Source organism: Vidua chalybeata, chromosome 2 (assembly GCF_026979565.1).
Source record: "Vidua chalybeata isolate OUT-0048 chromosome 2, bVidCha1 merged haplotype, whole genome shotgun sequence".
Taxonomy (NCBI): domain Eukaryota; kingdom Metazoa; phylum Chordata; class Aves; order Passeriformes; family Viduidae; genus Vidua; species Vidua chalybeata.
The window spans coordinates 47,909,587-47,981,675 of record NC_071531.1 but is presented as its reverse complement, the minus strand read 5'-3'; positions in this window follow the sequence as shown (position 1 = coordinate 47,981,675).

The following is a 72,089-nucleotide window of genomic DNA, read 5'->3' as shown; positions in this document are numbered from 1 at the left end:
TTAAAGGGATGTGGTAAAGCAGAGGAAAGGAGTCTGGAATTTCCCATCCTCTGAAAGAGCAGTGCAGACACCTCAACCTCAGCATCACTAAGCCCCACCAGGCAGAGACTGCTGATAACTGGTGGTTTCTTGTGTACTATGTGGTGCTGAGTCCATCAGGGCTGCAGCCCAAGCTTGCTGCACTCAGTGCAGATCCCCTCATCTTGTTCAGGATGCTGCATTCTCCTCCTCACCCATTTCCACATCCTACATGACAGACAGCATCAGAGAATTTGTCCCAGGGAAAACCAAGTAGTTACTAGAGTACTACTGGAATTCCTCAGGCTTGGATCTTCTCAGTCCTGAGCAGCACTTTTTTATAATATCTTTCTATAATACAGACCTTTGTCAAAAGAAGTATTAACTTGTGGTGTAGGTGGCACCTTAATTTGCCATGTGATTTTGTGGTCTGTCCTTCTGAAAGGTCTACTTTCTTCTGTTAACTTTCCAGCTCATTGCCAGTGATCACCAGACAATAGATTGGCTTGCAAGTTGTCTCAAACACTTGGGACATTAACAAATTCTAATTGGCTATGTAATAGGAGCAGACAGCATGTACAATGTTAAACCACTTCTGAACCACCTATTTTCCGTATGCAAATCAGACAGAAACAAATGTTTGGCCCCAGCTGGGTGAAATGTCCCATTTAGAATTCTTTTTCTCTTCTTTGTTCTTTGATGTTCTGCAAATGAGCTTTAGAACTCCTCTCTTCACACAATTCAATTTTACAGGCCCATTATCTGAGATATAATGTGGAGGTTAAATATATCAGGGCAGCCATTATGTGAAAATAATTAACAGTAATGAATAATGCACTAATTCCACTGATGAGAGATGGTTATATGTGTAATGAAGTGTTGGGGCAGCCCTGACAAATGAAATTAAAATATTTAAACACTGTTTTATGATATTACTTTGCTCATATAATTTCCTTTACCTACAATGAGCCACTTCGATTATCGTCATTATCTTGACAGCTCTGAAGGATGAAATAGTGCAGGTTAATGTGACAGCGATTAGTCAGAGAGAAAATCCATCACATAAAGCAGAACAGAGTGAGGGAGAAAGGTCTCTATACTTCCCCGTTTCAAACATGAGAAGAATGATACTATCAACATCACTTCAATATTAAATGGATAGAATTATCTTGTCATTCATTTACAGCCTCTGAAGAACTACCTATTTGTACCTGCAAAGGAAAGGTCAGCCTTTCTTAATCATCCATAAAAATATGTTGATGGATTCCTTATATCAATAATAGTGACAGAACCAGACGCAGGAAACAAGCTAGGAAATTTAAAAGGAAAGCACTCTAGGTTCTGTATTAAAATATTTTCATGGTTTTGTATTTTTAAGTTTTGCTTCACACACTGGTTTGATATTCAAAAAAGGCATATTATGAAATAAAGTGAGACCACTGGCATACACTTTGTAGAAGTTGCTTCAAATGTTGTTTAAATACCCAAAAGGCCTGCCTATTGTGCAGGTAGTCCTCAGAGTTTTGTTCCTTTTTTTTTTTTTCTTTTTTTTTTATGAATACCTGCAAATCCTAAAAATATTCATATCTAGATGCCAAAAGTTAGGGTCAAGTCAGATTCAGTATTAGAGTCACCTTATTTACAAAAATACTGAGTGCACAATTCTTCCAGATGCATTGATAGAGCAGCAGACATGTCAGTCAGAAATAAGTTTTCTTTTATGCATCATCCAGGCAGGTGGGCAGTTAGGCACCCATATCAAGGATCCTCAGAAGAAAAATGAGCAGAAAGATGTCCAATCTAACCTGGAAGAAGTGCAAAGTAGAATGTGGAGATCAGAAACTTCATCAGTCACTTATAGATCATAGGCATATATGTCCAGAGCACCACAACACCTAAAAAACCCAACTGCTTCTCCTTTCCCAGATCAGCAAGAGGTTTGTGACTCCAATGGTTTACACTTAACTGGGATGCTGTTTCACAGTTCTTGTTCAAATTGAAAATATCAGAGATTTGAATCCCTTATTCTCAAATGAAACCTGAGATTTAATTTTTCATAGGATCCTTTGTAGAAGTGCAGAGAAACAGCCAGCTCTCACTAGTCCTGGCATTTCCCTCAGGTCCAACCTGCTCAGATTCAATTTCTATGTGTAAAACACAGTTTTCTGTTTGAGAGGAATTATGCTGGCTTGGGAGCCAGGTGAACAAAAAAGCTGTAGTGGGGTACTAAGAGGACTCCCTCTTTTGAAATGCCACATAAAGGTCTCAGAGGCACCTGGTCAAGAAAACATTTAAACTCTAAATGGTGTCTTTGACCACTGCAAAAAATTAGTAGTTAGAGCACTCAGGACCCTGTCAGAATAACTGGCACTGTGAATGCTGACACGGTATTTTTACTTGGTTGTCCAAATACAGCTTTTACAAGACTGACTTTTGCAATCTGCCTTGAGAAATGTAAAATCAACTTGCAAGTAAACAAAAATGTGCAAATTTAGAAAAGAGATGCCTTTCTTGTTCATACAAATTGTTATACTTGCAGCCATTCTTACAATAATATTATTATTGCTGTTATTAATAATAATGTTATATCCTGTTAGTGCACACACAAAGAATTGAAGGGTGTCCCTTCACTTTTTGTGTCCAGCATGTTAAACACTGTACAGGTACATATTAGCAGACAACCCATGTACTAAAGAGCTTGCAATTTAAATAAACAAGGCCGATAAAAGCTGCGTGTACACCAGTATTACTAAGTGACATGCATGATATGGTGACAGTGAATGTCATATGTTTGTGCCACAATGCAATGATGAGAGTGGGAGGGAGGTGTTAGGCTGGAGTGCAGGATGTGCCAATACTGCTCAGCACCATTGTCCATCTGCAGGGCTGCAATTGTGTCTTGAAGGCAGAACTCTTCACTGGGACAGAGGCACAGAGAGGCTGTGTCTCAGAAGGAATTCTTGAAAATGTCCTTTGCTTAGTACAGCATAGTGTAGCCACTCTTTCAGTACACAAAAAACCCTGAAAAGCGAAGTGCACACAACATAACAAATCCTTTAGTTTCACTCTAAATACAATGGAAACTTATGTTACATTAAGCTAAAAATCTTATTGTAAACTACACTGAGAGGCAGAGGTGATATTCTGTAATTTACTGTTCTCCAGGATGGATTGCAGCATCTTTATGCACAGCAATTGAAACACTACAGAGGGCAGATCTAGAAGTCACAAATCCTACTCCCAGCTGCAGCTGGTTACAACACAGTAAGCAAGAGGTTTGAAAACTGAGGAAGACAGCCAGTAAAGGGAGAAATACATCAATAAATTAAAAGGCTCATTTTCAATATCTATCTTTGTAGTGAGTATTAGTCCCATTGAACTGGATGAATTCACACAGCACCAGCTGGAGTGAGCAGGGAGGGCACAATCCCTCTCCGAGTCACTACAGCATCCAGGTCTGCTTCTGTGTGGTTTAGGCTTGTGCTTTTGGGAACCCACACAAGGCCAGAATAAAATCTCTTGTATGGAAACTGGGGTCCATACAAGAGATGCATAAGGGACCTTTTGAGCTAATACACTTGTAAAAAACTCATTCAAATTTCAGTGGTTCTTTAATTTTGCTACTTTTAAAATACAATTGACTTCATTTATCGGACAATGAAGTGCCTCTGTAATAAATCTAACATTAAAAAATCATTTCCAGCAAATTACTCCAATAAAATCAATGGCAGTCAGGCTCAGCTGTAAAAACAAATAAATTACCTACTATTGATAGGGTAGGCAGAGTTAATTGTCATTTAGAAAGGCTAAAAGGGATAAAGAAATCTAATAGAAGGAACACATTTATACAGAAAAAATGAGAAAACTGTGAAAGTTTTACCCTGACAGCTCCCATCCATAGGATTGACTTGGTCCCTGAGCAGCACAGGCAGTTGTGTTAAGTCTCAGTAGGACACTGGTATGTGCTTTGTATCTGTCAATATTTACCTGCTTCAGTGTTGCCTCGTGATCTTTTTACCTTTCGTTTATTGAAACCCCCAAACAGGATTTCTGGTAATAGGAAATGAAGAATTGATAGAATTGAACAATCCCATCTTTAGATTTTTTTCAGCCAGGTTAAAAGTACTCTGACCCAATTCAGGCTTTTCAATAGTTCCAACTATTAAAGAAATATAAAGCTGGGCATTTACTAGGTGGATTTATCATTCTCTGATAATACAGTGATGATTTTAGAGTTAAGATCCTCTTTCGAAAACAAATTTCTATTTATTTATTTTTAAAGCTGTCCAGGTTTTCCTGTGAGGACTCTAAAGATCACATTAACCCAATGTATTTCCATTATTGCAGTGTACTCTGTTTTCAGCACTTCTCTTTGAAAAGTAATTTTTCATAATTCTTATTTGTGTTTATGCCTCCTAGTGGGGGCAAACAAAGGAAAACCAAAATGTTGGAACAATCATGTGTTCAATGATCAGTTGTCCCTGAACTCTTATGAGAGGAAAGTTAATTTAATCTTCTGGAAATTGTAAATCTTGCTCTGGACTGCAGAGTAATGCTATATCCAGTGACATAGCAGGGCTTTTAACTTCCCTATGATGAGTGCAAAATTCTCTGGGAATGAGCAGTTTCCAAGATTTTGTAAAACTGAACCCTTACTCTTTTGGTGTGGATGCTTCTTCAGTGACATCAGGAGAGCAGATGACCTTATAGTTATCAATTCTGCATATCAACACTTCTAACAGGACAAGAATTTCTACCATGTTACTCTATAAACAAACAAATGCAAAGTAAATTCAGTTTTGAGTAATTCCTAGCTACAATAGGGAATGAAAAACCAACAAATATCAGACACAAGCATATACAACAAAAAGTTCAGAATTCTTTGATTGAAGACGTTTGGTCCAGAGATGAGTGCGGTAACAGCTGCTGCAATGTTTGCAGTAAGTAACAGATTTAAACCTGCATCTACTGGCAGATAACTGGGCTGGACACATCTTTGTAATAATTTACCCCTGGAAACACTGCAAGTTGTAGCCATATGAAGAACAGGCAGTCCAGAAGCTGTGGCAAAAGGAATCTCTGGATCCAGGAAACACTGACATATCCTTAAGAAGGAGGCATACCTGTGTCTTTGCATCATCGAAGTAACCTGTTAAAGCCACTGAATGCTCCTGAAGCACACATGGCCAGGCTCTGGATGGAAACCTAAGGTCTTGGAACTACCACTTTTTCTCTCATTTGAAGTGCATGGCCCAAGTTTGGAAGTGTTCAAGGCCATGAATTCAATGGCAACGTGAATTTCTTTGTCTTAGGGAATTCTGTTAATGCCTTCTCATTCTTTTCAGCAGCAACTTTTAAAACTTTGAGCCAATAAGAAACAGATATATACTGCTTTTTTGCATTCCCTGTAAAAAAAAGTCAGATTACAATTACTTTATTTCCTTTTAGCCACCAAATCAATTAAAATTTAAGATCTCCTAATATAATACATGTTAGCTTAAGACATGTGTGATATGATGGTGATCAAACACTAGCACAAGCTCCCCAGGGACAGTGGAGTCTCCACCTGAGGAGATACATGGTCCTGGGCAAGATGGTCTTGTGAATCTGCTTGAGTAGTGGGTTTTACCTGGATTTTCTCATGAGCTCCCTTCCTACCTAAATGACTGTGTGATTCTGTGATTCTTCTTCTCAGAAGAGTTTTCAAGGTAAGAGATAGTACCCGGCCAGTACTAGTCAGATCAATTGGCTTGAAGTTTCTACCTAAGAGTTCTCCTGCATTGCCTGCCACAAAGAAAAATTAGACTCTTATATTGCCTGGGGGTCAGGCTCAGTTTAGGTTGCCTATACAAGAATTGAAGACAGTCAGGATTGAACTCCTGCTATCTAAATTTGCAAGTGACTTTTAGTGGCACCTCAGAGCTAGTAGTAAAAAAATGGCATCCCAGACTTCTGTACATCAGAAAATTTTTGGTGCTGGCATTAGAATCAAGATAATTGCACTGATTTATTTCCATATAAGGGAAGCCTACAGTCGTTGTCTTATATTTATGTATCTGTGGGGTATGTATCTACTTCTGCTCAGATAAATCTCATTATGATCATACTTGACTTCATAGTGCTTCCATAACCCCACAGATAAAATGGAATATAGCCCTAATGACTGCTCCTTGAAATTGCTGTACTCAACATAAGGAAACCATTGAATGGTCTGTCAACCCATGGAAAGCTATTCTTTTTGTGACAATGACTGGGAAGAGACAGGTAGAAAATCGCTCTGCTGAAGAAGAGAATGATAAGAAAAGATGAAAAGGTGGCAACTAGACATCCCACAGAACTCTCTCAATGCCCTGCCCATTCTCCCAGGAAAACCCTCTGCTATATGTTAATCTAAAATTTGTCCTTCAGCTGGCCTCTGACATTTGAATCTAAGTTCAAGTATGTAAAAACATGTAATTAATATGCTAATTTTCATACAGTGAGAAAGGAGAGGTAGAAATAAGGAAGGAATCCATCCACAAAGGAACAGAGAGCCTTAGTTTTGGATCAGTGAACAAGCATGAATGTACAATGCAGACAAAGAGCAGAGGGGTGAATCTTATGCTCCTCCAGCAGGACTTAAGAGACAATTCACAGAGTGCTTTGGCAAGGGGGCTGGGCACAATGTGGAACTGTGGATGCTCTAGAGCTGTCACTGTAGGAGGGACAGATAAGGTATTATGGTCAGAGTGTCACCTGGACAGAAGATTATTGCAGTAGAAAGGTGTGCAGTATACAGGAAACAAACCAATGGAAAATACACTCATTAGTTCCACTATTGATGGAACAGTTTGTTTTTTCTGTGTAGGAATGTTTGGAGTGGACATTCTTTGATTTTACCAGAAGTATGTTTTATTACAGCAGTTGTTCCCACTGTGAGTTAGTTCTAAACCACTTTTAAACCACTCCTAGAGGTTCAACATACAAGCAGTGCAATAAAATTTGCTGTGCAAGGAGAAATAGTGTGTGTATTGATTTGTGTCTCACTGCCAATACCCGTGTGTGATCAGTAGCTGTGGACATCTCTTCAGCAAAGTACAAATGCCTTCTGCTTACTGAACATGAGTAACCAGCACCACTTTAGTCCTTGACCCACGGCACATCCCCTCTGGCCAGATGACCTCATGGTAGAGCCTGCCCTCTCAGCAGTGCTCTGCTTAAAGAGAAATGAGCTACAGGGACTATTGCACAAAATCCAAAATGCAGGAGACACCCACTCCTCCTTTGTAAGAGGGTGAAGTTTTCTCTGTCCCAGAAAATTTTTTCTCTGCATCTGCTCTCTTCTGTATTTCCAGATGTGAATGATTGCAATGAGAGAAAGAGTCTGTCTTTCATTTTTTCACAGTAAAGAAAATACTTTAAAATATTGAATAAAATGAAGATGTTTCTGTCTTGTATGAAGAGAAAGGAGGACACTGTTTCCATCTGGCTTTACATGTCTGTTTATATAAGTGTCTACAAAGAAGTGTCTGAATAAGCTACTCTGGGGCATTGCTCATCTGACCTAAGATAGATGTCTTTTTAAGAAAAATTAAATTCACTCTGGAAGTGCCTTTTTTTTTTCTTTTTTTTTTTTTTTTTCACTGGATCTAGAAAGGACTGTTAGGATGTAGACATCTGTAGCCAGGTAGTTTTACCCAGAATATTATACATTTTAAAAGTTCATTTTTTCTGTCTAAGTTTTCAGATAACGGAATGATGAATGTAACAGATAAGTAGGATCTGATTCTTCACATATCATACTTGTGTCAAAAACCAGAACCATAGGAATAACATCTATTGTAAAATAGAAGTTCTAAGATAAAAGAATTTTCAGTCTGTAACTATATCAGTAGGCAGTTCCTGAAGTCATAAATAGTAGTTTGAATTAATAATTCGTACTTATTGTCAATAAAATAACATTATATTTTCAGTTCTATTGCTAAGGAAATATCTTGATAGAAGTGATCAAATTCTTACATTTATTTCACAATGAAAAACATGAACTGTAGGGACACTTGAAGTTGATGTCTCTTCTAATCCAGTGCAGAAATCAACAGAAAGAAAAGTCTTTCTTGGTTGGTGCGATTAGAATGGCATGGGCTCTTTCTGATATCATGGATTTCTGTCTTACTCCTTTACTTTTGGTAGGAAAATAACATATTTACTGCTTTAGAACAAAGGTCTGAAGTTTCTACACTAATTTAAACAATGACAAATCAAGCATAAAGTAGGTTTGGATTCTCTGTAGAACATATATAATTAATTGAACATTTTTTTTTATGCCTGTTTAACCAACATCCTCAAATATAGCACAAATATTTGCAAATTGATCCAATTTTGAATTTATGCACTGATACTAAAAGAGTAATGTGGATTTTTTACGGGTGATTTGTGAATGGAGAATGTGTTATTCCTGTACTCCAAACAAGTCCATTTTAAAGACTGTTTTTTGCAGTAAGTAAAAATTAAGAAGGAGGTTTGCTTTGCAACACTCTATGAGAACAAAAAAATTATAAAATTAATGTCTATGAAAGATTTATTTTAAAATTTCCCAAAAGGTGTTAGGCATGTGATTTTAATTTTCACCATCCTTGAGTACCCATGAGGGATCAACTTATTCATTCAAATACAGAAACACAGAAAGTTTAGGAACTGATATGGCACATTTAATGTCTCTTGAATTTAGAATAAAAATGTTAGAATATATATTTAAGAATATTATGACACATTTACTAGGTATTGTATTTATGCAGTGCATTATGTAAATGTAGCACATTCTGTGTTACTTTAAACAAGTCAGTTCAGAAAACATGTAAGTATTTTACATTTTTTGCAAAATATGGTAATGTTAATATACTGGTGTAGTGTACACAGTTATATAATAAATGTATATCATTTTATGTATCACTTCTGATTATGATTAATTTGCACCACAGTTTCACAATTCCAAGACTGTGTCTTGCTTTTTTACTCTGTGACTCCCTGTAGCAAAGAACAGTTTGCCACTAACAAATCAAACTGATTACTCTTGAGTAGATTTTGTCTTTGGGGTGTCTATAATTCTATAATACTTTATCCACATAGAGAGTGTACACTCTTCTTTCAGTTATGGAAATAAATGTTTTACCAGAGAGCCACCTGTCAGGCCAGCACTACTAGTCTTAAAATGTTATTGTCATTCTCATGACAGTCTTTCTTAAAGCCCCTGTTTCAGAAGTCATTATATGGTAACCTTGATTTTCCTTTTCTAAAATAAAGGTTCTCCTAATTATGCATTTGTGTAAAAAAGTTTGAATATCAGACCTTCAGAGGTTCAAAAACAAGTAGGCAAACAAAAAGAAAATATATTTGTCATTTTCTTCTGCTTTTTACTAAGTGGCTATTTTAGCAAACTTTGTACTTTTAATAAAAAGGCATGAGTCAAAATTTTTTAAACATTTTATTTCTTATACTAGTATATGTTTTTTGTTTTTTTCTTCTGGTATATGCTATGTTTTCAAATAAGTCTTTAAATGAACAAAGAAATGTACAGTGTACTTTCTATATGCAGTTATAAGAAAGAAATTTTTTACCACGCAAGTAGCAAAACACTGGAGCAGGTTATCCAGAGAAGGGGTGGGTACCCCATTGCTGGAAGTATTCAAGGCCAGGTTGGATGTGGCTCTGAGAAAACTGATCTAGCTGAATGTCCCTGCTCATTGCAGGGGCTGGGAAAAGATCATCTTTAAAGGACCCATCCAACCCAAACCACTCTATGTTTCTATAACTGTGTAGCAAAGACACACTTTAGAATATAAATGATTTTTCTGTCCTTGACTTTCAAAATTGATTTTGCTGCAGTAATTTACTTTTGTTTACCCAATAGTTTTGAAATTTGGAGATAAATTGGAGATAAAATTGGAATCCTCTGTCCTGTAGTTTTCATGAGTTCTCTGGAGGTTGGTTTCATGACAGAGCTGTGGTTTCCTCTCTGGAGGCATCCCACAGATTTCCCTGTATTTTTTCTCATCTGTCAAATTCTATGTACACCTGTAATGTCCAGGAAACTTACTGGTGTGCAGTGATTTCAGTAATATGTGATGAAATTATATACCATAGGTTCCAATAGACTTGTGCAGAATAAAGTGATCCTTTACAGCCAAAAAAAGAGAGATAATTTAATATAAAATATATAAATGCTTCTCTTTATTCCCTCAATTGCTGCTTCCTCTCTGACTGGAAAATTTTCATAAGACTTTCATATCTGCAATTTTTATCACAATTGAGTGATATGTTTAATTACATTTTATTCCTTTCTTAGGGAAGATATCCTCTCAAACTCCTATTAGCCACACTTCCATTACGATTATGAGATGACTTATAAGTTAAGAATTAAAAATTAAAATATTTCTTAAAGTAATTAATAAGCTTGTTGCTGCCAAAAGCTTCATTAGATGCGAACAACCACAGTTATGCAGAAATCAATGGTAGGCAGGGTAAGATGAAGCTGAGAGTCTTATTGATCCTTTACCAACAGGCATGCATAGTACTACCACAGCTATCAGTATATGTGCATACCAAACATTAGAGGAGATCCAGGAACATTTACCAGAAATTGGAAGATAAATTCAGTGAACAGGGAACTGTGACATCTACAGCTTCCCAAGAGTTGGAATAAAACAATAACCTGACACTTATTTAGTGAAGATTGATATAATAGACTGCAATCTGTGCAACAAGCAGAGTTTTATAAATAGATATGTTTTACTGCATTTTGCCAATATGTAGGGTTCCCTCTGCAGCAAAAATTTGAAGCGAATTTCACAAGTAAATGTGACTTTGTCTTGGAAAACTCTTAAATCTCTTTTTTGTAACTTGAACATCATGAAGTCACGAGCAGTACAAACCTTATCCCAGAATTACCTTGATTAAGGCACAAAACATTAAAAGCAAATTACTGTGAAAGTATCAAACAATTTGCCCTTAATGTTTCAGTCATATCTGTAAAAAATATGACTTAAATCTAGTTTTATTAATAATACATATTTTAATTAAACGGCTAGAGGTGCATCTAGCAGGAAAAATTGAATCTTCACTGGATTTCACATACTTGTATGATTCATGGGCAGTAAATATGCAAAGCTTTATGCCCATAAGGCAATCACACTGCAAAGCTGATATGCATGTTTTTGTCTGAAAGAATGAAGTCTAGTAAGCCTTAGAAATAAAAATAATAGCAATAAAAATAATAACAATAAATGCTCTAAAATTAATCTATTTTTATAGATTTAATGCATTTCTAGATACAATCCTCATTTTTTACAAGCTGCATGATGCTGAAAATATATTTATTGTTATTTTCATTAATCTCATTACACAAATTTTGCCGGCATGGGTATGTATATATGCACACACACTATCACAGCTTCAGCAATAAAACCATAGGATAAAAATTATCATGCTACAGTAGCATAGCATGAAAGGCTTTCATTGCAAACTGGGGATTGAACAGTTCTGCAGTCTGCTGATCTGCTAACAAAGCCTCTCCTCATTTACATCAAGATTGTTTTTAAAGGTCTGACTGCATGCCTAGTTTGCTTTATCTTTTGTTCACTTCATCAAACATTCAACTTGGCTATATTTAATGACAACTACGCCATGCACACCACCAACACATCTCACCTGGCGGTGTCAAAACACAAAAGCAAACACGAAGTAATTACAGCCTACAATGCTTCTCTGAGGTAACTCTATAGTGCCAAATTGCCACCTCTTACTGAGTGGAGCACAGCTACTGCTCATAACACCCTGCAATAGCATGGCACAGTAAATGTGTGCACGTTAAGGGTATCGAACTTTCCTGAAAGTACTAGCAGGGTGAAAATGCACTTAAAAACTTGCTTTTCAAATTTCCAGCACTTGTCTAAAGACAGAACTATCATTGTCATCAGATTTTCCATCACTGCGGCGATCAAATGTTAATAAATGCCATCTCACAATGTCCTTATAAGAATATGAGGACCCCCAGTCATGCTACCAATTCAGAGACAGAAGACTGATGAACCAAAAAAAATTAGGTCCAAATTTCTCCTGATTTAGAAGGACCACTCTGAGATGCAGTAACTGGGAGTTTCCAGTCCCTCTGCAACCTATTGCATAGTGGCTGAGATAGCACATCCATTAAAAAAATTAAGTTATTTGTAACTCCATCTGAAATCTCTTGTTTAGCTACCACTTACAAAAAGTTTGATCATCAGAGGGATGGGTGAGGTTTTTTCTTCTGAGCAGAGATTCCTCCTAGGAGTCTTGAGATTTTCCTAGACAATATTTTGTTTGCTAGCAGTTTCCTTGAATTCTGCTCTCCATCTGAAAAATAGTGACACAGGGGCTAACTCAAACATGTAGGCACCTATTGGCTTTTACACCAGTTGATATTTGTACCACTGAATTGGGCCACTCTGCTCGACATAAAATGAGTTTAAGGCAGAATATGAGGAAAGTTCTTGTATGAAAAAGGGGGAGGACTAAAGTAGTCAAGAACTACTGAAGAGAAGGATGCATCAGGCCTGAAAAATTTATGCCTAATTCTAAGGTGAAGAGAGAGATCTATTTCTATTTCTTATTCATAATCCTGAGCTCTCAGTTCGGCTGAGGCATGAAATCAGTCATTTTTGGAAGTAAACTGAGGTGAAATGCTGCTATCCTATTCAGTATTTCAGGGATAGTCAAGCCCATATTCTTCCTCTGATCAGAAGCAGTGATTTTAGTACTTTCTAAAGGAGCATGCTGTGCACTGTTCTGGCATATTTTCAGATATTTTCTCTCAATTTCACCTTTTCAAATTGTCCTACCTCATTTTATTTGTATAAATACACATGTAGATAGATAGATAGATAGATAGATAGATAGAGAGATAGATAGATAGATAGATAGATAGATAGATAGATAGATAGATAGACAGATAGATATAGATGTATGAATTCACTGGACTAGGGAGTAAATCATGGGTCCTGATGTTGAATGTTTGAACCAACAATTAAATTTACAAAAATGAAAGCATGAATCTCCTGCATGAAAACTGTATTTTAAAACAGCATCTGGAAAATAATGGGTGAACTGGATATGGAGGCAGAACCAACTGAAAAATGCAGCATCCTTGGCATTTTGGGCCACTTTATCTTCCTTTTACTTTCACATATGTGAATCTCAGGGCTTGCTCTTAAAGCACATTGAAGTCCTAGAGCCCATGAATCCTCTAAAATGTGTTCACCTTAATTTGAAGAAGGGGGAGTGTTGCTAAATTCTACAATAGAGAAACTCTGCCATACCCTACACCATTTTCTTCTTAGCCTAGGCAAGTCCAAAGACCTCAGTGATTCTATCCATGAGAGCTGAGTCTCTTTTCTTACCTGGGATAAGGCAATGCTGTCCCCCTGCTCAAGTTAACCATTCTATTTGTCACAGTGACTTTAAGATAAATAGAAAGGAATTTGGGTCTTTCAGCACATCTCTTGCAAATCACTGAAAGAATTTGTGTCTTGTGACACTAAGGTGACAGATGCCAGGTGTCAGGACGGTATGGAAGGTTGAGCTCTGGGGGCACATTGAGCCTGAAGTGAGGACACCACCCCCAACCCATCAAAGACCTTCTGGTACTTCTTCTGCCTTGATTTCACCATGCAGACGGGTTCAGCTGCGGTGAGCTACTCACAATATGATGAGTAACGTATTAAGTATCAAATATATGAAGTAATAAATCAAATTGCTTTTCAGTTAAATTGCAGCAGCTGTAGCCTCTGTAACAATACATCTGAAATTAAACAGCTTAACCATGGGGCATGAGCTTCTAGGATGAAGAGGAGAAAGCTTGTGTACCCACCATGGGCACAAACTCAACTATTTCAGTCTCATTCTACAATTTGACCGACAGACAGCAGCACAGAGCACTTATAAGATTTCCCTGGCAGTTTAGCTCTGGCTGTATTCAGGCTGTTCTTACTGATTCTCAGGAGACCAATAAAACAAAATTATAGGCTATGACATAACATTTTCTTTGGGAGGAAGAAATGTGAATGTACCTGAACTGTGTTTAGCTATTTATCAATTAACACAAAAAGTAACACTGCTTTCAGCCCATATTATTTTAATCACTAATGCCACAAATGTGGCAGTATTACACTTTTATTTACATCATAAGAAAATGAATGCTACGTGTCATCTTGCTTTTAATATGATACTACAAGACAAGTGAATGAGTTTTGCAGGACTAGTATTTTAGTGTATCAAGAATTGTTCAGTTGATTAATTCTGATTTTATACTGGTTTGATTTACAATAGCTCAGAAGTAAGCACTCCAAAATATGAAGTTCGTTATACACACACACACACACACACACACACACATATATATATGTGTTTATACATTCAGGAAAGTGACAAAATAAACCAATGACAAGACATAACATTATGAGACAATACAGATTTCAAGCAATAGCAGAAATAATTTATAAATTGTAGTAGTGATAAAAGAACACAGGTGTCATAATTTTTTAAATTGTTTTGTTATAATGTTTCATGGACATATTATGTCTTCCCAACTGAAAAGGAAAACTATTGTGAAAATCAAATTCATGAAGAAGGAGTGGAGGAATTTAAATATGTAGGGTGTGGATTTCAAAAGCACTGAGCTTTGATTTGAGCCCTCTTTCAAGTGAAGTCAACTGTGAAACTGTTACTGACTTCTACAGGAGCAGAGCCACGGCCTCATCAATGCAGCCAGCAATTCCATCTGTGAATCCTGAAATGCATTTAGGTCTTGGTGAGACACATCCAGTAGATCTGACATGAGTGGAACATAATGGAGAAACACTTAGTGATTCTTGCAAATAAGAACCAGAAGAAAGAAAACAGAACTAGCATCTGTGATTAGGAAGTGATTCCTGATGAACAGCAACTGAAAAATCTATTAATTTGACTGAATTCCTGCTTTTGGACACAATGAACATAATCAGTCCTCTCCAATGCCTGCTAGGAATGACCAGACGTTTTCCAGTCATGTACAGTGGATGGCAGAAGATGGAGGAGGAACACAGGAATATCTGAGTTCCTTGCCTTCAAAGAGATCTCTTGCTCTACATGGATTGCAGAATGGAGGAGAGGTTTGGCTTCCTTCTTCCCCTACAGCCCTACAGCATGACCCCAGCAAATTTTGCAGTCCTAGACGTCTCATGTGATATTATACCTCATACAGTCCCAGAGCATTTAATTTCATATTTCTCCTGAAAACTGCAACTGAACACTCACCTGCAAAAAATCCACACCCCACAAGATTTATAGAAGTGAGACACCACAGAACCCCAAAGGAGATCCAGGAAAAACACTATGTGATGCAGATGTTCAGATTAGTTCCAGAGGTAGCTGGCTTTCAGCACTGTAACACAAATCAGTCTCTGTTACCCATGCTTTTGGCAAGGGTACAGTAATATAAATCTACCTACACTGTCTGCTACACTTTCTGCATAAAAAGAATAACAGAATTGCTTTCATACATCCACAAAGAGAGCTTTGCGGTGAGCTCTACTTTATTTTTCAATCTCTTTCACAAATATGACGTTAACTCCCCAAGTCAAGCTTTAGGTTATCCAGGCTACAATTTATTTTACTATTAATAAGAGACAGGTTTTAGAATGAACTCCAACATAGTGAGTCAATGCATTTATAGATCCACAGATATGACTGAAGGCAGGGCTGAATGAATTTTGCTCAATCCCTCCTGACAGTCATTAGTTCAGCCAGCTTTTAAAAATGTCAGAGATGAAGATTGCACAAATTCCCTAAACAATATATGCCAGTTACTCTGGTTCTTACATACTTTCTAGTGATCTTATCACCACCAAAACCAACTAGATGTATGAAGTTTTTGTGTGACCTTGAATATACCCCTTAAAGTCTTAGTGGTTATAGAACATAGCAGGACACAAGTGTGCAACTCATTAGCTACCCTGCTTGCACAAATCATCCTGAAGCAGTTTAACCTGCCAAACATTTATTTCCAAAGACCACTTCAGCTGACATCTCAGTAACTCACTTTAGAAAGAAAAGAATTGGTTTTCTCAAGAGGTCTTCAAGATTATACAGTGCTTGTACAAAGCCAGAGTATTTAGTTCCATCACCAAAAGAAACAGGTAGACCAGGCCCTAGCTGCTCTCCAAAGATGACAGTTCATCTGTCTTTGACAGGAATTATTTAAGGACATTGGGGTGATTAGGAACACAAGTACTTCATCTGATTGCCTAAGATTTGGTATAGTGAATCCCACACAATACTCTTTACTAGAGGTATATGTAGCAGGATATATTATTTTGTTCCCTTTTTTGTTCTTTCATTAGGGTCCTGGTGGCTGGACTTGTTCAAAGCATCTGGCACTGTTCTGCATAACATTCTTATCTCTACATTGGAGAGGCATGGATTTGATGGAGGAAACACTCAGTAGATAAGGTATTGGTTGGAGGTCACACTTAAAGAACTGCAGCCAATGACTTATGTCCAGGTAGAGACCAGAGACTACTGTCATTCCCCAGGGATTGGTGTTGGGACCATCTCTGTGTAACATCTTTGCCAGTAACAAGGCCAGTGGGACTGAGTTCACCACCAGCATATTTTCCAACAACTTTGCCAAAATATATGGTGTGGCTGACATGTTGGAGAGAAGGGGTGACACCCAGAAATATCTTAGCAGGCTTGACAAGGTCCTTTCCAACCCAAACCAGATCACAAAGTATGGCAATGCAAGCAAATAATAGACTGAAATTACAGAGCATGAGGCTTTTATCTAAAAAAAAAAACCCAAAAAAACAAAACAAAACAAAACAAAAAAACCAACCCCACAACACATTTGCTTTCAGTGTATTTCTCAAATGTATCATGTGTCTCAAATGTGTCATGTCCTATTATATCCAGTCCCAGTAACCTAATGTGACCAACTGACTCTATGCAGGATGGAGAGAAAGCCTGATCTTAAGCCAGATGCAAAATAAAAAGATGATTTGTGAAGAAGACTGTATGTAGTACGGAATTCTAGAAAAGAGATAATATTCACTCACAGGAATAAGATGCATACATTGAGCAAAAAAGTTTTCACAGTAAAAGTAAGAATATTCCCTAACACACATGTAAAACAATTTACTGGAGAACCTTGGAGTTGTGCAAATCTGATTTATAGGGAAGTATTACATCTTATAAAATCCATACTCTTCAAAATAAATTCCCTTTTAAAACAGTATGGAGAAACAAGGACATGTTCATGCACAAGAACTAATGTGCACAAAGGTCTCTGAGGCAGTGCACTGAAAGAAGGAATAACTATGCCTGTTGTGAAGGTTTTTGCACTTCCCTGTAGTCTAGGATTCATCTCACTATTTAAAATCTATTCATTGACTTCTAAGCCAATTGTATAAGATTCTGTCCAGGAAGGAAAGTGACCGCCTCTGGGGTTTAGCTCATGCCACGCATGTTAGAAACCTTAAGTTAGCTGATATTAATTTTACCATACAAATTAGTTCTGTGCCGTTACAACTAATTCTGCTTTTTACTAAATGTGGATTCAGATCTCTCTGAGCTGACAGCAACACTCAAAACTGGGATATATGCCCACCACTGTTCCTCACAACACTCTCTTCTCTTTGCATTTTCTTTTGGAAAAGGGAAAGTACAAAATCATGTGAATATGGAGAAGCTTTACCCTTGTTCTAAGACCCTGCTCTTCAATCTGGTAATAAACAGGTGAATAAAATACCACTTTTAAAACATTTTTCAGACTACAGTTTTTCTGTGAAAGTATTAGGAAGGTTGCAAAAAAACCACCCAACACCTTTGTTCTTTATTAATATTGTGTGGTATGTGGTTAACAATTTAAATCAAAGGGCTTTTAAGAATTCCATGGTAGTATTTAGCAAGCTCATCTATTTTACCTTGTTTTATGTCAGAACAGGAATGTATTGCTGAAGTGAACTCCCTGGTCATCATCACCTGCTGTCTTGATTCACACTGTGGTGTGGCTGCAGGGAGCCACATCGTTTTCAGAAGGAGCTGTTCTTCAGGAACCACCTTACATCCTTTGACAGCTGAGGTGGGCAACCTGCAGAATGAAAACAGAACTATTCCAAAGTCAACTCCAACCACAAAAGGGTCAGTGTGGCTGTTGCTGCAGGTGGGTCACTCGCAACAATTTTTCCTGTGGGGTCTGCTCCTATTGCTCCATACCTCTTCTAAATCAGGTGTAGTCCCAAAGAAGCCAAAAAGGACAAAGAACTGTTTTTTTCAAAGTAAATTAAGATGACTGATTTGTAGAGGAATGCAGAAGCTTGCAAATATGATTTTAAGATTCTAAATTTTTAGCAGACTTGATCAGCATTTCTCTACAGCAGAAATTAAAACATCACATTGGTCATTTTCACTGTTTTAACTTGTAGATTAGCTTAAATTTTAGTTGTTTCCTTCCATTTGACTTGGGGGTTCAGTTGAAACCCCCAAAGGAGAGAAGATTCAATGCCCACAACAGCAGAATTGTGTATGTCTGCTGCTGGCAAAGAGAAGTGCTGAGCTGCTGACAGCTCTAAGTAAATGGGATAATTTAAAAGATTGCACATAGTCTGTGCATTTCTGCACTTTATCGTTCTTATCTCACCATGAGCAGAGATAGTTACACTGATTCATGGTTGGTGGCACAATGCCACAAACTGACATCTCACAGAAGTAAAAACAAATCAATAATCCTTCTGTAGGAACTAGCAGAGCACTGCCCACGATCAAATTTACTCCAAGTTTACAGATAGCTTATTAACTACCCAAATCAAGTGCATATTTTAAATAATGCATAGCAGTGTGATCAAGATGAGAAGGCCGGTGAAATGATGCCATTTGTTTGCTTCATACAAAAATTGGGTTCCATCAACTTAATGCCTTTCTTCCTCCATCTAAATTTAATATGTTTAATTTCAGAGTGAGTTTTGATCAATGTGTCCAAATTACTTTTAAATGCTTAGATAAGATTTTATCAGTCTTCATTTTTCTCACTGGAGCCTGGGTAATATGCTCAGTGTTATAAAAAATCAGTAGCTCATTCCTGGTTTTAAAAGAAAGGAAAAAAAAAAAGAGAGAGAGGATGAATGGAACAAAATGAAAGGTTTTGTTTAAATTATCTGCTATTTACAGATTTTAAAAGTGCTCTAAATGTAATACCGCATAAATATTCTTTCGTTACTTCACTTATGATACTTCCTGGAATAATCCTCTTACCCATCAGTATAAGTCTCTTCCAGTTTATTATGCATCTTTCTTATTGAATAGTTCTTTGTTTCTCAACATATTGTTTAGGTTTTTAATATTGTTAGTGTTGAGAGATAAACGTTTTGGTACATATTGGAGAGTAATAAATTGTGTTGAACATTGATAAACTAACGCAATTACTAGCAAGGTCACAGAGTCAGCTAATTTAGAAATATCAGTACTCGGATTTTGAGTTGTCCCCTGGAGAACTGAAGCCACTTTATTAAAGCAGGAGGGTGAGGAGAAAATGGTACATTAGGATTGATCTTTTGATCTAATTGTGAACCTCTGCCATTCCTTGTTTGACCAAAACTGCTTAGCAAGCAAGAGGAAACACAGCTCAACTAATTGAGGAACATCCCTTAAAAGCCAAAGGGATTGTGGGAAAAAGAAACAAATTGCAATTTATACAGTTTTATGGTGTTAGTTATCAATGAAAAGGTGTAAATACTGTACAATTAATCTTTGCTTTTCACATGGGAATTTTTGAGGTTTGCAGACATATCACAATCATACTTTCAACGTGTTCAAGAATCTAAGTTTCTTATACTACTTAAGTCACAATTAGGCAATTGTGAAAAAGAGTAATATTTTCTATGTTGTGACTTATTTTTAAAGAATTAATGCAAAACCCCTGTAATAGCACTCAGTCACAAGACAACAAGCTGTACTGTTGGACAGCATCAGAAATGCCATGGAATGTTCCTATTGCATGAGAAAAACAAAAAGTGTCTATCTACATCAGAGACTTAAACTGAGGCACACATTCAAACTTAAATGCATTTTTGTCCATTTGATCTCTCTCTAACTGATGTGTATCTGTTTGTATTATACTGGAATCACTAGTATGATGCTGTAGTGGTGTATTATCCTCTCCGCCCCCCAGGCTGCATTTGAGGAGTGACCTTAAAACACTAATTTGTGACAAATACAGCTTTAAAAGGTATGTATTGATTAGTGGGTTGGCATGCTAGAACTAAGGGTAATGATAATGAGAGATGTACCATTATCTTTAAAGGACTGTTTTAATTTGATTCTGGACAGTAACAACTGGGAATCATCCCTTTCTGAAAGGCAGTTGTCTGCCTAACTCAAAGAAACAGAAAAAGTTATTTATTAAAGGACACATAGAAACTACACCAAAACAATATCATTATAGATAGTGCATACTCATCATACATGTTGGAAAAATTCTGTTGGCATTCACTCTTTCTCTGTTTGTTTCCTTCTTTCTTCCCTCTCTCCCTCCCTCTTCCTGTCTCCCTCGCCTCCCTCTTTCTTTCCTATGTTATTTCAGCATAAACAGATGCAGCAACAAAGCACTCATATTGATGCTAAAACCTGCAGGAGGACAATGCTTCAGACCTATTTCAGTTTGGAGATTTTGGGCTTTATATCTTTTTCATGCTAACATTGTTTCACGGACAGTCAGACACTGGGACACAGCTGCAGATCTTGACATCTACATTTAGACACATCTAGGCACTACAAGGCATGTGTTCAAGGAGAGCTCTTATTGGAGTCAGCTGGGAGCAAGACACAGTCAGAGGGATCTAGAAAGCTATCCAGCAGCTCATGTGAAGATGAGCATAGACTGTGTTGACTGCTCCACTGTCTTTGGATACCTAGTGCAGCCTGAAAGTACCTAATGTCATGGCAGTGTGAAGCTACACATAATTTACCTAGCTTTTCAGCCATTCAATTCTCCTGCTTGTGTTGGAAAGAAACAGGGTAACCACTAATTCAGTATTACTGAAATATCGTGAAAGAGTTTAAATATAATAGAATAGAAAAAGAAATGAAAATATATTAAACTCTAAGTAAAATTTCAGAGTTCTGTCATGCAGTAAGTACCAAAATAACTTTGGGTTTTTTGGCTTTTTTCTTTGTATTATCCTGATGTGAAATAAAAGTAGATTTTAAAAGTTTAAATTTCCTGATGATTTTTTTTAAACTTCCATAATCAGTAGCTGTCTTCAGTAGAGAAGTAGTGGTCAGTCATCCTTACAGATTAGAATTCAGTTTTTCATCTTTGAAAAACATAACCCTTAGCTTAAAATATTCCTATTTACAAAAGTAAAGTTTCATATCATGGTCGTAAGAAAATCTTTGTGGCTCAGGTGTTAATATGATCCTGTCATAATCCCTCTTACTGCCACAGGCTTGTGCAGAGGTGTGAGCCACCAGGGTTTAATATGCATTCAGACAGAAACACATCTCCTTCCAGTTCCCATGAGAAACACTTTTGTCCTTATGAAATCTGCAAAAAATTCCCAATTTACATTTGTTAATTAGAAAACTTTATTCTAAATAGACTAATTAATTACAGCCACATTTACATTTTAAATTTAAGTGATTATTTTAGAGGATTTTGTAGACTCCTAATTACAAGTGTTGTTGTTCTCATTAGGATTTCAAGTGCTGTCCCAAATGAAAATGGCAATTGATCTTTTAAGCCCCACAGAGTCATCCAGTTTAACTAGTTCTGTGAACTGCCTCATGCACACACACAGATGCTGCTGTGCGTCCCGGTGAGCCAAATAACTGTGGAAAAATTCCTCTTTCTGACAGAATGCAAGGCAGTCACTCGAGTTCCTGTGGGGTACGAGTGGAATACGAGTTGTCCAAGAGGAAAAAGGTCTTGACAGTTATGCTGCTCAGCTTGAACTGGGGTACAGAGATCACAATCAAAAAAGGACTTTTGGTTGAAGATCAGACATATTAAAAGTATATAAGGCTATTCAGAGACTTCTACAGAAGTTATGGCTTACATAAACAAGCTGCCAATGTGAACATATCAAATACTGATAGTTGTTTTGTAAATAATTGGAAAAAGAAGGTCACAAAATAGGGTGAAAATATTAATGTTCATTGGAAAGCTTTTGAGCTTGTACTATTCTTCAGGTGCTTATTCCTGAAATGGAATTCAGTTATCCAGTTGGTATAAAAAGCAATAGTAATAATTACATTAATAGTACTAGTGTAGTAAAAATCATCATCACCATCTACTAATACAGTGAAATGGAAGTTAAAATTACTTCTTTTTATAGTCTAGGGAACCTGCTACCTGTGTACTGGTTAAAGAAAGTAAAAATATTATTCATATCCTTTTAAAATGATGAGTTAAAACACAGCAAAAAAGTTTTGCAGAGGGAGTATGTACTTAACCAATATTTTGTCTGAGAGATCTGAAAGAATAAGAATGAACCTGTCAGACTAATTCTTGGGGTGCCTGTGAGGAAGGCTGGGTGCCTCAGCTCCTCCCTGGTGAATGACTAATTAGCCAGCAGAACAGAACTGCCTCTGCAGGAAAGACTCTTTTCCCCCATCACTGTATTTTACAACTTGGTTAATAAGGCCAGGTCACCAGGAACCCGTTGGGAATCTCATCTCCTGCTAGCAGTACTGTTTCTGTCCAAAAAGCAATTGAGAGTGAAGATCTTCCTTAAAATTACCCAGTCCCTTTATTTAGAGATGCATTTTAGTTTAAGGAAAACTACTGCAGCAGAGGGCTTCCTCTGGCCACAAAAAAAATGAGTATATATAAACTTGATACAGTAGAGACCCAAAAATATATTTTAAATTCCTCATTTTCTTTCTGTTAAGCTCAAGAAACAAAGTTTCATACAGTTCTAACAGCATTGCAACTGCTTCAGAAACTGCGCTTTCCTGCAGCCTTTTGCCTGATGCCATGCCTTTGAACACTTTGGTTCATACCAAGGAAGAGACGTTCATAAAATAAAGGTGAAAATCCAGAAATATCTTGCTTTCCTTGGGCCAGAGGGAATAAACACAGAGCAGATGGGAGATCTGACTCTGGAGTCAAGGACATGGGAATGAATAGTGTCCTTCTGAAGAGGACGCAGCACTGGCCAGTTGTGACTATGCTTTCACAGCAGAATTAACTCCTGTCTTCCTTACTCTTGGTGTCCATTCACAATTAACCTATGCAGTTTGGCTATCAACTCATACTGCAGCTGATCTCCTATGGTACTGGATAGCTTTGGTGGACTTTGAAATGAATCTATAGCCAGAGGGTCTTCTCTTTGGATTCAGACTTCAGTGAGAGAGCTGATCTCATTGTCTAGAATAGCTCCTTTTGCTCCAGGTCAGTTGGAGCTTTGTACATTAACCTTGTAGATTAACATTTTACACCATTGCATTGGAGATGAATCTTTACTTTTCTCATTTTACACAGGACCCACAAGACTGGTGTGTGGGGGTCATAGGGTACATACTATGTACCCTATGTACATAGTATGTCATTGAACACCTCTATTTAGGCAACTAAATCCCATTTCGATAGTCATAAATTCCTGTCATGATCAGAACTTAATTTGTATTGTGCACAAAGACATTCTGTGATGTGTTGCAAACAAAGATGGTAAGCATTGCAGGAAAAAAAATCATAATAATATTACTTGCAACACAGTCCAAAGATGCAGAATGGAAGTTCTAATAACCTCAAACCCCATCATTATTCAAATCCAGAAAAATATTAGAGAGGAAGGAAAAAAACCCCAACAACCCAAAACATAACTATAAAGCCATTCCTTCAAAACATTAATTTGCACCAATAAACTAATTATCAGCATCCATCCTAGATGTTCTGTCTTCATCCTGGGTTATATTTACTGTTTGATGAAGTTGGTTTTCTGTTTTCTTTCATGAGGCAAATGATGAGGTACAGCAAATGACACCAGAAAATTACAAACGAATCCCTTCAAGATATACAAGGAGGCAGAGAATCCATTCCACATGATCAGAAAGTACAAAGTGATAATAATAGTAGGTTTGATGGAGGTTATGTCTCACAGCTCTTTAGGTCAGATAATAATGTGCTATGTCATTAAGCTGCAGTAACACTTTCCTGACTATTGTAATTGATGGTTCATGATATGGATATACTATAAAGAAAGTAGCATGTTTTGAAATCCCCATCTATAAAATTGAGATGTGTTTTCTGTAAGCTCTGCATTTCTCTTTGCTCTTCCTTAGGCTATTTCTTTGCCTTTCTGAGTCATGAATAATAAACACAGGCACCTTTATTTGACAGTTCAAAGTAATCTAGCAAATTACACGTGTGCATGCATATACATCAACACTTACACACACAGCAGCATGCACATCGATGTTATCCTTTATAAATAGCATACGACATAGTTATATACATGTACATATACACTGTCATGTATGTATACTCAAAGAGAGTAAGAGAGTGAAAGTGAGGAGAATTGCTTATTTTGTTTTGGAAATCTTGACTACTGTGCTGATAAGCTTTGCCTGTACAGCAAAATAAAAGAGGCCACAGGAACAGAGGGATGAGGGTGCTTTGCTTTAGCTGACCACACAACTTAAGTGTCATCTCCCAGTAACTGTCTAGTTTAGCTGTCTGCCTCCCAGCAACATTTTCAACTACTTCTCTTCCAACCACAATTTGGGAAATAGTTATCTAGAAATCAAGACATAAACAATATATTCTGGTTTATGGCCCAAGGTGTAGTATGTAAAGCCAAGGGAAAACACAAGTAGGTATAATGTCGCCATAGCCAGTCTGATCTAGAGGGTGCTATTGGTGAATCCTGTGAGTGACATTGAGTTCTAATATCTAGCTCTCAGCATTATGAATGATGTCCAGCTCCTGCCACTTGGCTTTAGAGTCGGGGAGAGGTCTTTGTTGTTGTTGTTGTTGTTGTTGTTGTTGTTGTTGTTGTTGTTTTTGCAGGTTTTTTTAGCAGGATATACAAATCACAGAAGGATATTTAGACAACTTTTTACTGAATGTGCACCAAAAGAGCCCAGTTCATGGCTCTGCACTAGCAGTGTACTCAGTAAAAATGTAATAGATTTGACACATTCAGATGTGGTTTCTGTAAATTACTTGCATATGCATAAGAACCATTTTTGCTACCTTGAATGCCCCTGAGCTGACAAGCATCCCAATGATATGTCTACTGTAAGTATGGGAAGAGGTGTGTGCCATCCCATTTCACACAAGGCCATAGAATTCCACCTTGGATGGACCAACCAGCTTTAAGAGTGGCTACATATTTTGGATCCTTTTCATGTCTTGCTTCTGGATAAATCTTTTGCAGTGGTGTTATCTATGACCCACAAAATTACTATGCAGCTTGACCTCAGAGACTCAGACAAAGACTAGAGAGCTTCTACAGTGGATTGCAGTAGCATATGACCTAATGATGTATGCTTTAGTTTGGTACCTTAGGCCAAGTCTGCATTAAGGTTTCTTTGGCAGTGCATAGTACCAGGATCCTTACCTGGGAACAGTTGGCCTGTGAATATTATTTATACCAGTGAAATCAGCTTAACAGCATTTTAGTCTTGCATTAAGAAAGTGAACTACATCAAACTGGAATATGGGCAGTTGTGCTGCTACTACTACCCTAGAGGTCTTTGTCAGCAGAACTGTGCCAGTCTCAGTGCACAATACCCAAGGCTGCATCATTCATTGTTTCTGGAAAGATATTCCTCCACTTCTCAAGAGTAAAGAATTTTTCTCTGTCATTCCTTGGCTTACCAGCTAAAGATTACAGTGAATATATTAAAATGAGAAAGTTAAAAGAAAAACATTTGTTTTTTCAGATAAAGTTGTAACTTCAACCTATGGACTAGTTTGTTCAACATGTATTAATTGTTTCCTTAGGTATTTTAACGGCATTTCTCAACTCACAGTATCTCAAGCTAGGATTCTTACCAACATGGAGAAGCTGGGACTTTTTCATCTTTGTGAAGCATTACTAAAATTCCAAAAGGCCAACATCTCTTCTGTATATTTATGTACATCTTCAACAAAAATCTTAAATTTTAAGAGTGACTGATCTAGATAAAAGTTTTAGACCATCATGTATTGGAGGTGTATGTGTGTTTATGTATATGTTAAATATTATTTACCCCATTACATGTTTCCAGCAGTATTTCTAAGCCAATTATTAGACATTTAAAAGTAAAATTACAACTTTTAAAACTATTCACTTTAATAATTAGGGTTACTATAAGAGGCTACAGTAATTCTACAGAACTGTTGCATTTCAAAGAGGAGAAATTATAAGTGACAGTAACCCTTTATCAATTCATTCTAAGTCAGTTAATTAAACCTGGAATTATTTAAATAAGGTGACAGTCAAAGGAAAAGGTCAATGTTCCCAACATTTCAATAGGTCTTCCTCATCTCTGGAGTTTAATTAACTCATTTTGAACAGAATGGTCAAAAGTATGGTAAAACTCATAATTCCTTTCCTGTTTTTTAAATGCAAAATCCAATTCTCCTTAGGTCTGCACAGTGGCTTTTCGAAGCACCAGCAAGAGAAGGAAATTCTGTCCTTCCTCACTAAACCCACAGATGTACACACCTGGAATCCAAAGGAGCTGAAGTGGTGCCTCACTAGTCCATGGCTGACATCTGCTGCTGCTGCAAAGTCCCCGTAGCAGTGGATGTGTTTGCCTTTAGGTCAGGAGAACATCTGTGCATCGCTTTAGTCTGGGGCTAGAGGAGCTGCTGGCCTCTCCATTGACCTGTTCTCACTCCTCATACTGGGGTCATGAAGACCAAGCTTCCTTGAACACAGCTGCTAGAGACAGATTCATGTCACTGATTATTTCCCTTTCTCTCTCTCACCTGCCTACACTCCATTTCACCAGGCCTGCTCAAGAATTCAATCTCCCAATGTGTGAAATTGTGCTGGGAGTCAGCTGTTGAAACACACGTGAAGAGCTTGATTCAGGTGCTGAAAGAAAGCATAGGTCCAGAGAGAGTTGGAGGAAACCCTAGAAGAAAACACCGACAGAGAAAAAATTTTGGTGTCTGCTAACCAAAATAAATTGAAAGTTATGAGCCTGGGTTTGCTGTTTCTTTCCACTTCAAAAACTGAAAGAATAGAAATATAACAGAGAAACAAGACTCTAGGATTAACAGCCTTCTTACAAGAGCAACCTGAAATACCTTGGATCTTTGGTTAGTCCATTTCAAAGGAGCAATGGCACAGATGCCTTCATTGTAAGTGCTTGCACATAACAAACCAGTGAAAAATGATAGAATGCAAATGTTTCTCCATGCATCAGCTACTTCATGTTAGCTTTTTGTGCTTGTGCCTTCTCTCAACAGTAAGCACAGCTTAGCGAGCTAAAGGTATAGCACCTTATCCATGTCCATAACCTATGCACCGTGGGAAAGTGGAGGTGTCATAAATGCATTTGTAACACTGTGATAATTTGCTATTCTATTCATACCCTCACAACTGCAGCAAGGTCAAGGTATGAACATTAAAAAAAAAAAAAAAAGCCTGAATTCTGCTGTCTACTGCTGCTTCCTCTGAGGAAGATCAGTTGGTCTAGAGAGAATGGAATTGGTGACTTCAGGTGCTACATCAAGGCTGTCCAGAAGGATGTGATGAGAAATTAGTATTCAAGGCACCATATATTTCATTATTGCTGTGATCTTCAGACAATAGGGAATTTTATGCCAACAAAATATTTTTCCTAATTTTCAGACCATGTACAATTGATCTTAAGCATTTAATATAGACTTTAAAGGAGCTGCAAAATATTTTATGAAAAACACAAATCTGACTCTTTACACTACTGTATCTTTAAATTATTTTGTTGTGAAATGCAATGTAAAGTTGTACAATTTTGGTGACCAAATAACGCCAGTGTGATTTTCCTAACTGAAAAGCAAATTTATAAATAAGGTCTTATTTAATTATATCTGTGTAGTTTTACATTAAATCCTTATTCTTGTTGCATTATGGAATCCAACAGAATCAGGAGAGGCAACTTTCACATGGAGCAGTCTATCTTTTGGTTTAATGAAAAATACCTTTTGTTTTGAGAAAAATTTTGTGTGATGAAAGCTGATTCCATTCTATAAAGTGTTTACTTGTTTGAAAAAATGACCTGAGCCCTTCTCTTCTGTGTGATAACTTGTGCCTTATATTTTCCTTTGAATTTTTATGCTTTTTCCTTAGTTTTCTCTTGAAAACATTCTCTTACACTTTTATTACTCCTTTCTTTTCAATCCAGGCACAGAGTCTGTCTCCAGACAACTTTGTTTTTCCTTGTGCTTTTTGCCTTTTTATGTCTTAGCAAACTGTGAGTAGTCTCATTAGTAAGCCAAACCTTATGCTTCACCACAGTTTACAATAAAAATTGCAGATGCAGTTTTCTATAGTCTCAGAAAATGGAGCCACATCTATGAAGCTATGAAGCACTCTCTGTCAGAGAGTAATTTAAGTGAACAAATGGAGGGTAAACATTAGGCTGGTGAAAATAAACCACTTTTAATTTCTGGAAACACAAAAGAAACTACTCAGTTGCTTATTCATTGCCAATTTTATATTGTGAGCCTTAAAACACTTTACCATGACCTAAGGGCAAACAAAACAAGTTGGCTGATTCTTTTCCATCATGGAGTTAGAACAAAAAAATTGTTTACTGTTTCTAGTAACAGGGCTAAAATCCATCGTGTCCTTTTTTGTTCATTGTTATCATAAAAGTCATTTGAAAAACCAAATTGCCTTCAGAGGATATATAAAGAAAGTTTATTTTCTCTTGCCTTGTCTTATCTGGAAAATCTCAAAAACCTTGGTAACTACTAAACATGTGATCCAGAATTATGAACACAACGATCTTCTGGACACACACACTGGTAAGGCACTTGCCATCATGGTGATAAACAAAATGTAAATGATTGCACGGAAACCATGAACAGCTGCAAGATTTAAGAGCACTGGATACACTTTCAGGTTTATTGGGAATCAAGTAGCATTCAAGTTTACCACACTGCACAGGATCAGCAGAAATGAAATATTAGAAGCACAGTCCTACAAACTATATTCTCTAGAAAAATCTTAATCACAATAAATTTCTATATAGACCATGTAAGCTTATGCCCTAATGTGGCAGGTTTACTTATAGAAATGTTATAAGATCAGAGTCTCTTCAGCCACATAAAGTACAGATCTAAGGGTCTAAAGGGGGTAAGGTACATAGATGTTCTTGCAGAGTGCCCACAGAAAAGACACAGCTGAGTGAAGAGCTTTGAGCAAACAGATTTTATCTCAGTTGGTGACTTTATCTTCTTAGCAATTGAGCTAATTCATCTGTCCCCAACAGCTCAAAGAGAGCTGAAACTGGAGAACTAAAAAATTTATTCCTTTTCCTATTTCTTGTAATACCAGAGCCCTTGACTTCACATTGATCTAGTTATGCTACAAAAAGAATAAAGTTAACAGTCACAACTTTAGCCCAGTTCTTCTCCACCCACAGGAGGGCCAAGAGCCCAGATGGGCATCGCATAGCCTTGGCAAAGACATTTATTAATGTGGGTAAGAGCTGAATTGGGGAACACATTTGAGTTTAGATCCAAGCTCAAAAATTAAATTCTTAGCCTCATTGCCTGCTTCCTGCAAAACAACTTTCTGTTGTATTTTCTAGTAAATGAAGATTGCACTGTGAAAATACAGATATGAGAAAAGACAGCATGGGAGAAATATAACATTTACTGGCTACCAGCTACTTTCCTTCAAATACAAAAGCTGCATAAAATAAAGAGAGCTTATCCTGCTAGGTTTTGTATGAGCTGGCATGTCCTTGTCTTACTGTGTATTTTGTCTCATAGGAGACAAATGTTTAGATCTTTGCTGAAATAAAAAGGCTGGATAGAGCTGAGCTCTGGGTCACTTTGATGTGCATTATTCTAGTTTAACACACTTATATTTGCAAGTAACAGAAAAACTAGCTGCAACAATAATACGTGCACAAACATTTGATCATTTCCTTCATGTTACTCCTCTTTCCACCATTTGTATGAGAGGGATTCAAAATGACTAAAGCAGAATCAATTGTTATGAAAAAATATTAGATTTACATTCCTTCAAATAATTTATTACACACTGAAAATGCAAGGTCTAACATATCATTAAGGTTAAAAGGAAAACAGATTAAATCCTCAAATTCTATTACATTTCTTGTACTTTTTCACTTGTGTAGAATTACTGATAAATTAGATCCTCTTGGGACTCTTTCAAGAGTTGTCTCTGAGTACTTTTACTGAAATCAATCTAAAAATATTTAGCATTGTGTAAATCCTATAATAGGAGCATGCATCTTTGTTAGATCTTGCCAATATGAAAGTGATTTACAAAAATCCAATGTGTTTGTTGTGCTATATTCCTTACACTACTATGACAATTATTAAATTATTTTCAGATCACAAAATTATTCTATCCATCAAATAAAATTATATAGTTTTTAACAAATATTTATGATTGCAGCTGGATATCTAAGGATACATTCAAAAGTATAATTTTTTAGAAGGCTGTGCATTTGTTTGTATGTGTTTATGTTTATATTTATGTGTATATAAATATATTTAAAAACTGAAACTAAATTGCTTCCTTCCCCTCAAAAAAAAAAAAGCTCTCTTTTTAGATATTTCAGAAATGGTTGCTTTAACACATTTCCAATGCATTTTCATTAATATTTTATTCCACCATCTTATGAACCCATTTCAAGTCACAAACAATAACAAGTACAGTTAGAATGCCTACAAATGTAGCCTCTTTTCAGTGACTTTCAAATACATGGGGATTTAGTTCAATAAGGCAATGCACCTGAATGACAAAGGAACTCAAGTGAACCAAAGGGAACCAAAAGCACAACAGCTGTAGGCTTCTGAGCAGACAATGTGCCTATGTATTCTGGCACTGGGCTGTGTTCGACCAAAAGCAACACTTTGCATTCAACTTTTCTTTCACAAAAGTAGGACGCTGAACTTTTCTTGATTGCATATTTTATTTGAGATTTAACAAGCATTAGTTCTAACTGGTCTGACCGTCTCTCTGACTCATTTTCACTCCTTACTATTTTATGGTGTATACCTTTTCATCTCTTGCATCTTTTTCTCTTACTACTGCTACTCCCCAGCTAATTTGGGCTCCACATATGAGCCTAGTTCAAGTTCTTATTCAGGAATGTCAGGTATCTTTGGGTTCTAACAGAATGTTCTATTATTTTTCAGAGATAATTTTTACTATAACACACAGTGTACATAACTTTGGCCAGTAAATTATAATTGGCGAAAATATCCTGACTTGCAATGCAAGAAAATTTAGGGGTTCTTTTGCAAACAAGTAGTCTTTTCAATTTAGTCCATAGTTTTAGTCAAAATTGCAGGTCCTTATTAGATCTAAGACAGTAATAAAAAAGAAACATGATAACATTTGAGTTATTTTGACAGAGTTTTCCCTTTTCAAATCTGCCACAGTGTAAACAAACTCTAAGGCAAAGTATGCTTCAAAGTACATGTATATAAGCATGTAAGCATGTAAGTATGTATAAGTATGTAATATCAAGCCACATTCACAAGTGTGTGTATATATACACACACACACACATACACACACATACACACACACACACACACAAAAAGGCATTTTTCTTTCTTTTACAGTGTTAAAATTTAAGTTTAAACAGATAGCCATGAATCCTGTTCATTGGTGTGTCTTTGGACACACTGCCTAGAATGGGGTTCAGAGCAGCAGAGCTCATGATGGCTGGCATGCCAAGGGAAGCCAATTAAAGACCAGATAAAAATACAGTTTCAAAAATCTGTGTATGTGATAACATATTGCAGAGTCAGTGAGAGATTTTCTGGTTGTGAAACTGAGCTCCAAACCCTGATGTCCTCCACACTGACAGGTCCTTTCTTTTAAGATCCCAATGTTTGAGCAGTCACCCAGAGTGGCATGACCAAAGTCCTCCTATTTCTGAGGTCTTTAGTCCCATAAATCACCTCTGCTTCCAGAAATAAACTCTAGTCACAAGCCTAGAGTGGAGAAGGAGAGAAGTATATTTGTTGTTCAGAAATGTAATATTCATGGACCCAGAATGGAAGAGAACAAGAAATTATGATGCAATATTTTTTGATTACAGCATCAATTGTTTGAGAGTCTTGAAGGAGTTCAAACATAAAAGAATGAACATGCTTCATCTCCAAGAAACTGGGAAATCCAACACCTTATATTTATAATATTCTACAGTGACTTGACAAGTGGGCATCAATAAAATTGAAAGATCATTGAACTGTTGACAATTGTTTTATTTCTGGTCTAGGCCAGTTCCAAGGTACTCTGCATAAGGCACTTCAGTTTCAAAGATACTGAAGATCAAGAACCGTGATTCTTATCTGGAAATACAACTTGCAATATAACGTTGAAGATAGTATGGCAGAGTGGTGCTGAATAGCTCTAGACTTATCCCCAGACTGAAGAATTCACTAAAGAGGATACCTGTTAATTTCTTCAAAAGACACCTATTTCCCTTTAATCAATGGTTTAGCAAATGCAGTCTAGTATTTAGAAATAAAGATGGGAATGGTAGATGTGTGATATACTGCTTTATGGCAAAGGTGATCAACTTTGCTTTCCACATCCTAGCATACGTAGTCTGGAGGAGTCTGGGGATCTAACATGAAGTCAGTAGTTTTAAAAATGGGTAGAAGCTGCACTGAACCTATAGCCTAAACATGGGAAAAGGAAACTCCATCATTCTGTTTGTGCATTTCAAAGTTAGGACACATTTCTGTCTCGATTTGTGTGAGATGAGACAGGGCAGTGTGAGAGACTTTGGGAGGGGATCTTATCAGAAATGCTCTTGCAATCTGTAGGATTGTAACAATAAAAAACCAGCAACTTTATGAATTGAAAATATTTTTGAAGGTAGGAGGGATTTGCGTTCATGCTGACAGCTTCTGTATCAAGTTTAGCCCAGTGGGAATTGAAACTGCTGAGATATTAAACCTTGAAAAGAGGGATTTATAATGGAAAGGCTGACAGAACTTTAATTATAGCCAGTAGCACTTTAAGCATACTTAAATGTATTATGTTTTTATAAGGACATTATAAAAACCAAAGGGATAGAGGTCACAGATTAGATTGTGCTAGAGTAACCACTGGAACATCTAAGCCTTTAGGCCACTTTTGGCTCATGTTGACTGACTGGGAGATAAAAAGTCAAGTATCTAGGAATCTAGGCAGTATTAGACATAAAAATCTCTTGTTTTTAAAATTATTTCACTAACAATATTCATATACATACATACATATATATATATATATATACACATTTTCCAATTATTATATAATTGGTAGTATTTTGCCTTATACAAATAGATTAAAAAATGAAAATAAGGATAAAGAATCCTTTCCATATTCAGACATTTTCATGCCCAACCCACCTAGTACATTATAATCCTAGCGGGAATACACCATGTCACTAAGAATTTGCTACACTGTAAATTTGTGATTTGTTCATTCTCATGGTTCACATATTTTACGGCTCTCATTGTTAAATACTATACAATATTAAAAAAAAAAAAAAAAACCTGCCTATAAACATCTGCTATTTAAAGAAAAAGTCTAACACTAGAGAAAGAGGTGAGACTGACACCCTGGTAAATTAACTTGATTGGTTTTGTATGGAGCAGCACTGTGCCAAACATCTCAGCCACAGCAGTGCGTTTAGGACACAGATCTAAAATCTGAAGCCAGCAAATTTTTTCCTGAAGAGGTCACAGTGATCAAAGTCTCATTAGAAATGATTAATTTCAAATCTCAAATGACTGAATTACCTTCTGGTCATGAAGGAACAAAAGGACTGTAAAAATTAGTTTGCATTAATCAGTAAATGTCAACAAATCCATGTTTCCCAAGTAAGCACCAAAAAGGAGTCTTATAAATAAACATTTATATAATGTGTTGTATTAAAAAGGTTAAAATAATGTAATGCAAGTGATAATTGTTGATAGGTTCAGCTCTTCTATTTAGCAAAGCATATCACAGGACAGCTGTTGACTGGGATCATGTAGTCTTTAAGAAATCAGTTTATGGGAAACTGCTGTGAGACAGAAGAAGAAGAATCTGTTTAGGCTTCACCCTGAGCATTCTGAAATTCAAGATTAAAAAACGGTTATCAATAATATCAAGATTTAGCATACCCAGTATAACACAAGAAGACTCACTATGATACACAGGTCAGCTCTTTTACAGTCTTGGCTTCTATTTCCAGCCAGGACCAAACCAAGAGTAAGTGACTTCCCAGCTGCCTCATTTCTAAAACAAAGGGAAGACAACTGAGTAATTAATAAAAAGGCTTAGTTATAAAAGTAGCATAGTTAACAAAAAGCATTTTACTAAAGATTGTTCAAGTTGTTTGATACTCTAATCTCTGGTTATAAATATCTTCAATAAGTAAAATGCATATTAGAGAGGAGAATATGTTCCATTTTCTCACAGTGTCTATAATGTCTCTTTCTTGAGACAATTTCCAGATGAATGTAACAGGAAAACACAAGCTGAATTTTGTGAAGTATTTCTAGAATTAAATGTTTAAAAAAATTATACAGACTAAAATCTAGATCTGTTCACAAAAATTTCTGAAAGCACATGAGACAAAAAATCCTCTGTAATCCAAAGATCTTAAGTCAAGACATGCATAATCACCATGTAAGTCCCTGCTTTGACAAATGCAGATTAAGGATCTCCTGCAATCTAAATAAACAATTTACCATTGTCCTTAGTTGAGACTGATAGTGGTGAGTTATAGCTCATATAATTCGTATTTGCTAGTGCTGAGCTGCCGCATAGTCTCAAGCTCCATCTTGGTACCTTTCCAAAAAAAGCCATATCAGAATCATTGTTCATAAGAATAGTTTTGATTTCAGAAAAATACCCACAAAAAAATCAGTGCTTATAAATAAAAATATTCCATGCTAAGCAGTTTTAATGATTCAGCTTCAAAAAGCAGGAATGTTAATTTACAACACCAAGGTATTCATCAGTTCAGTTTGGACTTAGGTTGTGTCTACTGTTGTTTCTAACTATTTAGAGACGCCAACTAGATAACATAAAAAGCATAGAAATAGTCAGGAGACAAGGGATCTAATCAACAATGCATCAAGGATCAATTCTTATTTCTTTATTTATTTGTTTATCCATTATTATTACCTTGGGATGCTTGAAAGACAGTAATTTTTCAACTCTCCTTACTGCCAGTTAAATTTGAGGTCTTTGCAATTTGTTTACTGTTAGAAGCATGGAGAATAGAAAATGGATCTTTGATTTTGATTGCAACTACCGACCACCATTTCCAACACTACCTAACCTCTCTCTTTCACTCAGCATTGCAGATCACTCCTGCTGTCTCTAGACGACACCAGGAAAACGCATGCACAGATGTATTACATTTTGTAAAAAGTGTGAGCTGAAACATGCAGAATTATATGCAGGGCTGTGTTCAAAGGACGGCGAAATGCAAGCATGCTAATCATTTGTGAAGGACTGCAGAATGGAAGAGGGGGAGTATAGTCATGGACAGGCTCTACCTGTGGAACCAGAGATCAACAGGAACATTCCAAATACAAAAATCTCCAAAGGAATTTGTAGATGGTTCATTCCAGGTTTACCTATAGGAATCACAGAGTTTAACCTTCATAGATAGGTGAAGTTGGCCCTGTGGCTTAGGGTAGCAGCCAGTCACTGACCATATCTGTAGAAGCATGACAGTGAAGAGATTTACTGCATGCTCCTGCTGCACAGCTACAGCCAGTTCATATTTTCCAACCCAATATCATCTGAAAACAGTGCTGCTTTTAAAATAGTAAAAAAATAGTCTCTCTCTTATCTTTTTTTTGTCTTAAAAATACCCATTAACTGACTTTGCAGATATCAAATAACTGTGGGCCACTGTTGTGCTGATGTAGATACAGGAAAAGCGGTAAGCATAATGTATAGAACATGCAGAGTGATTTATTGAACTGGTTGTTTGGTGAAAAACTAAGCACGGGGCTAATCTGATTTATGGTTCTAATTTTGTTTGGTCACAGTATTACTTGCCTTTTTTTGTAGTATGAAAAGATTACTATGAACGATAAACTTCAAAGAATCATTACCTCTAGCACTTGCAAGTGTGCTCAAATTGAGTACTTAATTACAAAATCTCAAATGCATGTGTTTTACAACTTTCACCTTATTAGGGAAGAGCTGTTAGAATATCTGCCTCATAGAAATGGGCATAATATTCTAAGGTGGCAAGCAAAAATGCAAAATCAATTTTTTCTTTAAAAAATAATTAAAATTATTTGTTAAACTCTTTTCACCCTTGCAAAATATGATGATTCTAGCATATAAACAAATGTGTATTCTGCTCACAACAGATAAAACTCATTGGGAGCTCACTTAAATAAGGTAAATATTAATTTATTTCTTGGCAAAATTCAATGATATCTATTGATGCCATCAAAATATTAAGATTTTTGGTTTCAAAACATCTATAATGCCAGTACTCTTAGGGAGGAACTGAGACAAACCCACAATGCAGATATTGAAATTCAATTATATGATTAACTGAAATTGCAAGGAAGAAGCAATAGATTTCATATTTCAGTTGGTACTCATTTTGTATTTAAAATATATTGGGTATATCTGTGGGTGTAAGTCCCATTAAACAGCATTAGACCTGCTACACTAAGCTTCTTGCAGCAAATAGATCCTAAGAAAACTTCTGTCTCTAGGTAGTTTGTTATTGCAGAATAAATTTTAATTACTTATTTCTTCTTATTTACTTAATTACTTTTTTTTACTTAATTACTTATTTACTTAATTACTTATTTCTTTTTACTTTCTGTAATTTTGAATCACAATAAACAAGATTACCTGGTATGAGATTAATACTTTTCACCCATAGATCTAAAATACCTATATTTGCAATAAGTAATCAAACAGTGCAAGGCTACCCCTTTGTTTCTGAAATTGTATGTGTAAGTAGAGCAGATAGACCAAGGGGAACAAAGGTTTGTCCTCTGCCATAACTGATCCCACTCCTCTTGAAAGATTCCAGCTGCCTCCAGTGGACTTAGAGCCAGGTATGAAGTGGTCTTTGGAGAAACTTTGTGTTCCTGCACACAGATCACTGGGGAGCTCTCTCTGTCTTAAACCAACGGGATATTTCACTGATTTGCATCCTTATCCATTGCTCTACATGTAACAATAAATGCCACTCTGTCGTGGTTTGACATGGAAGTGAATTTTTTTCCAGGAAGTTGGGTCAAACCAATCAGTGGTCAGGTTTGGATATGGGCACCTGGAGTGACCACTGAAAGTATGGACACGCCTCTGAGAACACAGGGGGTTAAAAGCAAGAACTCCCAGGGGAACTGTCTCCTTGGTTCCGGTCTTCAGAGAGTGCAGACTCTCCCCTGCCCAGCCATGGGCTGGGTGGGGGAGGGGAAGCCACGCGGCCTTGTCCAGGTAGGCCGAGGGGGTTGAAGGTCTGGAACCGAACCAGCTCCTGCTGACGGAAGGATGGAGAGAAGCGGAGATGCCTTTGTCCCCCCCTAAGAGAGAAAGAGACAGAGAACCTGACGGCACCTGGAGATTTGCTGGCAGAGGAGAAAGAGAACGGGGTGGGGATGATGCCCAGTGTGGGAGACGGGAATGCTGAGCAGAGATATCAGCTGTCCAGGGAGTCTGAACTCTTAACCCTTTCCGGGAAATGAGGGCTTTTTAAAAGTATTACTCCTCCTTGATTTGTAGTGGAAGAGAGACAGTCCGGGACCTGAGATGTTAGAAGAAGAAATATTTAGGGGGGAGGAGATGATGAAGTAGCTTTTGGCTGGACTTTTCTTGTTAGCCATGGACTGAACCAAATTCTCCTGCAATAGAGACTGCAATTTATGGGGATGCAGTGGTGACCCAGGGAGACCTGCTTCAGCAACTAACAGCACAGGAATGGCAAGAACAGAGGAAAGCTGAGGAGGGAATGGTGATGCCCTCTGTCTTCGGGAAGAAGATGATCTCTGTTCCTGGACCCTTGGCCCCAGGGGAAAATGGTGGGGACTGTAGTCCCAAAATGAGAAGCTGAACTGTTGTATCTTTGGGTCCATGGCAAAGCATTCTTAAAGGAGCCCCATGAGCAGTCTGTCCATGCAGGGTGGTGAGAGCACTGTGACATGGAATGGAGAGTGTCACACTGGCAGATTTTCTCTGGGTGGTTGCCATGTGTGACAGGGAAACACAGGAGGTGGCAACTGTGTTTCCTGGGGGGGTCTATGGTGCAAGAGAGACTTCTCTCTCCCTTGATAGATTGAGTATTGATTATCTGAAGGGTGGTAATTTGATCAGGAATCCCAGGTGATGTTTCATGGAGAGTGTTTTGGAAATTGGGAGGAGGAGGGGTGTGTTTTAAAAGGTCTTCATCCTGGATTTAGTCTGTGTGTCTTGTGTAGCAGTAGTTTAATAAAGTTGTTTTTTTTTTTTTTCCTTTGTTATTAATCTTGGGCCTGCTCTGCTCTGTTCCTGATACCATCTCACAGCATTTATTTGGGAAGGTGTATTTTCATGGGGGCGCTGGCATTGCGCCAGTGTCAAACCATGACACACTTAAAAAAAAGTCTGCCACGTGTAAGAAATTAGTAGGGCTGTCAAGGACCAATATCCTGGTGGAAAAAGAAGTTGCATTCTTCTTTGTGAGTTCAGCCTTTCCTACAGGAAAGGCTTTTTCCTGTGCCAGCCTCATATAAGTGGCCAAACAGTGTAAAGTAGAGGACCTGAAATTCAAGAAGGAGAGGTAATATGTGTATTAAAATCAAATGAGAAGGAGAAGGACATAAGATAAGAAGATAAGGGGGGAAGACTGAAGGATTAAGCAGGAGTGGAGCAGAAAACTTTACAAGTATTTATGAGAGTCTGGAACCAGCAAGCAGCTGGTTGGCATTAAGCCTATAATATTGCAAGTATCAAATAATATTGAATGAATGGGCTTTGAATAAATATGCTAGTCACCAATGCTGAGAAATCAGCTTTGGCATCATGCCCCAGTCTTCTGGAAGGTTTGTAAAACATGTGTTCACTACAGTGACTCATTTTAGGTCATAACTGTGGAAGCATCAGAAAAAATACTGCTGCTTATGCCATAACTCATAGCAAATGCAGAAGAAGAGCAAATAGATTGCCTCTGGAAACTGTGCCTACCAGAGAAATCAGGAAGCAAAACTGCACCTTCAGTGATTTCCTGGTAAGAAGGCTGAAATTTTTAGGAAACTTATTGACTGAGAAGCAGAATTATCAATCTTATCTACAAGTCAACACATTGATTTCACTGAAAATAAAGAAGTCCTTGTGCTACAAAAAAATGCTACTCTTTCTAGAAAGAAAAAGTGATGATGTTGCCTTCTAGACATTGCATTTCCACTTTCCGGGGTTGGTGTGTTTCAAAACGACTTTTAGTTGTTACTGAACTACAAGGACAGCAACTTACCTTCAAGCACAGCCTGTGTGACCTTTGATGCCATGTGTTACTTGTTGCTGGCTACCCTGCAGAGAGCTAGTGTGCAAGGCTCACAGGACCATCTCCTGCTTTTGGAAAGGAAATGGATCTTGCAGGCATCATATGTAGCAGGCCTGTTGCTTGGCATTCGTGTTCTGTTTCAGATGTGCTACAGCAAAGTGAGGAACTGACTCATCACAGAACCACAGAATGAGTGAGGTTGGAAGGGACCACAGTGGGACATCTGGTCCAACCTCTCTGCTCAAGGAGGGTCACCCTAGAACAAAAGTTACAGGATTGTGTCCAGAGGGTTCTTGAATATCTCTAGTGAGGGAGACTCCACAACTGCTGTGAGCAATGTCTTCCAGGGCAGGTTCAGCTGCACAGTAAAGAAGCTCCTCCTCACAATCAGGTGGAACTTCCTGTGTTCCAGTTTCTCCCTGTTGTTTGTCCTGTTGCTTGTCCTATTGCTTGACACCACTGAGAAGAGGCTGGGTCCATTTTCTTAGCACCCTCTCTTCAGATACTTGTAAAAATTGATGAGGTCCTCTCTCAGTCATCCCCTCTTGAGGCTGAACAGGCCCAGTTCCCTCAGCCTTTCCTCTTAAAAGAGATGATCCCATCCCTTGATCAACTTTGTACCTCTGTTGGAGCTCCATGTCTGGCTTATGCAGTCTCACAAAGTTACAATTTTAAAAGCTAATTTTGAGTCCTGCAATAAATGATGTGTGTTATAGGTTTGTGTGATCATGCAGCAGATTAAATCAAGCACAGCTTTTGATGTGCTATTGATCATCCTCCTCAGTGTTTTGGGGAAGATGAAAGTGTTCTGTACAGTTGATCGAAATAGTTGGGCTAATCTTTTCATTTTCATAGAATCATAGACTCATTAAAGTTGTAAAAGACCTTTAAGATCATAGGATCTGACCATTAACCTCACACTGGCAGGTCTGCCATGAAACCATGGTACATCCACACACCTTTTGAACACTTACAGGGATTGTGATTTCACCACTTCTCTGTGCAGCCTGTTCCAGAGCTTGAACATCAATTCAGTGAAGAATTTCTTCCTAATATCCAGTCTAAATACCCGCTGGTGCAAGATGGGGTCAGTTCTTCTTGTCCTATAACTTGTTAACCAGGAGAAAAGACGAGTCCTCAGCTCACTACAGCCTCTTTTCTGGTAGCAAAGAGCAATAACGTCTCCCCTGAGCATCCTTTTCTCCAGGGTAAACAACTCCAGCTCCCTCAGCCACTCATCATAAGACTTCTGTTCTGTCATAAGACTTGTGTTCTGTTTTGACTTGCAAAACCCAGGAAAGATGTTCACAAACTCCATTGTTTTAAAATTTATGGTGTCTGGGATGCCCTTGAAGAAGCTACCATCCATTTTAGCCATCAGGAGAGGAAGCAGTGTGTGGGAAGGCAAACAGCAAAAAGACAAATGTTGATGGGAGTCAAAAAGCCAAAGTAAATGGATGGTATATATAGGATCAACAGGGGCAAGGTAGATTGTGGACATCCAGAAAAGTTCCATAACCCTTTCTGAAAAGACGACGCACTGGGACTGAAAAGGAAACTGAAGGACGCAGCAAACTTTGCTGATAAAAACAAAACTCATTATACTTCTTGCTCATGGCATCAGCAATTCTGTCCCTATATGAACTAACATCCTCCTTTACCACTGCTCATTATAATGGAAACTACTTTCACATTCTTCAAGGCAGGGCACTACAATAAATGGTGACTATCTCAACTGGAATTTTTACTCATGTGCTGTAAGTTACCTTGGCCAAAAAAACCTTACCTAATAATTGTGCCTAGCTTTTTCCCCTGAGCACCAGCATACTGTTTGACTTAGAGGATTGCTCTCTGGAAACTTGTGAGCAAGTAGGCTATGTTTAGAGCTAGTGTCCTTCCCCTTTAGAAGTTCTCTGTGGAGCTTGAATGCTAAAGGCTTCTTTAACATGATGTACATTTTCTCATTTTTAAAAATTTAAATATGCAATTTACAATTCTGTTTTTATGTTCCAATATATATCATAAAATTAATTATTCCACAATCCTTTTTGAATTCTTCTAGTTAGCATATCAAGTGTTTCTCCTACTGGAAAAAAAATCCTTGAATTTTGTTCCAATAAAAACAAAGGAATCCTTAATATTGACTGTTCATACCTTTGCACATTTCAAAGTAGCACCTTCCTTTGCAGTGCTTGAACAGCCTTCCTTTAGGATTTTGCTTTTTAAAATGTTAATGACTTCCTCCTCCTAGGAGATGACTGTTTCTGGGCAAGTTTGTCAATCAGCATTATATTTGTATAGATACAGTATTAAACATTATACATTTACATGGCAAATACAAACCATATCAATCAGTCAGTCGAGAGACTTCTCGGCAATCTGTGTCTGTAATTTTCATGGCCCAAGGGAATAATATGAAACAGATCTAAGAATATTCATTCAAATGCAAATCTGAATTTCATATCACCCTTTCTCATGACCCATTTGTTTTTGCTTTCCTTGAACGTTAAAGCACTGAAGCAAATACATGTGAAATTGTATCCACCAAAGACCAGGCAGAGAGACATGTCTGACCCAATCCAGCACTGACCATATTCCCATTTGAAGCAGGGAGCTGGCCCAGATTGTCTTCCAATCAACATCTTTATGGTTGCATGATTCTGTGGTTCTGAAGCTGATTTCCACACAAAAAAGTATGCAAATTCACATCCACAAAACCCAGCACCAATCTCTATGTTACATTCTAGTCAATGATCAAAGCCAACAGCAAGGGAATATGCATAGCTAATATGTTCTGTGCTGCTCAGAACAGCACACTTAGTTTGACCACTAGCAAGTCGCTCTGAGCTGACTTGCCTACATAAGCTGTGCCATCAGAACAATATTTTTCCATGAATTTCTCAACTGAAGAAGTTGCCATGATTGAGAGAAAAGCAATACAAATTTTTGCATTTTAAGAGGCAAATACGTCATTGAGTAGCTGCTTATTTTTGTACTATGTCCATTACTAGGAGAAAAAATTGACAAAAGAGTAAGTTTTCATAGAAAACAAAAAATATGTATTTGATAAAATACTGACAACTCTAGGATTGTGCTACAAGGACTTTTACTGGAATAGAAGGAAAAGAAGACTTTTACTGGAAATTCTAGGCTTTCCCAAAATTCTGAGACCAAACTTATTTAATATTTTAATGTCTGAGTTAGGCAAAAGATTTATCTGTATTGAGGAGACATTTGCTGGTGACATGAAGTCACATCACACATCAATACAAAGAAATGTTGAAATATTTTCTAGAAACAGGTAAATTACTCCGATTTCAATAAAGAAAATTGTTTAAAAATTAATTTTATGAAGTGCAAAGTGATGCACTGGGAGGTGAATATCAAGAACTGCTCTAACAGTTATAAGTTTGCAAGCTAGAAATGACAGAAGTGAGATACCTGTATGTAGCAACTGCCCACAGTGTGACTATATCACTCTATTACCTACAAATATCAAATGTATTATTTCAAATTAACCTCTGTTTAATTTTAAAGAAGTTTTAGAGTTTCAAAGGAATGACTGTTTGAGATTAGGTAAGCAGCCAAAAGTATAATTTAGAAACTGCAAATATTCATAAAAAATCAGTTTCTTCTGACAATAAATGTATTTACCATACACTACAATACTACCACAGAAAAATGAATAAAAAAAAATTAATTGAATAAATCAAATATGCACTGTATTGGAAAAACTTTAATATAGATCTCTAGTTTTAATTTCCCTCTAAGAAGATGATCTCATCCTCCTAAAGAAACACTGTGCCTAATCTGTGGACAAAAATACGTCCAGGAAATTATATTCATATTCTAGGCTGGGAGTATGTGATATGCCTAGCTCTACCTTGCATAGAGGAGTTCTAAAGTCACACAATACTGAAAAACTTACTTTTTCTTAACATACATTTTGGTCTTGATTGGAAGACATCTGTTGGAAAACACACAGAAAGAAAAGGACCTGAAGGCAGAAGTTTGATATTTTGTTGTGAATATTTTCCGCAGAATATTTCACTTTCTCATGATTTCCATCTGGCAATGAATATTCACTACCTTTCCCAAAATGAGGAAAATTTTGGATGATTGGATTTGGAGTGAAATGGGAAGTGATAGAACAAATGACAAAATATATTATCCTTGTTTTCACAGTGTGCTGCACTGTCTGTGAAACAGACATTTTGCTGTTGTTCTGCTAAACACAGGTCTTGGCTCATTCCAGCCCATCACACATCTACTTTCAGGTGAACTGAATGGCTCTCTAGGCTCCACTGTCTCTACTGTGTGCAGGATTCAGCACCTTCAGTTACCCTATACCACGTGTGATCTCTACACCACATGTACTAGCTGACAGAACAGGTGTCCTGGAGGCCAGGTAGGTGGTCAGGATGTCCAAAAATGGCACGATATTTAGGTCATCTATTTCCACTGACTTTAGTGGAATATAAATAACAAGCTTACAAATATACACAGATGCCTATGTTTATATACTGAAGGGCCTGGATGCTTACTAGCAGCTGGAGCAGAGAAGGTGCATGTCTGGAGCACATCTTTCAGACATGTTTCAGTCTGAAAAGAAATCTAATCCATGCACAATCATTTCTGTGATTACATTTTCATTTTTTGTGATGAAACAGAAGTATAGAAAATGGGGGGCTGCAGCAAGCTTTGATTTGGTAGAAGCTCCAACTAAAATGCTACTGTAGACACTCATGTTATCTATCTCAGGTTCCACAAAAAAAATGTACTTGTAGCAGCCAAAGGCTTTCTGTCTTCTAATTTGTCCCTTCCCTCCAGAGGTAAAAAAGGGTGAAAATGAAAAGAAATATCTTGTCCTTACTGTGTTGAATTAATAAAAATGAGGGTTTTCACTAAAAGAATGTATTGTCAGTGCAACTTTATTTTTCTAGGGGGAAAAACATATCTTCAACCAGTTTTAGCTATTTGCTATATTGCCCTTCTCTGCAGCACTGGAACTGAATTGTTCCCGGTAGCACAGCACTGAACTTCCATAGGGCAATAGTCCAATCCTCTCTGATAAATGCTCTTCTCCACGGTGGTATATAGCTAAATTCTCCCTGCTCTTAATTAGCTGCACATATCTCATTAATGAGCTTTAAATCAAAGCCAGTCAGAAAGTGGCTACTATCTCCACTTGCAGGAGGGAATATTTCCTCCCTGTTACCCTTAGAGAATCACTAAACAATCAGCAAAGGAGATTTCAGAATAATGTGTCTCCTTGTCCCCTAAAGCTATGCAAATGATCTTTTTTTATAACACTTTTCAATCTAATTGACACTTGTAATAAAATTCTGCCCTGTACTGATCAATCTTACCTTAGAGTCATCCCACACCAGCTCTTTAAGTAGTGCCCTTCAATTAAAACTTCCACAAGGCTGTGAAGACTGTAATAATCCACTTGTAGGGAGAGGGAGTTACTTGTTGCTCTGAGGATTTCATTAAAGAGGTTTAAGACTACACATTTTAGGGCAACAGCTTTGTGAAGGGAGCTTTGTGAGCTTATGAATTCCACATGTTGTTTAATTATGTCCAGGAGTCCATTGTGTGAATTCAATGAAAACCATCCCATTGTTTCAAAAGAATAGAGATCTTTTCCTGTTGTCTGTAACAGGCAGCTTCAGCTGTATTTATTTAGAGCATTCTACCACTACAAATCAAAATAATGACAGAAACCACACACTGTCAATAAGTGAAATACTATTTTAAGCAAATAATCCCAACCACATCACTCTAGATTGATCACTTGAAGATGCCAATTAATTATTCTCTGCAAGATGAATCACCACCAGCCACATATATTTTCAAGAAAACCAGTGAAGTACTCGATAGAGCATTAGAAAGCCCTTCATATAGCCGAAATAAAATTTGCAAGGGAGATAAACCATTTGTTTTTAGCAAAAAGCTACAGCAGTTCTCCAGAATTGTGGCACAGCTGTCAATATCATAGAACATTTTGTATATCAAATAAGCAGTCCTACAACTGCCAGCCTATGTGGTCTCTTCCCACAGGGAAACAAGGAGAGGTTAAAGCTGTTGCCACTTTTGCTAGTACTGAGGGCAGAACTGGAAGAAAAATGAACAATGTTGTTCACCTTATATTTAAGATAGTTTTAAGAATTTTTACATATTGTTGAAAAAAGTTGTGCATGCTCACTAATGCCTGCGGTTGGGAAGAGGGAAACTTCATTTTACAGGAGGGTTTGATTCATTCAGTGCAATCAGATTCTGTGCAAATTAGTGAAATAGCACTATGTTGATCTCAAAAAAGCATAACCAGTGCTATGGTTCACTTTTTGTTCCTGTCCAGGGGATTTTTTCAGACCTTGGCTCGGCATAGCATGACTATCCCTTACTCACCAAGCTGCACACAACTGTAGGACAAGAGGAATGCCACCTTAGATGGATGTATCTTCATTCTTCATTCTGATTCTGATGTGTAGAATGGCATATAGGATTTACAAAGGTAGATGTGAAGACCAAAAATAGAGACTATAGCTTGATAAGCAAGTGACTTCCTCAAAGAGCACTGAGCTGGCCACTGCTTCTAAAATCAAAAACTGCAGCAGGAGAAAAAAAACCTATTTTCTGGGAATAAATTTTTTGTGGAGGAAGGAACCTCTTCTCTCCATATTGAGAGACATCTTCCATCAACTTTCTGCATCCCAGCAGGTGAGAATGCCTCTGTGAGATGCATCCAGCTCAGCCTTTGATCTGCTCACACCTGAAAGTTATGCCCAGGCTGTTCCAGGCTCAGTGCCCTGACACTGAGTCCCTCTTACAGAGGTGCTTTGCATCCCTCTGTGGTTGATGCAAAGGAGTAGAGTTCTGGCTTGCTGCCCCTTAACTAGTTTTCAGAAACATTAACCCTGTAAGCTATCCTTTTAACCCTGTAAGCTACCTAGACTTTTCATTCAGGAGGTCTTAATCAGTACAAAGGCCAAAAATCCACTCTTGATGTTTGCAATGTGGTGCATATGTTCCTACATAGGCCACTGAACATGTCCCTCTGCCTCTAACCCAAGGAGGTGTTGGATTTCTTTTAAAACTTTGGCAATAATTAGGCATAACTAGCCCAATTGATGGGAGTAGTCAACAAATTAGAATGATCACAGCTTATTGCTATTTTATGGGTGACAAAAGGCAATAAAAAATGAAGCTCCAAGTCTGTATATTTCCACAGACTCCAGCTTTCAGTAAGCCTGGTGTATTTTAAGCAAAAGTTGAATATGAGAGTAAACTGCTCTCTTTAGAAGCTCCTGTTCTTCAATTCCTAATGAGAAGACAGAACAATCAGGAAATTTCAGAGATGTTTAGTGGCTGAATATCCCAAAGAAGACACTGAACCTTGCACTCATTTATTTCAGCCTAAGTTTGGCTCACAACTACCTGAGATGTTGTAGTCCTGAACAGTTCCTTGCCATTTTCGCCACCTACATTAGTGACATTTCCTAAAAGCATCTCATTGCTAGCTAACACCAGTTCGGGTCCACTGGGGCTAGTAATAATTTAAAAAATATTTATCTGCTTAGGAAGAGACAGATCAAAGAGCAGCTGGGTTGGGGTGTGGGGTGGGGAGAGTAAAGCAACAGCCAAAACTTGAGGGGATTCTTAGGTTTCAAAATAGGAAAAGTTGCTTTTATACTTTTTTGTTTTATATTATGCATTTTTCTAACATCTCCACAAATATGCTGATAGAACAAATGAATGCATTCTGTATGAAAAAAACATCTGTGACAGTTTGAAGGACACAGGATTCTTCTGTTCTAAGATCTCTCTGTGGACACTGCCCAGAAGTGATGGGAATTCCTAGACTCCAAGTGCATACCACTTACATTAATTATTGAAATAAACTTCATATCAGGTTCAGCATTTTAAAATTTATTTATTTGCACAGAAGAAGAACGAAGTAGGATGCCTCCAATGCTTCTGCCATCTGCTCCTTTGAAAAGAAGAGTTGTCTCCTTGTCTCTTGGCATGGATAATTTCTTATTTACAGAGCTGAAAAAGCAGCTCTAAAAGCCTGTGTTAAGCTGAGGACTTTAGTGTCTTAAAACAGTACCTCTCAGTTTTATTTTCCATTTTAGAATTCAGAAATCTTCATCATGTATGTTCACTCTTGAAGGGCTGTGTCACAAACAACTTAAGGTAAAGATGACATTGAAAACTCATCCTCCTGGTTTCCCTTCTCTGCTCACCTACCTCTCTAAGGCAGCTGAGATCTCAAAGTATTTCAAACATAGTTATTAAATTAAATTAAATTAAATTAAATTAAATTAAATTAAATTTAAATCGAGATAGAAGTTAAAAGTCACTCATTCTGATGTTCCAGATCCTCCCCATCCACCACACCAAGCTTTCATATTCCTTATTTTTGCACAGTGTTCCTTAGTATGCAGTTGCTATACTGTTCATCGCTAAAGAGTGGTTATGTACCTAGGATTCTGGTGTTGTTCCCACAAGTAGGAAACTGACTCATTCTACACCTACACATTTTTCTACCATGGTTAAATCAGAGGCTGGCATCTTAAAAGCCAAAAGGAATCAAGGTCCAAAAACATATTCTTTCCATAAGCTTGTACTCAAAATCATTTTGAAAGGAAGTATTGTGAGTTTTGCTGTGTTCAGCCAGAAACCATTAGTGAGCCACCACCCACCAAACCCTCAAAATCAGAACATAGTAGCAGCTAGCCTTTCTCTGAAGAACTGATTGATTGTCCTCTAAAACCCTAAGATGTGAGAGATATGCCAATACCAGGAATATTTTTCACAGCAGAACTTGCAGCAACCTTCCCAAAATCAAAAGCAAAGAATGGAATTTGCGTGAAGGTGGTTTGGAGGAGGTGGCAGGAATACTGAGTATCCTCACCTGCAATACAAATGCCTACAAGCTAGTCACTTATATGTCCTTTCTATACATGCCAGGCTTTTTTCCTTTGTCCTTTGATTGCTAAACTTCAGTCTTTCCAGGGTCTTCCATAATGCTTCTGTCCTCTCACAACCAGTTTGGCTTACATACTGAAGACTATGATTGTGTTCATCCTTCATCTTAAAATCCCTGTTCATTCCCTTTCTTCTCATAGACCATTCAAATTAATTTCCTTGCTCCCTGCTACAAAGCCCACATGGTTTTTGAGAGGTATCAGTGAAGCAGGACATTTCCCCCGCCCCCCCCCCCCCCCCCACACAATTAAATCTGTATTGTTTGTTCTGTGGTTTGATCTGTACTGTTTGACTCTCTGTGGTCACTATGAGATTAGCATTTTGCCTCAACATTTCCAGCACCCTGGCAATATCTTAGGTCTGTTCAAAATACTGTTCTCACCTAAAAACAGCAACAACGTTTGTGAATAACATGAATTGATTGTGAATCAACTTGGGAGTAACTGTGAACTAATTAGCACAGGGTATCTTAACATAAATTGGATGGATGAAAAAACCTATTCAATTAAACACCTGTTTGTTGAATGAGGTTTGTCCTATTTGATTAATGAGCCTGAAAAGTTAAATAACTACCCAGGTAAATGCTCTTTTATCTACTAAACTCTTCATCCCTGTCTATTGAGATTTAAATAAGATGTAGAATTTCAGATATTTTAAGAATTAATTTTGCATTAAATAGAGGAAATAGCCGTACATTAAATATTTGGCAACACCTTTCTAGGGCCACTTTCATTTATTATTGAGTGATGGACATTCAGCTAAGGAGGGAAAGTTATGGTCTAGACTCACCTGATGATGCAGACTGCACTGCTGTACTTCTGGTGAAACTGAGGCAAAATCAGCCTGAGAGTAAAGACTGAGAGATCTTTCTTTGCTACTGAAAATTAAACTGCACACATTTAAAATTGAAAAAAGGACTATTATAACCATGTAATGGAATTTGGATTAATACAGGCTTGAGTGCTTTACTCATTAAACTCTATAAAGAGTAGATGACTCCTGTGGGGGATAGCACATCCCTTATGAAGACATTCAGCTCTGATATTTAAAAGAGGCAGAAAGATGCTAGAAGAAAATTCTCTGTCTTGCTGCTGACCTCTGCTTGGAAAGTGATCTTTTAAAATCTAGAGTAATGGTACATTTAATCTGCAGAAGACAGATAAACAAAGTGCCTGGGGAGTTACTTGTGACAGGTATTCATGAACCAAAACAAGGGAAAAGACAACTGAAATCAAATAGCTATTGTCAGCACAAGAGCAATACCAATAAAAGCAAACTGAACATTTAGTTTGAAATCAATTCTGCTGAACCAGAACTAACAATGGCTGCAATGCAAGGATTCCCTAAAACAATTAATTTTAAGACTTGCATATATTTTTTTTGTTACTGGGAGGTCCAAATGTTACATAAAAGCCATGTGGTCATTGGTGATATTTTCTTTCCAAAACTAGCCTAAGTTGTTCTAATTATTTTTATTATTTTTTTTCCTGCAAAACAGTATTCTGAAAGATGCTTGATCAACAAAATATTTCTAGGATATAGGAATAACATGTTCTAAAAAAATTTTGCCATGGTTATTGCAGTGGGACCTCACATGTTAGGGTGAAGTTATGACCACTGGTGACACATTTCACAGTGGAAAGAGTGTAAAACTCTGTACAAAATTTCTTTAAGCACTTAAAGATAAATAGATAAGAAGTCTGTGGGGGATTACTCTGAGGTAAAAAACATTGTGGACTTGACATGCTTGCTGAGTAGTTATTTCTGATACAATATAACTTTGTTATAAAGTAGTTTGGCAGTTTTTTACTTTTAAAATTGTAATAGCCTTAGCTCTCTCTCTTTTGTTTCCAGCCTTGAGTTTTTTATTACTATTATTTATAATAATAAATTGAGGATGGAAACTTTTTTAACACTCTGAAATTATTGGCATATACTTATTGGCCATATCTTAATCCTACTCATACCTAAAATCAGTTTACTTGTAGAGATGAAAATGCATAAACAATTGCAAGAGACTTTCTGAGACATCCAAATATTTTTAATTTCCCCAGAAGTTAGGGCGTGGTCTAGAAATGTGATAGCAAGAGTTTGAACTTTAGGTTTCAGGAAAAAAAAATTGAGGATGATCTGTACCTCTTCTCAATGAAGCTGCACAAAAGTCCCCCTCAGTACTGCAACAGTGGCAAAGCAAATTACTTTGTCTTTCATTTAATCTAATTAAGAAGTAGCATGAGAAATGATCAATGTCATTGTGCTGGCAGTCCAAGTTTTTCAAGCAAGCAGATAAAACTGTAACACAGGCATACAGATTGTAAGGCTTTTCTCACAAAATAAAAATATGTCTTTTTATTTCCTTCATGGCTTTTTAGCTTTCAGCCTTAGTTCTTCAAACTTTTCTTTGCAAGCATAATCAGTCAATTAATTTTTAAACTTATTTTTAAGAAAAATAATCATCTTTTCTATGGGGACTCCTTAAAAAGAAAGCCAGGCTTGCTACCGAATAGGTAGAGATTTGAATTCAGGTATTTTGCTAAATATAACCCCATTTTAAAGTTTTCTCACTGTTGGCTGGTCAAGACATCTCTCCTCTGTGGAGGGCCATGAGTATTCAGTAAGTCACAAGATCAATCTTGACTCTCCCTCTCTGGTTTACTTTTTTGGGAAGCCTTTGCTACGCCCAAAGAAAAACTGATTTTGCCCTTGGTTGGCTTTACAGACTTTTGTAAGGTTGTAAAGCCAAGTGCATGTGATACATATGAGTATGATACAGTATGAGTGAAAGGAGAGTGGGCACGAAGATGCTAAATGTTGTCAGTTGTGAGGTTAGAAGCTCTGGGGTGTAATCAAGGTTATGACATTCTCTCAGTGAGAAATGTTAGACAACTGATCCATCTGCTCTTTCATGAATCACCTGACTCAAGGAATGATGATTAGCTGCCTCAAAAGTATAACATAATGCATAAGTGGTGTTTGAATAGTGTTTTAATTGGGTTGTAAAGGCAAACTTTTTTTGAAAGAAATTTAATTTAGCTAAAATGCTAGACTGGGATTTCTGCTTAACGGGAGAAACAGGCCTCGAAAGGCTGTCCAGCACCGATAACATTTGGATTGGCAGTCAGTCCTCTCAAAGTCTCCTGCTTTTTACTGCACTTGGCAGTGACAGGTCCCAAAATGTTTCATACATGCTGCAAGAGGCAAAGTACGTGACCTGATCTCTCTGGATGAACTGAGATACCTGATTTGCATCTCAGTTGTCCCTACACAGGGAAGCAGGACTTCAGAGATGAAGTTCCATATCTAGTCCATGCAAGAATGCAACTGAAAGTTCCACAAAGAGAACTAACCTTTAATGCCCAAGCTAAATGTGTATTCATGCAGAAGGCCCCAAATCACCTGCTTTTGGGGGGACAACAACACTGTGCATCTTAGCGGCATCTGATGTACAGGTCACAGAATCACAGAATCACAGAATGGTTTGATTTGGGGGTGACCTTAAAGATTATCTAGCTCCAACCCCCTTGACATGGGCAGGAACACCTTTCACTAGACCAGGTTGCTCAGAGATCTATCCAGCCTGGCTGTGAACACCTCAGGGGATGGGGCATCCACAACTTCTCCAGAGAAGTGTCTCACCACCCTCACAGTAAAGAACTTCCTCCTAATCTAAACCTACTTTCTTTTCATTTGAATCCATTGCTCCTTTTCTTGTCACTACAGGCTCTTGTAATAAGTGCCTCTCTTATCTTCCTCTGGGCTCTCTTTAGGTACTTCAAGGCTGCAATTAGGTCTCTCTGAAGCCTTCTGTTTTCCAGGCTGAACAATCCCAATTCTCTCAGTCTTATGAGAAGTACTCCATCCCTCTAATAATCTTGGTGGTCCTCCTCTGGACTCACTCCAACAGGTCCATGTCTTTCTTGTGCTGAAGACCTCAGAGCTGGACACACGAGGTGCAGCTAAGGCGACCACTTCTTCCTTGTAACAATGAGGAGAATCTTTCTACATCTGTCCCCTCAGTCTAACAGGCAGCACTATACTTCCTCCTATGGAGAGACTGATTTTAAAAAGTCTTATCAAATCCCTGTACAGTTAAAGCTCTACACTTCCTTCTGGGAACCTACAGCCAGCTCAAACAAGATGACTTGAACTTCTCAGGCTGAAAGAACGTGTCTTCTGTATAACATGTCGTTAATGATTTCCCTTTGTGATTGCATTTGTAACACAAAAATCTTATCATACTTTCAAAGTTTGGGGAAAAAATTTCTGAACAAATTCCTTCATTTCAAAGAGGCCAAACTTATTTTGGGGATGCACAGTTTAGCTTTTACTGAAACCATTAGCTTTTAATCTGTAGATTCTAGGGGCGAGGTGGGATTAGATGGTGGTGTAACAGGCTTCCTTTTGCTGCATAGCCTTCAAGAAGCTTCATACAAAAAAGACTCTGGCTTGCCAGACCTTGTCAGAGGAGAACATCTGTGAAAAGTTGGTTGCTCACAGACAACTCTACATTTTTGTCTGTATAAAACAATCATCTTCCCACAGACCATTTTAAACAGATAATAAAATTCCTTTGTATTATCACATTAGTCACTACACAGCACCCTCGATTGCACAAATTTTACTAGGCAAATTAAACAGTATATATTAGCTTTAACTGCAGTAAACTCCCACTATGTGCACCAAACAGTTTTACGTCTGGTAGTATCTGTATTGAAAGTACAACTCAGTGTTTGCAGTTACTGAAATGGTTTTCTTGCCATCAGAGAAAGACATGTTTCTTTTTCTCTTAAAAAGACACATAACTATGTAAAATTAAATACAGTGTTTCAGCAAACATTAAATCTTATAGAAAGTGCCTTGTAGTGTCAGTTTATGTGACAGGGATATACTTATTTTTCTTGATTTCTTTCCTAAAATTTTTAAGTATATATTCATATGAAAACTCTAAGTTTAAATGTGATGGGATTTTACTGACCATTACCACAACCTCACAGCACAACTGAATGCTCATCCTATACTGCCCACTGACCTAAATATCACATATGTATTTCTGTATTTTCCATGTACATCCCATTGAAAGGCATTGAAAAAATTCCATTAGCATTTTCACTTACACAGTCTTAGGCTTCTGGAGTTTCTTTTGGGGTAACCTGCAGAGAAATGTCTGTTACTGTGGGAAATGTAGTTTGGTCATCATTCTTATGTGTAGCTTTCTGTCTCACATATCTGTTGCTTTGCCATTAAGCTGAAGAGTAAACTTTTCATAGCACCAATTGCCTTTGTGAGATTTTGCAGAGGATTTGTTAGGTATTGTTATCACAACCGGTCCTGTTACAGACCTGAAGACTTCTGAGGCATAAAATGCTGAGAAACTGGTGAGTGACAAGGGGAGCTACCTGGGCATGTGAGGGTTGCTTTTCTAGCATGTTTCTCGCAAGGACCCTCAGCCAAAATCCTGACATTGTCACCCACAAACTGTGCTAGAGGGTCAAAAGGCACAGGCTGCTCCTGCAGCACAGGACAAAGTGAAGACGCCCTTAAAATACTTCACATTTTGCTGCTTGGAATTGAACAAGGGCTTTTAGAGCCTGCTGTGGTGCTAATGGACCTGTACTGAGAGAGGGCACCCTCTCTGGCACAGCACCTCAAGTCTGTTGTGGGTTTAGCTTCTTCTGCCTATCCAGACAAGGACTCTGCATTTCCTCCAGCAGTAAGTTGAAAGCTATTACATACAGGTTAATTTTTAAAACATGAGTTGAGCAAAATCATCTCTGTGTGCTATCTTCCTGTTGCTCAGGAAGGTGCCTTGCGTGAGAGTTGCAGTCCCTGTGATTGAAATTCAACACAAAAGTCCTCCTCTGACATTTGGCTGTGCTAGAAACACACCAAGACCTGACGTGGCTTTGACTTAATATCTCTACTGCCTACCCTGGACCTGAAAAGGCTGGATGCTTTTGCTGGTGCGAGAATGGAGGAAGAACACAAAGACTTTGGACCCTTTCATCCCTCACTTCAAACAAAAGGTGTGCTGAAAGAAAGAACTTGGGAAATAACTCTTGCTTGAGATTGGGAAACATCTCACACCTTGCTGCACTAGTCATGTGAATCTCCCAAAAAGGAAAACACCTTAGGAAAGTGCTTGATTCTATAGGCAGAGAAGCAAAAAGGCATCATGTTCTTCCCAGCTGATCCTCTGCTCTGTGGAGATGATCGCACTTATCTAAGAATAATGCATCTCCTCTCACACCCTATAGTGGGAAGACTCCCCATCTGACGTGCGCTACAATTTCCTCTGTGCCAGTGTTATCCAAAAACCACCATTATTAGTGAAAAGGAAGACAAAAATGAAAGGATTCTGTAATTTAGGAGGTACCAAACAGATTTCACACACTTACAGGATTGGATGTTCTAACTGGATGTTCTAACAGGAAAAGATCAGAACAGTGATACCAGTGGCACAGCACTTTTCTGCAGACACTGAGGGATTTCTTTACAGATTTAAGAGAAGGGTGAGGAAGCAGTGCAGGCCTTTCTCTTTCAAGCAACCAATTTGGTGCCAGTAATTTAAATGATAGGCTTTGGGTGCAAACTCCAAGTGCCTGAAAGCCTCACTCAGCATGAAACAGTTCTTTAATCTCGGGACAAATACGATCCTGTGGTTGCCTCCAGCCATTAATCAGAAGTTTGGAAATTTTGCTTCTTACACATCTCTATCCCAAGAGCAAAATTAACTTACACCTCTTTCTCACAGAGATAAAACAGCAGAAAATGTAAAAGGCGAGTGATGCTGTGCTAGGGGAATAAGGCAAAGGATATGTTAAAAACTGATAGCTTATTCCCAAAGAAACAGTATGAACTCAGCCAAGCAGAAAAATGTGCAAATACTACTCTTAATTCACTCTTGACAATTTGTCATTTATAATATTTTCTTTAGAGTCTGTGAAATCACAAACTCAGTGGGTAAACTGCTGCTATTTCTCTTGTTTAGCTGCTTGCCCGGGGAGGAGAATGGGAACATGGGCAGGGGGTTGTAGTGAGCTAATTAAAAATTATCTGGAACCCTAAAAGTTAACACTGAGGTACTTATGGTAGCATTTTTCTCTCATTTACATATTTAATTCCTTTTAAAGCTCATATATATGATAGGGAAATCTCAACATTTTCTTGTAATTTATTTTTTCCCATAATGTTGTTTTAATATTAATACATTTATAATAAATTCAGTATAGAGAAATCTATACACACATGTATGTGCAGGAGTTTGGAGGGCAATTTACTAAAATGATGAAGTGACATAGACTCTTTAAGTCTTATTGACTTTCAGGGGAGCTATATTTTAAGCTATTTTTTTCCAAGGAAATTGATGGATAAAGGGGTTTTTTTGGGAGGTAATGAAAGCTGTGCACACTAGAGCTAACAAATATATGGCCAGAAATTTAGGAATAAGTTACCTTAATTTGTGGCTTTGTAAAACACCAACAAAAGATGTAGTTCAATAGACAGTATAGTGCCTTGTGAATTTGACAAATAGCTGTGATGCAAATAAACAGAAAAATGAGGCAGCCAGTAAATAAATTATCGAGTGAGAAGTTTTTGTTTCAGTGTTTCAGTGTTTTTTAGGGTGAAATATATTGTTTTTTTAATTTGAATCTTTTTAGTGAAAAATCTTTTCAAGTCTACCTGTAAGGAAATATCTTGGTTTTATTTTTCAGCCTGAAGAAAAATAAGAGGTTTGTTATCTCTTTCCCCCCCACCCTCCCCACTTATTTGGCATGCTAAAACCCTGTCATTCACACTTATTCCATTAATTTTGCAATTATTTTATTTTCTAAATCACTTCTCTTTTTCTCAATATTTGTACATTCAGTGTTGAAACTATAATCACTGCAGCAACACTGTTATTCCAAGTAATTATGTGAGTCTGTTTCCTCATGAAAAATGACCCCTCAGGCATGTAAAAGTTAACTGTGGGCCTTTAAGTTTCATTATGTGCTTCTTGTCTTACTGTCAATTTGGAGGTAAAATTAAGACCTGAAACTGATCTCCTAAATCCTAACTACAATACCAAATTCCTTTCCATAAGAAAAATACTTGATCACCCCTCTGAGTCTTAATCAAGTAGATACAAAGTGTGGCCCGATGAGCTTATAAGAAGCTGAGATTATTTTTTTTTAATTATTGCTTCACTGCATTTGAAGATGAGAGTTTGACTCCTAAATCATGTAGGTATCTTGGCAAAATTGTCCAATTATTGCAAAACAATCCAACATATTTTTGTGGATAATTTTTAATAGAAGAGAAAAGTCCACAAAAAAAGTGCTACTGTTCCAGATCATACTTTTAATGGAATTAGTTTAATGGAAGCTCCGATGTTCTGTTTATTTCAGTGTTTGCAGTCTTCCACTGAGATATTCAAAGTCAAAAAAGAATCATCCTTTAGAGAATTCCCAAAGATTAATGAGTAAAAAGTTTAGGGTTTTTTCCAAAATAGTCTTCTGTCTTGTTTTGATTCCTGTGTATTCCAAATATATTCCAGTTGCCACAGAGATCAACATGAGTTGAGCACTTCTTGCCCATACCTACACAATGCAAGGTTTCATCCTTAATAATTCTGGATTGAGTTGTTTCTTTCCTTTATATCTAGGTCTGGAAGATATCCATTCATGGACTTCAGCAGAAGCCAAATGGCTGTGCGGGGATAGGCATCTGCCAGGATGAGCCTTTTGTCACACAGGGCTTTTTGTGTCTTGGTTGCTTCAAGATACCTGCATGCTTTGCTCAAGGTTTTCTGGGTTTTATTAAAAGAAAAATCTAGGCCTTTGTCACTGATCTGTGCTTCTCTGCATGTGTTAGCTAATGTCTTACTGTTCCAATACATGAAAAAAATTTCCTTTCTCAGGGAAGCTTTTTATCCATCTGTTATACAAGGATAATGGTTTTATCCATTAGAGGCCAGGGCATAATCTGATATGCATTTTAGAACAAAGTGCAAAAGAATCTCATCCAAAATACCACTATAAGCTTTCTGTCAGCAGACTTTTCCCAGTCACTTTTGACCTGTACATGTACCCACTGGAAGTGGCTCAATGTAATATTAAACCCTAATATTCACAGTCAGTCTCTCAGGGACGAATATAATAAAAAAGTAGATAGGAAAAGGACCTGGAGACTTTATCTTGTCCACTGCATTGTTGCAGTAGAGGATCAGCTCTGTTCACATCATTCCTGACCATTATTTCTCTAATATGCTCTGCAATGAGAAATCTGCGGGTCCTGGTGTCAAGGTGACCCCAAGATTGTAAAAGTCCTTGTTTCCCAGCCCACGCAGCCAAAGAAGTCTGAATGCGTAGGGTCGGCTTCTCAAGGTTGTTTGTTTTCTCTTATCTATAACATTCCTCCTCTGACCTGCTGAGCTCTGTCTAGCAAGTCGGCCCTAGCATTCTGTCTGCCCTCTAGGGCGGTGTTACCATTTTATACCAACAGCTATGTGTACTATGTTTACAATAATGTGCCAATATCTGTCATTTATGTTGGACAGTGTGTCTCTACCTTAAACCAATAGAAAAGTGTCACCATCACACCAAGACATGGAGGGCAAGAAGAAGGAGAAGAAGGTCAGGACACACCCAAATCCCTCCATCTTGTCCCCTTGAACCTAAAAGGCCCCAAAATTCTACTTTTTCACCCTGTGTTAATTCAACTACTACACTACTCAGACCCTTGTGACTTGTAATTCCTCATACAAAGTTGGAATTTTTTTCCACGGGATAAAATTGAAGCCACAGGTGTTTTTGACTTCGTGCTAAGGTCTCCGAGCCCCCACCAGGGTCTCAAGAAAGCCAGGGAAGCCAGAAGGATGTCCTGGATTCCCACAGAGAAATAATCCACAAGAGAGGCACACAGACTACCCTAGTGCTTCAAAATCCCTTGCCATTAAAAGCTTCTTCTGTTATGAATGCAATGCATTCCTTCTTTTCCTGGTCACATGAATGTGAAAACAAGTCTCTTTTTTCTTCCTGAAAAATAATTATATGAGAATAAAATTCACGTTCTTGGAAATTCCTACCATGTCCCCATTTGAACTGCTGTTCCTTAGATGGAACAATCCCAATTATAGAAGTCAAAAAGCTCTCTAAATCTCTTCTAATTCTTGAAACTCACTGCACTTCTTGCCTTAGCCCACATCTGCCTTGCAATACAGTACTTGGAAGTAGAAAAATTTTACAGTAGAGGCTTTATCAAGGCTGTCAAGACCAGAAGGATGTACTGAAGTGTGTTGAAAGCTGTGTTCTTATTGATATATAACATTGTGAGTTTGGCTCTCTAAAAGATATTTTCAATCACATTTATTTTGTGATCTATTACAGATCCTAATTTATACGTAGTTTTCTAGGTCTTATGCAAAATGTTGATCTTATTCATCAAAATAATTATGATTCCTTACTCATTCCTGAAAGTAGAGTCTTTTTACAGTAGAGTCACACGCAGGGTCTCATATACCAGGATACAATATTTAATGTCCCTTGACAAGTGCAACTGCAGCATGGGGAGTCCGTGCAGTCATGTTAAGTCTTCACTACGCTGTCTTCTTGCTGCTCTAACTGCTCCCTTTGATGCTTGTATTGTGAGGAGCTCAGCTTGATGGCACATCACTCTCTGCTTTCAAACATGTTTTCAAAGGGGCTGTTCCTGCTGTACCATCCTGGAAGAGACACTCTTCAGAGCTGTTGCAAAGGCTTCTTGTAAGTGTGGTCACTGTGAGAAAAGCCACACTGTTGCCTGACGTTAGTTGTGTTAAAAGGGAGTGCTGGATGAGCAAGGCTGCTGCTGAGCTTGTCTCAATTCTCTCCATCTTTGATCTGACTAAGAAGCATCAACTAAACCTCACTGGTAATCTGGAAAATAATGAACATACAGTTCACCCTGCTTCAGAGAGCAATAAACAAGGAATGGCAGAGTCTTCCTGTGCTGCACTTCATATCAGCTGCAACAGGAATGATGTAGGTTCGGGGAAGCAGCTGCAGCATAGAAAACATATTAGCTTCCCCATTGCTTTTCTTTCAGTTTCATCTCTGCATCACAGAGGTGAAAAGTGGCTTCACAGTGGTGAAAAATAATATCAGGGAAGAAAAAGGAAATAAATCCAGATAAATACAGACTTGGGGTTTGACATCGTTTTGAAAACTACAATGCTGGACTTGCTTTAGGACAAGATAAGAGAGAATATTGTGTTCCCAGATAGTCAAAAAGTTGAGAAAATGTAAAGTTCAGTTGGAAAGCCAATATTTCATTTCTGAACATTTTACAACTTTAAAGTTAAAATAAAAGTCAATTTTAGGGAGAAAATTGTTTCAAGTGCACTGAACGGAACATTTTAAGCTTTTAGAGACCAAGGAGAATTCCTCTCAAATTAAATCATTTTTTGAAAATGAGACACATTGCAAACAATGTTAGTGTCTTCAAATTGTCCTTCATCTCCCTCACCCAAATTGCCCATCATAAAACTTCACTCACATCTTACAAAGAAGATAGCAAGTATAAGGAGTTAAACACAATAAAAAGCAAAAATCTTTAGCAAATGGAAAGAAGAGTGATGTTTCAACTTTTACTCCCCAAATAAGGAAGGATGTAGAGTCCTTTGGGAAAATGACTAATGTAGAAGGAGCAAAAGACTCTTTTTCCTGGAATAACAAAAATACACATATATTTTAATCTCTCTTCTGGCTTTCATAATGCAACTACATGCTTTTGACTCTGTGGTGCTGTCAGCAAAAATTAATTTTAAAAGTAGTACACATGAGTGACTTCAGCCTTTGCCTTAATTTAGTTTCTCACTAAGAGCTGAGATAAGACACAGCCGCACAGAAGCAGGATGGACGGCTGTACACTATATTGTAGGAGACGATAGTACTAAATTAATCATGTTCTAGCTGGAATTTGCAATTCTTTCAGAGATGCTCAAGACAATATAAAAAATTTAGTGGTAACAGTGAAAGTAGGCAGGAGGTTGTGAGGCAGAAAGCTTCAGAGGGCACTTTAAATGTGAAAGATGCATTACAGTTTCTCACACATGAACAAGATAGCATGCCTTACTAAAAATATAATAAATATGGAGTGTATTCTGCCAGATGCAGCTGTGAAGGGAGCGCTCTCCCAGTCAGATGTACTGAGTGTGATTGACACCCCCTTAGCTTTGCTGTGATATGACTAAATATGAAAACGAACAGCCTCGGAATGATGTTTGCATTAGGAACAACATACCATTCTGTTCCTCTCAGAAGCCCAGCAAATATATCAGAAGTTTTGGTACACATACTAGAGGAGTCAGTCTGTTCCTCAGTCAGGATTTCACTTTTCATTTGCTTTTCTGCTTCTCCCCTGCTTTTCTTCTGTTCTTTTTCGTTGCATTGTCTCAATGCTTTCTACTGCTACAAACATCAGGGGAATGAAGGGAGACGTAAATTACTCCATTAGTGGCTCACTGCTGATCGTCTGCTGTAATTTGAATAAATCAGCACATGCCTGGCTACAGCAGCAACAGGAGGAAGAGACAAACGTGCAGGTTCCCCCTCCATCCTTGCGAGGCATTTCAACTCGAACACAAGCCTGCAGAGCTCACTACTACAACAAGAGCCTTCACCTTGTAGAAAGTAAAATGCAAAAGGAAAACTCCCCTTTAAGTTTGGAAATAAATAACTAGTGAATTTTCTTTTCCTTGCAAATCTATCCACTGCAGTCTGTGGATCACAATCAAGTGTTGAAAGTTGCTGTGGGAGTTTCCACAGCGATCAAAAACTCTTCTGAGGGAAGAAAAGATTATGATCCACTTGATCAAAATTAGTGAACAAATTTCCCCCCTTCCTATCTGAATGCACTATTGATGCTTTTGAGCCAGGGTCTCTTGTGAGGGTCAGTATAAGCTTCTGAACGGGAGGAAGGACCTTTCTCTTTCACACTGTGGGTTCAGAGATGTGGGGGAAATGACAACCTTTCACCAGGGAAACCTTGCACATAATTTTTAATCTTGACTCTACTGTGGTTATATAGGCGAATCGAAGAACTGTGGGAAAAGCAGTCAAAAATATATGTGAGGAAAACTCCTAGAGAGCTTTTCCTGAATATAGGGGATGAGTATACAGTTAATGCAAAGGAGCACTGTGAGATAGTGACAGTGACAGTGTGAGTGAGGCACACCATACAGTGTTAAGGAAGCAATTTCTGAAATCATGATTCATGATTCATGCCTCGTGATTTTGGTAATTCCTGAATGTCCAGCAGCGTCATCCTATTTCTGGTTGCGAGACCTTCTTTTACCATCTAATTTTTCTGAGAGATCACAACAAAAATTACACCTCATACTTTAGCTGGAGAGCCAGCAGTCTAGGAAACAAGCAGTGCCTTAAAGGATTATTTTGGATCTCAAAATATCATCAACGAGCATCTGGAGTTAAAAAGCACCTGTGACACTGCATTGGTGCAATCTGCCAAAAAAAGTAAAACCTCTAGTCTTCACTTTTCACTGTACTATTTTTTTCTGGGGGAAAACATTCCAAACCCAATAGTCTTAGAAAGGGGAGGCTGAAAAAAATACTAATTTTTTCACATTGACTGTTTTTGGCTCTTTTTCTTTTCACCCACCTGTGCTGTTTCCTGGGAAAAAAACAACCAGCGAGCCCACAGGTGCCCTAAATGTGTCTTTAATTGCCAGTAGCCCTGTAAGCAGATAATTTAAAGAGCAGAAATAGAGGAGAAAATTAATCTACTGAGCAAACAAGTTGTGTCTGTGCTGACTGAGTTTAGTAAAATACTTCTATTTATGTTATTTACAAGAGAAGACAATATTTTATTGTGTTAGTGCTCATGTCTCAAAAGATTCACTTTTGAGTTACCTGAATATGGTGATTGTAACCACTTAATAGAGTGGGTATTAGTAACTGTTTCATTATAACTGGCTCATAATTTTTCAAATTCAATTTATGTATGAAACTTAATTTAACTAATGGAATTCATTTAATTATAGATTATGTGAGGCATATATGTTATTCTAAAAATCTAATAATTTGTAACAAAGATTGATAAGATTCAAAAGATCTCACTGGATACATTTTCATTATAGTGTTCATTATAAATCATAAAAATTCTTTAAAATTCTTTCTTTTCTTGGAGTATGCACACTGTTAGGTATTGCAAAGTCAATCTTGTCTGTAAGTTTTTACCCATTGCAAAAGGGACCTATTTCTGTAGAAAACCAAGCATATTCTCAGCTTCTGAACTGTTATTTGTTTTTCAATAGCTTTGAACTCCTTTCAATGTTTAAAAATATTAATCTGGGTTGGAGTACACTAGTATTACTTTGTAAGTTTTCAGTTTTTAATAGACAAAATGGATCCCAACATAGCAAATTCATGATGTAGACTGGGTGTTGGTAATAATTTATCAAAGCAAGTTTTACCACCTTATTTTAAATATCATGCACATTATTATTTTCTAATTTCATACTATTATTACTAACTATATACACTGGGAGAAGATTTTTCTGGGTTTGTGGGGTTTTTTTGCTTTGTAGATAATTCACCTTGACACATGAGCTGATCCCTTTGGTTATCATGAACTGCAGAAGCAATTTTTTAAGCTGGATTCCTTAGGTCTCTCCTTGTGCAGTAAAAGAAGGTGTGATGGCAGCATGAATAAGCAACTGCTGTTTATTACAGCTTTTACATGGTTAGTGTGGACATATTAAAAGGAGGAAACAAGGCTCTGTGCAAATTGTCATATAAAATGATGTTAAAAGTGTGAGGCGAGTTCCAAAGCCAGGCAGTTATGACAGGTTGTTCTTGAAAATGCTCCATTTGAAAATAACTTTCCAATATTTCTAATGCTTATAAAGAACAGAGGGAAAGTTATCTTTATCCACTGGGGTGGCTAGGAAGGAAGAAGTATTAGGTCTAACCAAGTAAGCAATAATTCAGTGGTTTACTGTGATGGCTGATTTGTGTGTGCGTATATGAGAGAGAGATATATTTCATGTTAAAATAATTGTAGAATAAAATATTCTGATGTAATATCAAATCTTCTGAAGAGCCATTTTAAAATGAAATGTTCTAACTCATGAGTATTTCAATATTTCTTTGAAAGAAATAAGTTGCCAGAATTTTTCTTGACATACTTAAATACCATTTTATAGGTGGCTCCATTTTTTTCTAATCAATTCAGTATTTTGAGGCTCCTTCTGAAGCAGTCAGTAGTTGAATTCACTTCTTCAGCTGAACAATCAAGTACCCCCTGGAGGTCCTTCTATAAATTAGGGCCTTCTTCCCACCATTAGGGTGAGAATATTTTAAATTAAATTCTGCAAAGCATGTACATGTCATCTAGGCTACAAAACTGCATCAGTTGAGCATATATAGCATAAAACAGGGTTTATTGTTGATGGATATTAGTATATTTTTAAAAACAGAAAGTAAGCATTTTCATCAATTGCTCTTAATACAGTTTTGCTTACTGAGTGGTACTAGCTCTCTTCTGTGACTAGGATAGAAAATGTCCCAAGTGGGGAAACAAATTCTTAGTGCTCTTTTCTTCTGTGTGAAGCAATGCAAATCCATGACTGGTCGACACAAATTATTTTCAACTCTAGGAATATATGTTTTTATTTATAAAATGCATTATTTGTTCAGGACAAGATGTTAGCTTCTCTGGTCTTTGAGTACACTGATATAAATCAACCATATTCCAAAAAGGTTTTATCTGCTAGTATGTGAAAATGGCAAGCTCTCTTTTTTATCTTTATTAGGATTTTACATAATTCTAATCACAATATGGTTGCTAAGTGGAAGTAAAAAGTAGGATTTTGTGTTGATACACATTAAAACTGAGACTCTTTCTCTTTTTTTTGCATGAGAGAAACTGTAAAGGCTCATACAGATCCACTACATTTTCTGTCTTCCCACTGAAACATCTTTCTGAGGAAAAAATCCATACATATGTCCCTAAAAAATTGTATTGAGAAATAATTATGTTAAGTATTGAGAAATAATTATGTTAACTCTTCAGTATGGCTGTTGCTCATGTACTATATCAATTTACATTGCAAATTAAACGTTATATGATTTGGAATTAATGCCAAAATATCTTCAGCCACAGGTGAATATATTTTAAGCCATCAAAACAGGGGCTAGGGCAGAAAAAGACCCCAAATACCTTTCTTGCGAATTTCAGTATTGGTGAGATACAGGATTTCTATTGCTGGATTTGGACTGTGTAGCTACTGGGGACAGAATGGATGAGGAAGAAGCCACCCAGTCCCTAAATACACTGGCAGAGTTTTACCCAGAATGGGAAAAAGATTTCAGCTGGGGCTGCTGTAGTCAAATCTGAGAGAGTCTGAAAATTCTGTTTCCTCTCCCTCACAAAGACAATAAACAGAACTTTGAAACTGTGTTGGACTGTGTGGCACCCTCCTCTCAACAGCTTATATCTCAAACAGCTAATTAGAGGTGAATCTCTAATGGTGATTGTACAGTAAGAGTGATTTCTATTTAAGACATCTTCTTGTTACTACTCACCTGCTTTGGCATTTCAAACATTTGAACATTTCAGATTTTCTATAAGACTGGGATTCCACCATCCATATTGTAATTATCATTTTGTCTTTGCAGAGATTACTATCCAGTAAAGATGGGTGACATGCTCAAGGGCATACCTTGTGGAAAAATTCTTTAGCTGAATACATGAAAACATAAAGCAATGGAACAGCAAATAAAGAAATAACCCAGAGAGAATCAATAATCTAACAGTTATATATGCATATAAAAAATCTAAAATGATAATTGCAAAGTTAGTTTGGTGGCAGTTCTGCCTCTTTTACTGTAGCCCAGGTGCCTTTCCACCTGGGCAAGACAGTAGTAGCAGATAGTATTTGTGCTTGATTTTGGCTTAAAGAGTAAATAAGTTTTTTTATTAAATTGGAACAACCATGTTGTCAAAGGGATATATTCCAGCCTGGGAGCAGAGTTTACTTGAGAAGAGTATTCAGCTGAGGCTGTAGAGCGCCTCAAAGGATGCCTCGCTCTTGTGACAGTGACAGCAATCCTTCTGTCAGTTCCTGTTAGCCAATTGCAGAATAACGTTTCTCTTCCTGTGAGTGGCAGAGATGCTAGAAAATGTACTTTTTAATTAGGAAATATCATACATGCAGACACAAGTCTGGGCAGGAGCTCTGTTCATGGCTGCTTCATTTATGCTGCTGCCCCTCATTTCCCATTCTGTTTGTGTCTACTCTCTCGTCTTGAGTTGACCCTGATTTGAGGTATGGGGGAAGGTGAGGTTCTTTGTGGTGCCAAGAATAAAAGTTTAAATTAAACTGAGCTTGAAGTTTAATTTAAGTTTTCCATTAAAGAATAGTGTAAGAACTCGATTTTATGCTGAATACAATAAAATACCTTTTAGGAGCTTAGGAGAAAAACAAGGACATGAAAAGATACATTTGCAGAGAAAGAGTCTGTCCTTTTTTGTGGTAACCTATTGATTAGGGCATACATCCAGAGTGTGAGAGATCTGGACACCAGCTCCTTCTCCCATTAATATTTAATAATTATATAGAAGGGAAAAGCAGCTAAAGAGAAATTAAGAACCTGGCACTATTGCAGCGGCAAGACAGACCCTGGGGCAATGGGAGACTGACAGTCAAATATTGCCACACAGAAGAGTGAGTTGAACCTAGGGTTCTTATACCCTGGCAGGTCCTAAATGTGAGGTTACTGAGTAAAGGAGGAGCACCTTTTCTGCTGAAATATCCTACCAAAATTTACCAACTCTCCTCTCTTTCTTCAGCCTTGTTTACTGCAAGGTAACAGGTCAGGAGAATGCTTGAAGAATGAGACCTACACATCTGACAAAGAATTAATGAAACATAATATACAAGGTTCATAACATTGCTTATGCCATTGCTCAGTACTGCTAGGGAGCGGTTTCAGAGGTGTGTAGACACAGTATAACAAAAATAACACCATTAGGATTCAAGTTATTACTGTATGTTTAATGGAAAATGAGTTGAAAAGAGTTTGAAAGCTCTCAGCTAAATTTAAGTAAATCTCTTTAAAAAACCCAACTAGACAGAATACAGGCAAAATAACTAAAGGCAGTATTAATTCAGAATTTAAGAATGATAACTGTTCATCCATTCTTTTGTATAAATAGTACCTATATGTAAATATTTCTATGTATTTTATGGCATATATATGCTTTTAGCTATGCTTATTTTCCTTTTTCTGTTGAGTTTTTCACCAATAGAAAATGTTTTTAGTTAGAATGTCTTTCTGTTATATGCAGCATATTCTGTTCTGTATTATCAAGCAGAATTGTTAATGAGCAACAAATTAATGTACATATTTAGAGTTACAAACAAACAGGCATGATCAATTGGTTTGAGTGTATCCACAGCAATCCTTTTCCTACTTTCTACCTCCCTAAACTAAATTTGACTCCTTGGTCAGTTCCAGACACAGAGACTTCAAAACCAAACAGAAGAAAACTGCTCAGAACCTCACTCAGATCCTGAGGCAGAAATCACCTAGCTTTGACTTAATTGTAAGGTGCAGAGAAAGCAGTCCCCTTAAGTTAGGTAGCTGTTCCCAGCCTGTTGGAGCAGTTAGGTGCACTGTTTCCTCAGTGGAAAGCAGCGGGTGTATTGCAAGGTCTCAGAGAAAAGGAGATTATGTCCAAATTTGGATAAATTTAGGGTTCTTTCCTTTGGAATCCTTTGAAAACATCTCCACCCTTCCATTGACATTACTGAGAAATGAAGCTGCCTTGGATGTAGGATTAAGCCACTCATACTAAGGTTTCAGGCAAAGTTAAGTGTCTGTGTTAAGCAGATTATTTTTAATGTTTTGTCTCTACAGCTTCTACAGGTAGAGTCTGGGATACAAATATGCATAATTTTACCACATATTTAATTTTGATTTTGTGGGCTGACAGCTGGAGTCAAAGCTGTCTGCATTTTGCTATCACAATACCTTTCAGAGGAGACTATAAGTATGCATGAAGATGGAATGAAAATTATCTTCTTTAGGTCAAACATTCATCCAAATTACTTGATTTTGAGATTTTTTTCTCAGAAATCCGCTTTCTTGTTTATACAACTAAGGATGTCTATGCAAAAGAAAATATATGTTTTGTGTATTTAAATTTTTGGGATGATATGCCATTCTTTATAGGACTTTGCAGTCCTATATATTCTTTATAGTGCTTTATAGTGCTTTTACAAACCGGCAGCCTCCCCTACCTCCTCAATGAGCAGACATTTAAAAAAAGCTTGGGCAAACAGCAATAAAAGTGACATTCTTCAGGAAGTACTACTTTACCTGCAAGTACTGTTTTACCTGCAGAAAACCAATATATCTGATATCCAGTATTTCTGATATCTGTAGTTTGGATTTTGCCCAAACATGGGCCAAGAGGAAGTGGACTGGAAAGCATCCCAAAAATTGGGAGAATGGAGTAGAGGATTTTACTCTTTCAGAAATACGTTCTGTATTTGGAACTACAGCTCAGAGGAGGGAACACCACCCTTATGCTGGTTGAACTCCTAATTTACCAATCTGTAGAAATTTGGATCCTGAAAACACTTGTGCTCTTGCCTGCTTGATTTTAAGCACCGGCAGCACCGCTGAAATCAGCTTACCAGCACGCCTGGGGCTCAGGTGACAGAAGTCCTTTGCAGAGCTGGGCACACTTGCTGGCTGTGCCTTTTAAGTGAGCCAGTATATAATGGTGGTGTCAAGGGGGAGGACGTAGGGCACTGGCAGCAGCAAAGGCTGCAAGTAATAAAAAGTGCTTTTCTAATTGGCTGCAATAATGTTTACATTTTCTAATAAATAACATCCACACACATCACAAATAAGCCCTAGGTGAATGTTCCAATGGAGGTATTTATTTGGAGCACTGAACAGATTACATTTACAGAGTTATACTGCACAGCAGGGAAATCACTCCACATGGAGTGACAGGGCAATGGCCTTATAGCAGTCCCCTTCACAGCAAAGCACTAAGGCATGTGAGGATCGATTTCAGTGTCACAGCTCAAGCTTAGTATTATGGATGTCTATTGCTGAATTGGGTTGTGGAGAGGTGCAGAAACCGAGCAACCTTTAGGAAAATATTTATAGGATCCAGGTGGGGTGTGATAAGCCCAAGTTCAAGTGAGAGAGGAAGACCGATTGCTTGCTTTCTTAATTTTATACCCTTACATTACAAGTACAACTGTCTAAATAACTGAGTTTATTTTGTTAATGTGATAACAATTGCATTCTACCGAAGAGAAAATGTGCTTTGTCAAGAGAAATATACTCACAACAATTAATTCATTTTTTAATTAAGAGATGTTATACTATTTTGTACCTTAAGCCATGCAGCTGCTAGGGTTTACTGCCTCTCCCTGTGTATGTGTGTTTGGCCCTTCCATCAAAATATTCTCCTCTGAGTATTTCTTTTTTTCCCTGTTCTGTGCTGGGATGCATGAGGGAACAAGATGAAACCTGACTAATATTGTTTGGTAATGTGGTTGTTTGCAGTTTATTTGCTCTCTGGTGGATTTTATTATAGCTGCTGAATTTTTACTCATTAGTTTAATGGTGGTTATTTTGCAGATTTCTTTTATTCTGTATTCTTTATTGAAACCTTATTCACAATACCACAGTGACTTGACTATACTCTTCATGATGCAAAATTTAATTAGATACTAACTAAGTAAGTGGTCCATTAAAATATTATTCAGATTGTTCAGGGAAATGTTTTGGTAAACATTTTCTTTGGAAGTTGACTTTTTGGTAAGGGAAATGGAAACAGACAAATGAATGCTGCTGTTTATTTTGTCTCTCAGCATGCAAAGGGTGAGATAGTGTGCATCTGAATTACATCTCCATTTGCAGTGGGAAAAAGGACCTTGCCATTAGAGGAATCATAGCATCCATTTATTATGCAGTTCAGGTCTAGACTGCCTATACTGCAGTCCATCAAAAAGTATTTTAGGGGAAAGATGCTCATAATGAAGCAGGGAGCTCCACTGTTTGAATGATGATGATGATGATGCACTGCAGTTGCCAAAGCCACATAATACGCGTTGCTGGAAAATGTCCCATAAAAAAATTTGAGCTGGAAATAAAGATATACATTGTGTGTATTTAAGTATGGCTCCGTTTCACTAACAAGAGAGGCTTTAATTATACATGGGTTTTCACAAACAAGTTAGTTCAGAGAGTGTTCAATTCACAAAGGTCTCTTTCTCTATACTCTGGGCTCTCTGTTCTAAGCAGTTTTGCAGCTATTGAAACAGCTGCACAATTTTTGATTTGGTCATGGATACTTTTAATGTGCACATAAAATGAAGAGGAGAGGGAGGGAACATTTCTTTGCCAGCTCTATGCAGAAGAGTGAGCCAGCTTGGTATCTGAAGAATATAGAAGGGGTCTGGGCTGACCTAATGGAGCCAGAAATCAGACCTCCCTAAGTCACAGGCACAGCTTTGATGTCAAGCAGTTTGCCAAGTGGCAGTACATCCTTTGATAGCAAAAGGGAGGGAGAGAGACTTGTTAAATAGGGAGGTAAATGGGATAAGGTCAGCTGTTGGAAGGTGAGAACAGCATGTGAAGTAAAGGAATTGGTAGAAATGTCAGAAATACAAGGGTAGAAAATTTCTTTCTCTAGACAGTGTGCTGAAACCTTTCAGACAGAGATCTGTGGTCAACACTGTCCCTTGTTAAACTACTTATAAACTACTTATTTCAGTACCACAAATCTCCTTTCTGCCCTCAAGGACTCCCTGGTCTGGAGCATCAGCTGCTTTCTGCTGAGAGGTGCCCAAAGGAAAACGCAGTCAATGTTGTGGTGTTCATGCACATGCACAGTGTGGAAATATTGCTACTGAGCAAGCACATTTAAACCAATGCTACAGATAAAGGGGGAACTGACGTAGGAGGCAGAGTTCCAACATAGAACTTCACCAGGAGCTAATATTCTTTGATGCTACCATTCAGCAAAGTAACAACCCTGCCCCACGAGAAGTTCATCTGGGGGTTGAACTGGAATAAGGGACAGGGTCTTGGGGGAATATGGAAGGAGTGAGCCCTTCAACATTACTAATGGGATTTTTTGTCCTATGTTAAAGGATGTGTTACTAGCTCTAAAATGAAGCCAAACCCAAGGGCCATTCAGGGTTCTGGATGGAAAAGATGGCCAGGTTCAGGAAAGACAAATGGTCTCAAGATACTTTATAGCAGAGACTTGTTTCTCAAAGAAGTTATCAACTGGTTTTCTTGTCGTTCCAAAACCAGCAGAGTAGATGATGTCTCATTTGTTAAGAATTTACATCTTCAACCTCAGCTCCTGTGTGAATTACCTCTAGTGTCAGTACTTGCATTGCAGCCTTTCCTCTCAGGAAGGAATAGAACTCCTGCCAATATCTATAACCATTTCATTCTACAACACTTATAAAAATATAGCAACTTATCAAATAGCATTAAAACTGGGTAACATATTTGTAAACTATTATCATGAAGAGTGCAGACAAGCATGCATACATGCAGATAAGTATGCATACATGCCTGACAATGTGAACATACACAAATGATAACAGAACACAATCACGTGAGTTTCATATCCTTGGGAAACCAGATGAATTACATTTCATTCCAAAGAAAATAATTATGTTTGTTGATTTGAAAGGCTGAGAGTTCTAGCTGTTTGAAAAGTAGCAATAAGGTTGTAATAAATGCAGAATTTTGGAAATTAACTAGGTATTTTAATATTTTCAGACTTTCTTTTTACCCCAAAGTATTTGCAAGGCTACCTTAGTGTTGCCAACTTTGTATTCTCAGCCCATTCCAAAACTCTGGTGTAAAAATTAAATGTAAATCCGAAAAAACACACACACCCCAAACCCTCCCTACTGAAAAAAAGCAAAAAAGCAAAAGAACCTTATATATGGAAGCAGGTTTCCAGACAATATTTTCTCTCTCCCATTCCAAGCTGTGGCACTTAGAGCCTCTGGGAGATCAGGATGTCTTTTTGTCAGAGAGGTGGAATAGATGATGCAGCCTTCCAATGTCCTCTCAATTAGATGGACAAGGCAGCATCATTTCTGGAGAAAGGATTTTCCCCATTTCCCTTCCCCAAAGTGAGTGTGGAGACAAACAGCATCTGTGGGAATTTGTGCCCGATGGCTGTGGGAGCTCTTGAAACTGTTACGCTGATCCTAGAATACATTCTTCCTGTGAGAGCTAGACTGGACAGGGAAAGACAAAAAAGCATTGCAAGATATGAGGGTGGAATAGGTAACTATTAAGCCCCTGTCATACATGTCAGGGTCAGTTCCATCCTTCCTCTCTCCTCCA